This window comes from Corylus avellana, chromosome 7 (assembly GCF_965113065.1).
Source record: "Corylus avellana chromosome 7, dhCorAvel1.hap1.2, whole genome shotgun sequence".
NCBI lineage: Eukaryota > Viridiplantae > Streptophyta > Magnoliopsida > Fagales > Betulaceae > Corylus > Corylus avellana.
The window spans coordinates 4,356,622-4,408,893 of NC_142496.1; the positions used below are offsets into that span (position 1 = coordinate 4,356,622).

Sequence of the window (52,272 nt, forward strand, 5' to 3'; positions counted from 1 at the left end):
TTGTTTTGTTTGAATAGCAATAAGAATTGATTGATGTGATATAAATGTGAAAATAGTTTTGATTTTTTTTTAAATTGTGAGAGAAAAGTGAAGAAAGCTGTTTGATAATGTGAAAAAATGAGTTTGATTTTTTTGAGAAAAATGAAAAAAAGAGGGAGAGAGGGGTTTGCCAAACATAACCGACGCCATGTTTGTTAAAGTTTTTGCTTTGTTTGTTAATGTTTTTTAAATACTATTTTTTGTTTGAGAAGTATTATGATGTGATATAAAGGTAAAAGTAATTTTGAGTATTTTGTGAGTGTTTTGTGTTCTGAGTTGTTTGTTAATGCTTTTACTTTTTTCGTAAAAAGTAAAAAGCTTGGGCAAAAAGTGTTGCCAAATGGACTCTTTGCTTTTTGTCTTTTGGTTTATGTTCTCAAGACATATGCATATACATTAAGAAACTCAAAACATTACAACACTTTTTCAAGCCAAAAATAAAAAACACCTTGAACATATTAACAAATTACATAACTTAGAGCATATTTGGAATTGCGTTAGGAACTATAACTTTTAATGTCAAAAAGAGTTTTTTTTTTTTTAAAAAAAAAAAAAAAAAATTGTTTTTATGTTTTTCCCAAGTGCATTTTAACTATTTTATGGTAAAGAAAAAAGTCAAAGAGGTATTTTTCGAGTTAAGAACATGTTTGGAATTGAAATAATACTATAAGTCACTCCAAAAATGATGTGACTTTTAAAATCATCATTGGCCTTGTGATTGATTATTATTGAATTTTGTTCAAATTGTGATTTTAAAAGCCAACTCATTCTTAGAGTGTCACAAGAGTGACTTATAGAATTACTCTTAGAATTGTGTTAGAAAATAGAGCTTTAAAAGTCAAAAAGAGTTTTTTTACAAAGAGAAATGTTAGGGGTATCAAACATTTTACCAAGAAAGCCTTACCAAACTAATGTGTAATTCATTCATTGGTATCCGTTACAGTTCGATTTTAATTAATTATTTTGTTCTCTCTTCAATAAATGAGTTACACATCAGTTTGGTAAGGCCCTCTTAGTAAATTTTTTTTTTTTTTGTAAGTATTGGTAAAAGATTTGGTACCCCTAGCATTTCTCTTTTTAAAAAAGCTTTGATTTTAAGTTTTTCTCAAAAGTGCGTTTGAGTCATTTTTAAAGTAAAAAAAAGTTAAAGCACTTTTGAAATTTTTTACCGAACATGTAAGTTTTTGTACAGCACAACATTTAAAACTTTCTAACACAATTTCGAACAAGCTCTAAAAGCACAAATTTTTAGATACTAAAAGTACTTTTTAAGCTCCCTAACAAAATCCCAAACAAACCCTTAATGGTGGCTGCTCATGTTGTGATGATATCACCTTTAAACGTATTTGTCAAATGCTAAACTTAAAGCTCACATGTAGTTACCAAAACATTATCAAATGAGATATATAAGTTTTTCTCTGTTTAAAGCGAAAGAGATGGGTCCTGCAACCATACAGTAAAAGACATCCAGATTCTAATATTACACAATATAAAGGTGCTATATTCCATCAAGGTTAGTACAAAAATCCATTTAAAGGAATGTATCCACGCCAAACAATGACACTTACATCCCTGTCTTCTACCTAATACCCACAACCCTAAAAGTGAGTTGCACTCAACGAGATATATAGAGCATATGTTAATTTCATTCTTTTTTCTTATTATTTTCTGCAGCCAAAGGAGATTTTATTATAAACTAATTATTATAATCTAAAAGAGTAGTTAAGATATAGAGTGGTGAAAGAGATGGGCTTGACATTTGGAGAACAAAAAGCAATGAAACATTGAAAATACAGCTGAAATAATAATATTAAGGTCTGCAGAAGGAGGAAAAATGGTGATTAATTTGGGTTTCTGGGGTCAAGCTCAGAAACAAAAGTAATCCCTTCAAAAAGTTTACAAGTTGGCTTTCGGTGGTTTTATAGTTGAGAAGTTCAGATGAAATGACCCAGAAAAATTATACTTTATCCCAAATGAGATGACTATGTGTCAAATCAGATGACTTGAACCAATTAGGGCATAAGAGAATGTGGCCACTCCCTAAAGCAGAAAATAACAGAAATATTTATGAAAAACACCTTCTACTTGTACGCAAATAAAGTTAAAGTGGTAAGAAAATGATTAATTTAATATTTTAATAAGTAAAACCCAACACATAATATTTAACTAACATGCATGAAAGGTGAAATTATAGATACAAAGTTTGAAATCAAAACCTTATACCTCCAGCTAGCAATTTTAATTTTGACACGATCTACAAACCCGATACGAATCTAACACGAAATTAAATGGTTAGAATTGAGGAGTCTGACCTATTTAATTAAATGAATCGAATTAGAGTTAACCTATATAGTCTTATATTTATACTTCGACAAGATCCGAACTTGACATGCGACATAATGACAAACAATTTTTGACATGACCCGCGAGCCTGACACAAACCCAATATAAAATTAGAGGTTAGGGTTGAAAGCCGGTTTGACCCGTTTAATTAAATGAGTCAGGTTAATGTTGACATATATAATCTTATACACATACCTCAACACGACTTGAACCCAACACGCGAACACGAATTACAACAATTGTCATACCATATTAAATTTTCACTTATCCTCAAAGCTTAAACAAAAATTATGAGAGCAATTGTGTGTATCTCTATGTATGAGAAGTGCTACATGTACTCTTAAGTCAGCATTCTCAAGTACACACTCCCAACATGGTAGTGAAAATTATTATAATTAGATTCAAAATTCAATAGTAATCCTTCCAATGATAATTTTTACCGTCACGTAAAAAAGTGCACTTTAAAGTGTTAAGTCGACAATGCATGCAGCATTTCTCCTTTGAGCATATATTCTTGATAACTTTCTTCCTTTTTATAAGATGCAAGTGTAATATATATATATATATATATATATATATATATATATATATATATGGTTGTTCCACAGGTGGGATGATTACACGCATTCAAGTTTCCCACTAGTAAATGTTCATAACAACATTCTCTCGAATTATCTATATATCTATATATAATCCACCTGTAAAATGGATCATATATACATAATTAGATGATCCGTATTGACTAGCAAATAATTGGAGCCAAAATCTTATTAATAGGGAGTGTTTTGGTGAGCAACTGGCAAGGATACTTCAATATATATACCTTGTGTATTGGGTTATCTCTTTGGTGTTTAATTTTGTGTTTGGTTAAGATTGTTTAATTTCCTTGTTAGGAGAGACAGCTTCAACGAGAAATATGTCGTATGATAATATTGTTAAGAAAACATGTAGCAGAAGAACTTTAAAGTTCCCCGTACGAACAAAACTAACTCTTTTGGTCAATTTTATAGCTGATATATATATCGAAGAAAGTAGGTAAAGCTGGTGAACAGTCAAGAAATAACATCTCTGTTCATCAATATAATTGGTAATTTACGTAAGGCATCAAATTAACTTGCCCTTCCCTTCAGGATTGTGATCAGTGTATTTCAGAGAGAGAGAGAGATGTCAACCCTCCCATCCAAATTCAAGGTATATATGCTTGTGATTTTATCAATATTTTAGGGTATTTTGGGAATTTCACCCATCAACGTACCGTTTGATTTAAAGGTAAATTTCGACCGGAAAATTGACATTGCAAACTTCTAAAAGATGGTATAATCCTAAATTGACATTTTCTAATGTTTAAGGATATAATTACAAAAGTGATGATGAAAGATTATGAGTAGTATATATAAATATACATAAAGTTTTTCCTTTTTTTGTTTTTTTCTTGTTTAAGTAGATCCATTTTTTCAGAAGATGCCAATTTTTCTTTCTATTTCTAAATTCTCAAAGGTCAGAAGGTTAGGAGGGAGAGAGAGAGAATATGTTTTATAACTGAAGAAAACAGTAGAGATATATATATAGCATGCAGCTATATAGCGGCAGTTATATAGCAATCTCTTATAATTAGCTAGGCAGTGGGCATATATATGACATGGTTGGTGAGGGGATGGAGGTTGGCATGGGTTTTCCCTCACTTTTTTAGCAAGCAATTTGAGAATGTTAGGCCAACGGTCAAATGATTAATTATATTGCAAAACTGTACGTCTTCTTAGGGGATGCTTCGATACTGGGTTTGTCAATTTAAATTTTTGGAATATATATATATATATATATATATATATATGTGTGTGTGTGTGTGTGTGTGTGTGTGTGTGTGTGTCAAAATCAGTCTCACCGTGCGTTTTATTGACCTGCAAAATAGTTTTTTTTTTTTTTTGGGTTAAAAAAGTGATTGAAATTTTTTTTTATGATAAGCAAATTAAAAACACAAATACATTTTTGATTAATCCAATCAATTTCCGTCAAAATGATTAGAGTGTCACGTATACATGACCAATTATATTGTGACACGTCACTTATAATAAAAATATATAAATATAAATAGACAAAAAATAAAAATATATGGGGTGGCTCGACCTTCCCCTCTGAGAAGATTTGGGGGTGCTAGTCGGACCACAACCTCCATTTTTTTTTTTTGTTATTTTATATTTTTATATTTTTATAATAAGTGTTTGACGTGGCTCCCAAACAGTTTCTATCAAAATTTTGAACAAAAGTTGGGTCCCGTGACCTATTTGTATGTTTTGTTAAGCATAATGAGTTTTTAGTCACTATTTAAATCATAGGGAGCTATTTGCACTTCAGTAAAATCACAGAGAGACTGATTTTTGTATTTTTCCTAAATTTTAAATTAAAAATAAATACCATGACTTATTCGCCCAATCAAAAGGTATTACACTAAGGCCCAAGACACTTAGGATGAGGGTATCATGTAATTAGGTTGTCCAAATTTCCGTATCCTTGAATTTTTATGAAATTTAGATAGCTTAAGAAAGGGGGTTGTAGGGTTCAATGCCCCGAACAACCTAGGATGCGGGACCCACTTGCCCTAGACAGGTGGGCCTGCAACCCTGACCACTTTTTTATGCTGCCCAAATTTCTATAAAATTTATATAGCTTAAGAAAGAGGGTTGCATACTTGCATGGCTCATTGCCCCCAAACAACCTAGGATGCGGGAACCACTTGTCCTAGACAGGTAGGCCCGCAACCCCACTCTTTTATGCTGTCCGAATTTCACAATAGCAGGAAATCCCAATCTAGAAACTCATGCTTCTATTTGTTTGAAGTTGTAACCATGACCTACCAAGACTATTATTCATTAAAAATGAATCAATTTCGATCACATTAAAAATGGAAGTTATGGAGCCTCAAAATGAAATCCGTAGAGGGTATTTCCCATGCATGGCCTTTGCTTCTGCCCTCTGGTTGGCGATATATACATGTATTTGGCTCTAGCTAACATTTTAGGGCTTGAAAACTCCATTGCTGAGCCTTTCTCCAAAGAAAGTGCAGCTAATTAAGAACACAGGATATATTCTCCATTGTATTTATATAGCATTATGTGATATTTTCAACTTCTTTAATTTGTAGTGTATTTTCCTGGAGAGGTACCATTGAGAGAGAGAAAAAGGCTCTTCCTGAAATTATCAGACACAAAATGATACTACATATATATATGTACACAATACACAGCCATATTCAAACCAGAAAGAAAGAAAAAAAATGGGAATATTTCCTGAATATTTTTGTAACCCTTTCCTATATTTGCTTAATATATATATATATATATATATATATATATATATATTGTGTACATATATACACAGCCATATTCAAACCAGAAAGAAAGAAAGAAAAAATGGGAATATTTCCCGAATATTTTTGTAACCCTTTCCTATATTTGCTTAATATATACATATATATGAACTTTATTGTAAACAACTTTATGAAAAAACTTTATGAACGTACGTTGGGGATCCTTCACCTCTCTCCGTGATCCGCCTCATGCACTAAATGGACACAACGTACGTTCATGCACACCTAAGAGTTTTCAGATCTTAGTCTAATCTCTCAACGTCTTTTTGATATCTTGAGTCATGAAAAAAATATATTGTATATGGATGTGTTAGTGTTTTTTTTTAAAAAAAAATAAAAATAAAAATAACAATGTAACAAAACAATTAGAGTATATTAATCTAACAAAACAATATCATAGATATAATGAGAAATTTCTTTCATCCAAATCTGATTTATGTTTTGTTTAACTTTTTGAATGTCACCGTCCCAATCAGTTTCCAGATCTGCAACATATTCTAGCAAAGGACGTCTCTGGCCACTGCTCGGTGCATTAGAATCGTTGCAAAGCCTGAGCATCACCAGACTCAACACTACATTATTCAAAAAAAAAAAATGCGGAAAGAACTGGAGAATAAGGTTTTTGTTTCATTAAGTTTCGATACGTGTTAAGTGTTAAATTATAATTTATCTCAAAAGTTTAAACTAATAAAAAAAATAATGAATTTAATTGTATAATTAATACAGTAATAGTCCTTCAAATGTGGGCACAATGCATGAAATATTTAAAGGGAAGTGAATGAAGAAAATAAAGTTCAAACTCAAGATCTTTGCTTGGATACCCTAATTAATTAAATTACTGTTTAGTCCAAAAGTTTAACCTAATACAAAATGATAAATTTAATTATTTAATTAATATTTTAATGTTAAGTTATACTACATGATGTGTTATAATTAATTACAAAAGCATTACATAGATATGTGCTAATTAAGTTCTATATTAAATATATACTTAAGAAGAACTGACTTATATAAGTGAATATTGAAGATGCTAAATATTAGTTGTAACTAATCTTTTTAGACATAATATAAATGTGGCTAGCACTTGATCATGACACATAATGAATGACGCATCTACTTCATCATGAATATATTGAATAATTTGAATGAAATAAAGGTTTTTAGAGCTTGATTTATCATCAACAAAGCATATAATGAATGAAAGACGAGTGCAAAGAAATTGTTGACAATTGAATAAAAAATTACATTTATCCCTGTAATTTGTAATATTTTCCTAAACTTTAATTCAATTTTCGCAATGTACTTATCGATCTACGACATAATTTGCAATGCCCCCTTTTGTTATAATTCCTTTTCTTTTTCTTTTTCTTTGTTTTTTTTTTAAAAAAAAATAAAAATAAAATCTTAAAAGGAGGAGCTATAATGAAAATGATCTCTTGACCCAAAATGACAAAACTTCCCTTTCATAATACATATATGAGAAATATTAGATGTTCTTCTAGTGTTTTCCTGATGTTCTCCCAACTATAATGTGGTTTTTAAATTATTGTTGAATTTGAGATTATTATTATTAACTTTTAATTTATTGGTAATTTTAAAAGTCACATCACAGTTGGGAGAACACCAGAAGAACACTAGAATAACACCTAATATTATTATATATACAAACCCTCCCACGGCTAGCCGTGGGCCACCTAGCTACTAGCAATTTTTTTTTTTTTTCTTTTAAATTAAGGGTACAATGAAAAATTTTACATCATGTGGGAGTCACGTGACGACCGCCTAAATACTCAATAGAAAAATCCTAACGAATGGAGGACATTGAAACAAATCGAGGGATGACGTTGCAAATTGATTGAGTAACAAATTGTATCATACATTGCAAGATGCGCCATCCCCCGTTGTTTGAGGGGGATAAATGTAGTTTCAATGGATTAAACAAATAATATAATTAGGTTATTGGATAGAGCCGTAATTTAACATTAGAGATAACAGCAACCACACACCTACGGGGAGACCAGATGTTTGACTCAAAGAGTTTTGAAGCAAGAGGGGATCAGGGGAAGATGTCCGAATCTCCACGTGCAGTTGTGATCAGCTTTCTAAGCTAATTTGTTAGTTAGGTCTGAAAGGGGATCAAGACCTTAAAAACAGCCATATATATATATATGTACAACATCACAAGTATGACAACAATTAATACCAAACCCCCACCTTTTCTTTTTATTTATTTATTTAATATATTTTTTATATTAATTAATAAATTCTTGTTTTAGATAAGGTTTTTGGATTAGGGTTAGGGACAGGCTATGCTCGCTAGCCTTTTGTTTTCATCTAAAGGCAAGCAGTTAATCGTTAATCGATCAAAGTGTACAAGACTGGTTTTCACCATTTCCGTACGTTAATTTTTCCCTGATCTTTTTGTTTCTCGAGAAAAAATTTTCTTTTCTTTTTTTTTTCTTTTTTTTTTTTATAAAATAATTAAAAGGAGTAAGCGAGGTGGGTTATAAGTAGAAGTTGTAGGTTAGAAACTTGGAGAGACGTTGAAAGCAGAACCAAATTCACACCTCCAAGCAACCACTCTATATTATCTCTCTCTCTCTCTCTCTCTCTCATGACATGTATGTATATATGTGTATATATATCATCTCTATGTGATTACTTATAAGGCGTTTGTTAGCCGAGACGTTGCATCAGTCGCAGGTGCTGGGTCTGTCCAAACCCTCCAACTCTCTAACGGAAAAGCACACTTTCTCATCATCTCCCCCACCATATATTCTCTTCCAACCCTTTCTTTCTCTTTGTCTTCATTGCTTGATTCTTCTTTCTCTCTCTGCTTATTTTTGTGCATCGGAAAGAAGAACGGGCGAGGGAAGAGGATTAAGCTCGATCGTGCTTGAGTAGTTAGCTAGAGAAGATGGTTAGAGCTGATCAAGGGCTACGGCTGCAATACGGTCAATAGGGTCGGGATCGATTCTGGCCGGCAGGGTTCGGATCTTTGGTATTATTCTTTTAAAGGGTATTTATTCTTTTTGTTATTAGAGAAGATAAGATGTGCACCAGAGGCCACTGGAGGCCTGCTGAAGATGAGAAGCTCAGGGAGTTGGTGGAACGCTATGGACCTCATAACTGGAACGCTATAGCTGAAAAGCTACAAGGAAGATCAGGTGAGAGAGACCAATTAAATCAATCTAATTAATCTGTGATTTTTTTTTTATTTTCTTCCAAAACTTCTAGCTAGGGTTTGATGTAAAAAGAACAGGATTCATTATAATATAAATTAAATGATTAAACATGATATGTTAATAGCCCTATTGACTATAATTGTTATTTCTGCTTTCGATTTTCACATGGTGTAAAAAGAGCAAAACGATCTGTGAAATGGATCGAGTCGATTTTTTATCTTGTTTACTGTGATTATTAATTATCGGGTAGTGCTCGCTAAACTAGAATTAATTAGAGGTTAATTAAGTGCTAACACATGAAGTACTTCTGATGAATTCGATCAGGGAAGAGCTGTAGGTTGAGATGGTTCAATCAGTTGGATCCAAGGATCAATAGAAACCCTTTTACAGAAGAGGAAGAAGAGCGGCTTTTGGCTTCTCACCGGATCCATGGGAATAGATGGGCTGTAATAGCAAGGCTTTTCCCTGGTCGAACTGATAATGCAGTGAAGAACCATTGGCATGTCATCATGGCACGCAGATGCAGAGAAAGATCTAAGCTTTATGCCAAAAGAGCTGCTCAGACATTAATGAATGAGCAAAAATCTTCTTCCTGCTTAAAACAAGACATCCAGATCAACTGTGAGACAAGAAACCTTGCTCCCTTTGTTGAGAAATACCGTGAAAGATTTCATGCATACCCTTTCACTAATTATAACTCTCCCCAATTCCCCAAAGAGTGGTTCTCTCAAGATCTAAGCCCTTGTATCACTATGCTCGAAGGTAAACATCAAAATATTTGAATGATGTGATAGTGAAAATCAACCCTTAATACTGACATGTTTTGATTGATGTTATGATTGCAGAGAAGAAGCAGCCTGTCGAGTTTTATGATTTTCTCCAAGTAAATACAGAGTCTAACGGTAGCGAGGTGATAGATAATACGAGAAGAGAAGACGAGGAGGTGAACCAGGAAGCGAGGGAACAGCAGAACAAGGCTGGTGTTCCATTCATAGATTTCTTATCTGGTACTAGTGGAAGTTCTTGATTAGTAATACGTACGTACGGTTGTGGTGTCTGAGTGATGAAAGATCGATCGATGACACATACTGTAAAAAAAGAAGAAGAAAAAAAATGATCACTTGCATATACGTACGTATTAAGCCTAACTAATTACTACCTGATTACCTAGATGCATGTTGCTACTGCATTGACAGACAGACTATATTTAAGGAGACATGTAGGGATATTATATATCTATATATATATATATACTCGGAAGAGCTGAGGTTGTTTGTGAAATTAATGTTGGTACGTATAAGACATACTGCAGGAAAGTTCTTTGATTCTCTTGAAGTGGATTTGAATCTTAAGGGGATAGTATATATTATATATCCATATTTATTTTCTACCTTTGCCCTTAAATTATATATACATCATGAGGTTATTCCTCTTCTTCTTCTCGATGATCGCTACAGAAAGTTTCATATATATATATGAAGAGTGCTAACATATTTCTTAGTATTCACTTTCACTCTTTTGACGTGACTGTAAACATTATTATTGAATGAAACAACGAAAGAAAAATGCATGTACCATTTCATGGTAATTTTTTTTTTACAACATTAAGAAATGAGCACTTAATTAAGAGTATATATATATATATATATATATATATATATATATATATTCAATTCATCTAAAAGCTTAATGAAGATATCACCTCCTAGTATTTCAATGAACAAATTAGTGAAAAAGGAAAAGAACATGAAATGGAGATCGGTCTTCAGATGCCTTTAATTAGGTTACACTACATATATGGCTTGAAAAAACATTGTTGACATCCTACTTAAGGTTGTTCGATGTAAATTTTGGTTTCTGCATGTTGGGTACGTGTACGTAATTAAGTACTACATTGTTGATCGACCTGATCTTATTTAAGGTTGTTTTACGTCAAAAAAAAAAAAAAAAAAAAAAAAATTGCTCCATTAATGGCACCTTCTTATATATGTGTGTAGATTTTACTCCACGATATGCACATAATGAAAGTTTAATGGATTTTGAATATTTCCTCATGAAACTATATATATATATATATAACCAGGTCATGCTAGCAAAACGCGAAGAACAAAAACTAGCTAGCTAGCATGACCTGGTTATATATATATATATAGTATGTTTTAATGAAGTCTTATTTATAAAACAAAAAACAAAAAAAAAAAAAAAAAAAATTGTTCTTATTTAAATGTTACTGTAATATTCTAGAAAGTTAATCCTACATTAAGAAAATAAATTTTTCATATTAAGTGAGTGGAATATAAAGTTCCTCATAGATCGATGCTAATTAATCTTACATTAGTTATTTACTCTATAAGATTGAATTTTATACTTAGAAAGCTTCAATTACAACTTCATATATTACTCATTTTGAAGTGATAATTAGGATGGACGTGGCTAGCACTTACAAACCCTTCTTCTTTCTTCTTTTTTCCTCTAATTAATGGTATAGTTTAAGGGTATAGACATATATTCCTTAAATTTTATTATTATAGACATATTTCTTAAAAATTGCTGTGGATATATCCTCATCCGTAAATCAAGGCATTAGCAATAAATTCAAACCAACTTGAAGAGCTTATAACAATGACACCTCAGTGACTTGTAGAGGATGAAGTATGCATGATTGGACTTATAACCACCCAACAGTTTTCACTCGAGTTAAATTTCTCATAAAACAAATTAAGCAGTAAAATGTTCTCTCTCTCACTGATCAAGAATATATGACTTCTCTTAGTGGTAATAAATTAATATCTGTAAAACTCAATTAAAACGTGTTTCTTAAATTAATCAATTATTCCTGCACAACCTAAAAATGTTTAGTTTTTTAAGCCTTTTTCATTGACCGAACAATTAGCAGAAATCACTGATCACCCACTTGGCCAATTAGACCATGCTTTAATGGCTCCGTTGCAATTTGGGTTATCGGCCGGGTTTGTGTTGTGTACGTACGTATAGTCATGGGGGTATATATACGACTACATGAGTTAACATAAACACAAATCATTTAGTTAATTATATCAAGCCCCTTAACCCCGACACAACTTGTTTAACTACGATGACTGGGCATGATTCACATAACTCGTTTAATAAATAGACTATGTTTGATTGACACAAACACAACCAATTTCATATCTTATAAGCATAAATTATATCAATTATACACATTAACAACTAAATTTATGACAAGATCAATTTGTAATTTAATTATCAAGTTGACACAAATTTGACCAATTTATTAATCGTGTCTAACCGGCTCGATCAGCCCACATTGACTTGAACCCTATTACGCTAAACCTTAACCATTTAATTTGGCATCGAATTTTCACGTTATTTCAAACATTGCCAAACTAATTTCAAACAAGTGGTAATTTAACACTAATAAAAATTAATCACATAAGCAACGTGATTAGAGAGATATGAGTGAATATATAAGCTTATAGACGTCACGTGTATTTTTCTTCTTTGGCGGCTCATTCTTTGTGGGGCAAAGTCTTTGAAAGATTTTAAAGATTTGGAGGGCCATGGGCCCTTGGCCTCCTAACCCAAACCGTATTACCTGCAAATTTTAACTACCCAGCCCACTAAGATTGCAACACATTGCCTACAGATTTTGTACTTTCTTCATTCACTCAGCCCACTAAGATTGCAACACATTGCCTACTGATTTTGTACTTTCTTCATTTCTCTCTCTCTCTCTCTCTCTCTCACTCTCTCTCACCAGCTCTCCAACTCATGATTGTTACATATTTCAAACTTGATCCAGTCGATGGGATACTCCTCACAAAGGAAAGTAATTAAACTGTCTTGATTGTTTCAAACCCACTCGATAAAGGAAAGGAACCCTCAGAAGAGTCAGTTGAAAGAAATTAAATTATGAAGGCACATTACTTTTTAGACTGATATCTTTAACCTTGTGTTGATGTGCAATAATGTCGTTCCGCTTACTCGAACGGTTCTTAAAATGTACATGCATGTTTTATGAAGTGCGATTTTGAATGCTATAAAAGACTTTTGCTTCTTTTACTAGATACTAATTAGTTTTCAGATGAGATAGTTAAAGGCTTGATCCAACAAATTATATTAAAGTCAAAAAAATCATGGGATCGAGTTGAGGGAGTGACATCATGAGGGAGGCATTGTTGGGACACATTATCACTTCTTGCGATTGTTCTAAAAACAAGTCCATTGGGTGTGATTTTGAGGTCCATAAAAGACTTAAGTTTGTCTTCCTTAACACCAATTGGCTTTCAAATTAGATAGTCAAAAGTCCAATCCAATAAATGATATCAGAATCAAGGTCATAAGTTCGAATCACAAAAGCCTCATATTGAGTGAGAGATTGTTGAGATATAATATGTTGCTCTACTCACATGGATGACTCTCTATAAAAAGCTTTGACTCCTTTTATGGGACACCAATTGGTTTTGGTCAAAGACCTGATCCACCAAATGGTATCAGAACTAGAGTCATGGGTTTGAGTCGTGGGAGCCTCATGTTGAAGGAGGGATTGTTGTCTGTTGAGGTGCAACAATGCCGCTCTTTCCACTTAAACGACTCTTAGAACATGCATTCACAAAAAGATTTTGGCTCAATTGGTTTTCAGATGAGATAGTCAAATGCTTGATCTAATGAATTTATTGGGGCTCGCCCGACAGTGAAACTGGTATGATTAAATTGGAGTATTGTTATCATTTTTGAAAGGCTTATTAGTATGATTAAATTCTTAAATTCTTTAAGCTGGTGGGCTAGTCCCAATGAATTCATTGGGTCAAGCATTTGACTCTTTAAGCCTTTGACTATCGCTGTCCTCAATGTGAGCCTTTGTGAAAAAATTCTTTAAGCCTCTAAGGTTCGAATCTCTTTTAAGTGCAAACAATTTATTGGAGTTAGCTCGCTGGCAAAATTAGAGTATTATTTGATCCATGTGGATGAGGATGTTAACTTAACGTGAGTGGGTGCACGAAGTGATCTTATCTTAAAAAGATTCCTTGACATAAAAACGAAAAAAAAAAAAAAAAAAAAATGGTAGTCTCTGGATTTGAAGCCGATTTCAGAACATAATTGAAAATCAGCTCTGCTATTAAGTGGTATTGAGCCTATTGACTATAGAATAAAAGAAAAGAAAAAACAAAAACAAACAAAAAAGAGAGAGAAAACTACAACACATATTCATAGTCCTTTTTTAAAAAAAATAAAAAAAAAAACACTTGCGCCTACAATTCTTGTTCAATATAATTCTCACTCATGAAATAAATATCTTTAGTACATATTCAAGTAGAAAAATCATTGATTTATTTTACTTCAGAAAAAAATAAACATAAAGTATTCTTTCTATTGATTCATCTTGCGTCGTAGCGAAAATAAATAAAGAGTAATGTAATTTAATAGTTGAGTCATTCTCATTTTTAACCCCAAAGCCTATATGGTTGAAAAAATTAATATTTTTGCATCAAATATTATGAAATACCACATAGTGATGTATAATATTATTTTTTGGTAAACTGTTATATAACTATCATATAACTGTGATGATGTGACAGTAAAAATTAACATTTGAAAAGTAAAAGAGATATGATAGGATCTAAGACCTAACTTTTACTTATGTGACACAAAACCACATAAAAAATTGTGTCAAGTTCAAAATTAAAATTTTAAAAAATATATAAAAATCAAAACATATACCCTAACAAAGTTAATCTTAAATGAGCTCATTGAGCCCCTATCAGTGTAATTTTATTATCATATTATTTTTCTTATATAATAGTCATTTTCCATTAATGTAAGCAGGAAAAGTGGAAGATAGAGAGAGAGAGAGAGAGAGAGAGAGAGGCAATGGCAGGACGTCCAAAAAGCAAAAGGGTTCAAACTTTTTCCCACTCACTTTCTCTCACTTTCCATCTTCTTTGAACCGTGTTCTCACATTTTCTTTTGTTAATTCTTGACGCCCACATTTTATCGACCCATTTTCCCAAATTTTCTAAATATGGGGATTACGCTTTCCTTTTGTTTTTCATCTCCTTCAACCATTTTCTCAAAATTTTATAAATTTTGTTTTCTTTTTTGACACACTTTCTTGTGCTATTTTCTCTTATATTCTCACGCTCTCTTTTTGTTTTTCTTTGTTGCAGAGGGGTAATACCCGTATGGATGCAGCGGTTGACGCTATGCGCTCGTATGGATTTTCCGAGGAATTGGTTAAAGAAATGGTTAGAGAACTTCTCAATGTGGGTTTGTTTCTCTGTTTTCCCCTATGATCTCATTGCTTTTTGGAAGCAAAAACACTCATGGGTTCTGGGTTTTGTGTGGATTGTAATGTGGGTTTTGGTTTAGGTTTATGGTGGGGATGATGGATGGGTCTTTATTGAAGAATTTTCTTACTCACTTCTCCTTGATTACATTCTTGCAAAACAGGAGGTAAATATCTATTCCTTGTTTTTTATATTCTTGATTTTTTTGTCGTTATTATTTAATATTTTGAGATTGTTTTTGTTTCGTTGTATGAAAAACTATGTATATCCTTGATATCTGTCTAGTTGCGGAGAAATAGTAGAAATGAAAAGAAATAAAAATTTGAATCTTGGTTTTTTTTACTGTGTTGTCCCTGGGAAATCAGCGTCTTCCACCTAATTGAGCCTATACATATGTGGCTGAACTGAAGATAACCAAACAGGGGGTAAATTTGTGATTGCTGGAATGGAAGAAAACAAAAGTTATTAGCATTCAACTTAGGCATTGAGCCCAGGAAAAAAAAAAAATCTGTATCCATTTTGCTAATTAGCCTTATCCTCACCAGCTATATATGTATCCATGGTATCTATAGGTAGAAATGCAACAAAGTGAATGGACTATCAAAGAGTATTGTCTCATGAATTATGCCAAAAGACTTGTAGCAGTTTCATTTCAAGAGTCCTAAAATTAATCACATACAAAAAAATATATATGTATTTTGTTGTTGGTTTGTGTTCTATTTATGGTTGCCATTCTGTGAGATGTGCCTAGGCATTTGGGAAATCTAATGAAGCACTGAATCTAAATTTTGAAACAATATTTGGAGTAGAAACAAATGTTCAATTAGAACTATATAACCATGCCTTGGGCAAACCATGTTCATTTACTCTGCCAAAAACTAGGAATTCAAATATCTTGCTTCTCAAAAATTACAGCTGGGATTGGTCAAGTGATGACATTGAGTATGTTAAAAGGCTGTCGTAGTTTGAGATATAGCTTGCACAACTCCCTAAACCCCATCCCCCTTCCTCTTTAGAAACCCGTAGTTATATTGTTCTTATTTTATGCAAATTTTAACAGAGGTAATTGAAGTGGTAGTAACACTCCATGGACACCTAAGTTTATTTTCTTTTTCTCTTTGACACTCATGAATCTGGTACCTAGGTGAAAGTCTGAAAGATGCCCTTAATAATTGATTCGCTATAGTTATGACTCATTGTGTTTTACTGTAATCTAGTAAAAAGTAAAAAACTTATAGTTTAACATTGCTGTTGTAGTAGTATCAAACTGCTCTGATTTGTAAGTTATGTTACGATTAGCTGCATTTTTGGTCTTGCTGGTTTGTATCTTGCAGTAGAGCAATCAATTGTGCTAAAAGTAGTCACGATGCTGGTTTGAACCTTCACATTAAACTAAAAAAGATATTTTTAGTGACATTTCCCACTTTTATACTCGTTATTATTTTTCTTTGAAGGGTGATTCTTCTGCAGCTTCAGCCATTGGGCCCCCAAGTGGAGTTCGCTTACCCTTATGCACTAACTCAGAGGCTGTGGATGCTGAGTGTGGTAATTGTTTTCCAACCATTTATCAGAGCTTTTATCATATCCCACAAGCAGCAAACCAACGGCCATTAAATTTGATTTGTGCTCTTGATTTGCAGAACAAGCAGCAAATTCTGGTGGCGGTGGAGGTGGAACTCCTGAGAACATTCTTTTTCAGCGACCTCCACATATGTCCCAATCCCCACTACCGGTGGATAATCTTCCTACCCGAAGACGTAAACCTTACCATGGGTGGATCGGTAATGATGGTGCGGATGATTTAGTGCATCTAACACCAGCTCCATTGCGGGAAAGCTTAGAAAAGTTGCTTACACCAGCTGCATTGCAGGAAAGCTATGATAAGTTGCTTAATGGGATGAGCAGTCGAAGAAAGCGTAAATCAGGGTGGGATGCGAGGCCCCAAGATATGTAATTTTCTATCATTTTCTCATGCTCACATAGCATCTTTTGTGGAATGTGTTTTAGTGTTTCCATAGGCCTTCTAATTCATGTATATAAGGACTACTGACTGCATTCTTAGGTTTTTAGGCTACATTTTTCACATGGTAGATAAAATTAGAGAGCTTTTCACATACAGTATTCAGGCCATGCCCCTGTTCAATTTCCATGGGATGCCATGACAAACTTGTGCTACAGTTTATGGAAATTCAGCATGCTTGTGTTTTCATTTTCAAAATCCCTTTTTATTCTACTACTCCCTTTCACTTGTCCTAATATGAAATTTTCCCACCTATAGATAACCTTTAACTCACTAATGGTTGGATTTAAAGAGGCTTAATTTGGCATACCTCATATGGAAGAATCTGTTTTCATATAATTAATGTATTATCCGACCAATTAAGTACTAAATTATTAAATCACCACCAGACTTTGTAATCAGGTATAAATATAATGGCTGAGATTGTTAATGTTTTTTTAGAGGTTACCTTTTGTAGTTTTTGTTTGAAAGGACATTTGATGAGATATAATGGTGAAGGTAGTTTTAAGTGTTTTATGATTGTTTTTTTTTTTTTTTTTTTTTTTTGTTTGTTAATATTTTTGTTTTGAAAAAAGAGAAAGAAAGAGTGCGTGTTATAAAATGAAGAGCTTTTTGATTCGACCCGATATGGGTACTCAATACTATCAAAATTGTCTCTAATCAAGTTGTATTTCTCACCCATTGTAACAAAAAGGCAGTGAATTTTGAGTTTAAGGATTATTTTATGGAAAATTATATTACTTTTCCTCGAGGTTTTATGAAATTAAAAAGTATTATTTCTTTCTTTTGAATTAATTAGTAATTTTTCTTACTTTGAAACTGTCGTAGTGGAAGACTGGGGTAACTAATCAAAGAGCAACGTCTTTGATTCTGCAAGGAGAAGCGTCTTCGTCTTCTACCCAAAAAGATAAAAATAAGTGTGCATGCTAAAAGAAAAAAAAAAAAAAAAAAAAAAAAAAAAAACTCCGCATTGTATTTGAGAGAAACTTTTTTGATTTGATAATAATTCCATGGATTTCAGTTTTACATAATAAATTAGCCTATTTATAGAAGAGAAATACTTGTAGAGAAAGTAAACCTAATCCTAGTAGTAATAATAAACATAATCCTAGTAACAATAGTAAACCTAATCGTAATAAGAAAAGGAGAATAATTAAAACAAATTTAACCATATTAAGAAAATAAAGTCCTAATAAAATAAAAATAAAATCCAAATATAAAAATTGACAATCAGCAGGAATCGTGACAATCTTTTATTTATACTTCCATTGTCTGATAACGGGTAATATTCTAATCAACTGACGCTGCTCTAATATCATTTTTTATATTTTCTTTATTTTCGTTTTTACCGAAAATATAGGTAAATATCGTTCTACATTAGAAACGTATTATATGTTGATCACCTTTGTGGTACTAATGTCCGTTAAAAGAATCGGAGTTCTTTATTGACTTAAAATATTAATTATAAATTGGTTAAAATGTGTGGGTATTTTAAAATACAATCACTAAATTTATGTTTGGTAACCATCACTAAGGGCTCAGCATGTTTCCGACCAGTTGAATTATTTTAATTTATTTTCTTATAAATTCATCACTTCTCATTTAGTTTTGAAGTTTTGATGATTTTTAGTTTTCTAAAGACAAGCTCACAATTTTTTCAAGAATATTTTGCTTGTGTGAGAGAACTTGTTTCTTACCCTGCTTTACCAAAGTTGTTCAAAGAGGTGTCAATAATGGCACCTTGAACAACCTCAAACAAAATAATGGGAATGTGTTTTTAAAAATGCACGATTTTAAAAACTAAACTGTAATTTTACCAAACTTTATTTCTTTACTTGAGCTTGTCAATTACATTCACAGGAAAAAAAACTATTCATCTCTCTCTCTTTTTTTCTTTTTTTTTTCTTTCTAATTTTATAAGTAACTAATAATGATGTACAACCAAATAAACCCATGGAAAATGCTTTTTTTTTTTTTTTTTTTGGGTTACAAGAATTAAAAAACAATAAAATGTAATTTTTGGGTAAATCATTTTTAAAACTGGGGTATTTTTGAAAAATTGATTCAATTTCAATGAGCAAATTTAATTATTTTTGTGTTATCACCAAATGAAAGAGTCTATTCAACTTCTTGTACTCTTAATAATATTTTTAATAGAATTTATATGATTATATAACGAAAATTTATTTTAATGAGTGAACTATTATTTTTGGCATACTCTGAGGACCTATAAATTATTTTTTATATCACATAGAGTGAGTTATAATTTAAGCTAACTACAGTGACCTATAAATTATTTGTTACACCACAATGAATGATTTATAATTTAGGTCAATTACATGGACCAATTTTAATGTTATCCCTAAATTATAATTATACACATATAATAACTTCTTTTTTATTCAATTTTTTAACTATTTTTTGAACAATTTGTTGAAGTTGTTAGTAATTAAACCGACTTCCTTTTACACTTAAACCATTTTTTAAACAATTTCTTAGTCAAAACTACGTCGTTTTGCATTCTATATATTCATCAAAAGTTCAAAACCCTCTCTCCCTCAGCAGCCGCTTCAGTGTTCCCACCTCTCCAGCTCTCTCGCTCTCTCTCTCTCTCTCTCTCTCGACAGATCGCATCTCTCTCTGACTCTCTCTCTCTCTCTCTCGGCAAAACGGTTCCCCACGGCGTCTCTCTCTGTAAACCGCTTGCCTCCGTCGTGCTCAAGGTAAGCTCCTCTCTCGTTCTCTTCCTCTCTCCTCTCGCTCTCCCGTATCCCGTTTTGTGGACATCCCTCCTCTGTTTCCCCTTCTTGTAAGCGAGATGGATATGGGTGAGGCTGAGAGTGAAGATTTTGGTTTGATTGTTTGTAGATTGGGTATGAGTTTGAAGGTTTTCCACTCCGATTCTGAGTTTGAGGGTTTTCCATAACTTTCTCTCCCTCATCGTGAAAGCTGATCGCCCAAAGGTTCGTCCCAATTACACAATCTGGTTGCTTCTTTATATATATATATATATATATATATATATATATATATATATATATATATATATATATTGACGATTTCGAATCAAAATAAGACCAAATTGCTTAGATTCTGATTCTGTGTTTGGGTGTTCTTTGCCTCTTTGGGGTGCTGTGTGTTAATATTGTGGTGTTATCTGACCAACCATGTATATCCAGCTCAGTAAAAAAATAAACTTCTTTTTTTAATGTGCCAGTTATCCCGAATTTTTGTGTCATTTAGAGATTTATTCAAATCACTTGTTTTTCTCACTTGGAAACAGGAATAAGAGCATACAGGTTACACCTTTTGGAAAGATTGGTTCAGGTACAACTGAGCTAGTATATCTGTAGAGAGAAGAATTATATTTTAAAAATGCTTTTACTTTGAAACAATTTTATGATGCCTAATGACTCCAACTATGTTGCAAATATGACCGTTGGAATGTTTATAGTCTTCTGAAATTACCTTTTTGAGCACACAGTTTTAACTGATTGGAAATTGTGATTGTTGTATTCACTGGTGTAGGGACTCAAATACTTATTTTAAGTTTTCTGATACTATTTTCCATGATTCTTAGACAGCCAGGAGAAGACAGCTTAGAAATATTTTATGAAACCTTCCATGGCGCCAATATAACGAAATTCATTTCCTTTCCAAAATGAAAGGATGTCAAATGTTGCATTCTTATCAAAAGACCTAGGTTCATCCAAATAAAGTTCTAATTGATTCATTTGTGAATGAGCATCAACTCCACCAAATGCTAAATATTCTACATGGAAAAAAATGAATATAAACATAAAATTAAGTGGTTAGGCGTATGGTTACTAACAAGATAAGAAACTAATGATATTCACATTTTTCCAATCTAGTTCTTGATGATGTTCTTGGGGCTGAACAAATATGGAGCTTGAAGTTGTAGAAGAAGTACTATACTCCATAAAAAGATGGCTTAATTTATCACGAACATTCACAAACTTTACAGATTCTATGACTCCATAAATCTTTGTATAGTAGTAATTTAGAAGGTGAAGCTTGTAACAAGGATTTAAGACAACTGCTATGGCCAACACTACACTGAATTTTGACCAATATTTCTCAAATTTGGAGATTATTTGTGTTGCCATTAATCTCTTATTCGCATATTAGCTCACAAGTTGTTCCTTCAAGTTTACATAAATCAAGGCAAATACAGGAAAATGTAAATTGGTTGTGGGATACTTGGTACCAGAAAATTTACATGTGGTATGGTAAAAGCATGCTAAGAAACTAATGATATTATTCACCTTTTCCCACTCAAGTGTACTAGGACAATGCTTATAGTTTGAATCAGTCATTTCCAAATAACTACAAGCACACCGATAGTGAATAGCACTCTCAAGCATAAAATATGTAGAATTCCATCTGGTTGACACATCTTGGCTTAACCTCTTATTACACTATCCAATGACATTTGATTTACAGCTTGGAGAAAATTTTGTTTTTTCCCTTGTGATCTTCTAACATACTTCACATTATCTTGAATCTTTTGGATAACATCATTGATTTCTTTCAATCCATCTTGCACTATCAAATTAAGAATATGGGCACAACAACGCTAATGAAAGAACTTACATTCACAAAGAAGAGCTTTCTTAATGTTCAATGTTTGTTTTAATTCCTCAACACAAACATCATTAGAAGCATTATCTAATGTTATAGTAAAAACCTTGTTCTCAATCCCCACTCTTGTAGCAAAATATATATGCACATATACCCATCAGTTGTCAAAGAAATCCACAAATCAGATGTTAAACAAATCCTCCTAGGACAAACATTCAGCATAGACTTAACCCTTTCTTTCTCCCTTATATGCATCTTAACAAAATCAGCCTTAGTAGTATTTCTAAAGATAAGTGGTACATTTTCAACATTCAACATATGTAGTGATGTACATTCAACATTCAACTACGTAGTGATGTCATCTTCAACATTCAACATATGTAATGATGTACATTAATATAAACATTCAACTACGTAGTGATGTACCACTTATCTCTAGAAATACTGCTAAGACTGATTTGGTTAAGATGCATATGAGGGAGAAACAAAGGGTTAAGTCTATGTTGAATGTTTAAAGTAAGAGGATTTGTTTAACATTTGATTTGTGGACTTCTTTGACAACTGATGGGTATATGTACCTTACTGCACATTTTGTTGACAAAGTTGGGTATTATCTAAAAGGGTGTTAAACTTTTCATTCATGCCTCCACTACATAATGGTATATCTTTGTCTTAAAAAATATATATTTTGCTACAAGAGTAGGGGATTGAAAACAAGGTTTTTACTATAACATTAGGTAATGCTTCTTCTAGTGATGTTTGTGTTGAGGGATTAAAACAATCATTGAACATTAAGAAAGTTCTTCTTTGTGAATGTGAGTTCTTTCATCTGCGCTGTTGTGCCCATATTCTTAGTTTGATAGTGCAAGATGGATTAAAAGAGATCAATAATGCTATCCAAAAGATTCAAGAGTGTGAAGTATGTTAGAGGATCACAAGGGAGAGAACAAAATTTTCTCCAAACTATGAATCAAATGTCATTGGATAGTAATAAGGGGGACAAGATGTGCCAACCAGATGAAATTCTACATATTTTATGCCTGAGAGTGCTATTCACTATCGGCGTGTTTTTAGTTATTTGGAGATGACTGATTCAAACTATAAGCATTGTCCTACTGCACTTGAGTGAGAAAAGGTGAATAATATCAATAGTTTCTTAGCTTGCTTTTACCATGCTACATGTAAATTTTCTGGTACCAAGTATCCCACAGCTAATTTATACTTTTCTGTAGTTGCCTTGATTTATGTGAACTTAAAGGAACAACTTGTGAGTGAAGATGAGACTAAGAGATTAATGGCAACATAAATGATATCCAAATTTGAGAAAAATTGGTCAAAATTTAGTGTAGTGTCGGCCATAGCAGTTGTCTTAGATCCTTGTTACAAACTTCACCTTGTAAATTACTACTATACGAAAATTTGGAGCCATTGAATATGTAGAGTTTGTGATAAATTAAGCCATCTTTTTATGGAGTATAGTACTTCTTCTACAACTTTAAGCTCCACAATTGTTCAGCCCCAAGAACTAGATTGGGAAAATGTGAATATCATTAATTTCTTATTTTGTTAGTAACTTAGAATATATACTACTAACCACTTAGTAGTTTTATTTTTATATTCTCTTTTTTCCATGTAGGAATATTTAGCATTTGGTGGAATTGATGCTTTTTCACAAAAGAATCAATTAGAACTTTATTTGGTTGAACCTAGGTCTTTGGATAAAATGCAACATTTGACATCCTTTCATTTTGGAAAGGATATGAATTTCGTTATCATGAAGTAACTGCAATGGCTCATGATATTTTGAGTATTCATGTTTCTAATGTTGCTTCAAAATCCACTTTTAGTATTGGTGGACGTGTGATTGATCAATATAGGAGCTCACTCAAACTTGATATTGTTGAGGCACTAGTTTAACAAAAATCAGTGTTGGGCCTGTTGAGGATTGCCACTTGCTTGGGGTTATGAATAGAGATCTAAATCTTAAGAATTTCTTTGGTGCTTTGATGGGCATTCTAAACCATCCCTATAGATAGTTTGGAACGAAGGTAATGTGCCTGGATCTTTGAGATTTTAGAAAGTAAAAAGAATCTTCAAACAATAGCTTTCTATCTTGGCAGCATCTTGAGGTTCAAGGGTAAGGGTCTCTGCAACGCAATACCGTCAACTTCCATAGATGGTGTGGATTGGTTGTCTTTCCACAGAGTAGCATCCATCATGTACTTACATGGGGTTGTTGCGGCCAAAAGATAACACAACCGGCGACACAGAGATGGAGAAAGGGAGAACTTACCAGTGTGGAGGAGTAGAGGCGAGGTACCAGCGACCGGCGTTGTGTCAGGAGATGGCGGCGAGTTCAGTGTCATCGCCGTGGCAGTTGGGTAGATGAATAGGAAAAGTGAAGGAAGGGTTTTTACTTTCAAAGGAACAAGAGAATAAAAATTCAGTGTTTTGCTCATTTTACTTATAGTGTTTCACCCTGATTTGTTAATCCTTTATTGGAGGACACAAAGGTATCAATTAGTGCCAAAAAAAACCTTATAGAAGTTATTCTTAAATATTTTTATAAAATAGTTATTTTTTGTTTGGTTGGTTATAATTCGATTGTAGCAGCCAGTAATGGAAGAGGAGATTGATAATCATACAGGTTCTCCGGCATCATCTTCGCCGAGATCGAAGTCGATTTTATTACCTTAGAAAGGAATGACTACCTTTTCTTACTTAGGCGGAGTATTTCCCCCCAACCCCCCCCCCCCCCCCCAAACTTTAGTTAGGTGTCATCCTCTATAGGGCATGACACTGGCTGCCTTTCTTATGAGATACGGCCTTTGTGAGGTGCTGCTTGCTAGCAAGGTATGACCTTTACTAGGGTAGTAGTGTCAAATTCTTTGCCCCGTAGTAGGTCACAACCACTAGACACACGCCATATAATGGCATGTGCTAGTTGGCAGGTTAAGGGTGTTATCTAATTATTTGTAGACAGTCGCTTGTTAGTGAGCGACTTTGTTCTCTTAAGTTTTTCAAATGGGACGGAGAAAATTCGAAATATTTAAGAATAGAATATTTAAATGTAAAAAGAATAAGGAGATATTTGGATTGAAAACCCTCATATCGTCTCTGTTCTTTTGGAATGTAACGCCTAAAAGTGGAAAAAAAAAAAAAAAAAACAAAAACAAAAACAAAACAAAATAAAAAGGGGAAAAGAAAAGAAAAATTAAAGGTTAGGTAGAGGCGTTTGCTCTCCCTCTAAAATACTGGCAGATTGCCCTAGTGTCTACCAAATTGAGACACTCCGATTGTCTCTCCCTTTTGGACAAGTTCAATCGCCGACAACCAGGCGAGATAATATAGGTACGATTTTTATATCCTAATATCTTCCTGCCTGTACTTTCACTTTAGGAGCTATGCGAAAATCCCACAAACATGGCTGGAAGTTGAAATTACTACTTAGAATGCGGAGAGATTGATTATTGGAGTATTTTTGTTTGTAATTCTTTAGGGGATTCTTTTGTATGCTTCTGTATAATTAGGTCTTATTTTCTATCAATAAAATTTTCACATTACTAAAGAAAAGAAGGGATCTTTGGAATTTTATTATGGAGGAGTTCTTCTCTATGAAAGGGGTTTTTGATTGTAGACAAAATAACGATAAACTTATGGGTTTTGCTTTATTTTATTTTTGGATTACTGGTTTGGAATATTTTTGTGGGCGACCAAACAGGGGACATATGTAATTTTTCTGTTTTCGAGATTTGGGGGTTCTACTTTTGCGGAAAAAATTAGAAATTATCCCTGTTTTGTTTTTAAGATTTCTTCTTGTTTTTGGTTACTTTTAACTATGGATTTTCCTAGCTCTCCCTTTTCCAGAGGAAGAAGTTGGAATGCTTTTTTCTTGCCCCAGAAACAAGTCGCTGCTATGCCAACTAGGGGATTGAGCAAAATGAAAAGTCATGGCTTTCCATCTTGGGTGGTAAACTCTTTCTTTAATGTGTCAATCAGAATATTTCAGACAACACTGTACAAATGTATTGTATGAATTGGGGGGGTTGTTAATGCGGTTCACCAGTTTTTCCTTTATGAATCCTTCCTGTGAATCAAAAGAAACACAACACTCACATACAGAAGATACAATGGTTGGTACTAAATGAAAGTGGTTGGGGAGACACTGGTGATTGGAAACCTTTCTATGGAAATCTTTCTTTCACGGAGTAGTGCAGAAATTTGTAAATTCAGCCACTTCTCTTGGTGCCTGATCTAGAAATCATTTGATATTGCTTTGGTTATTAATATGAAGAAGAAGTAAATTTCTTTTCATATAATCTCTTCATTGCATTTGCAGTGAAAGATATCCGATAACAAGCAACCTTCCTATCATGCTTCTTGGCGAGAACTCCATTCTGGAAACCCACTACGATGTTTTATCTGTTAAAGAAGATGCAAGCTATGAAGAAATTCGTACAAGCTACCGATCTGCCATCTTAAACTCCCATCCTGATAAGTTACAGAAGACATCTGAGACATCCAAGCCTGACCATGAGTCAAGGGAAAGATTTTTGAAGGTACAGAGAGCTTGGGAAGTCCTCAGCAATTTGAGCTCACGGGCAGTTTATGATGGCGAGTTGCGAGCTCTGAGGCAGGATGCCGTAACTGCAGATGATGTCAATTTGGATGATATGATGGTTGAAGATGTTGGAGAAGCCTTGGAGCTCTTTTACCAGTGCCGATGTGGTGACTACTTCTCTGTTGATTCTCTGGAGTTGGAAAATTTGGGGTATGTATTGTTGAGAGACAGGAATAAGATTTCTTTGCAGACGCCAGATGCTTCACCTGCATCGGTGGTTCTTCCTTGTGGGTCTTGTTCTTTGAAAGTTCGGCTATTGATAAATTCGGATATTTGTGTTTCAATTGATGATCAAATATGATTATTGTTTTCACTGGTTTTTGTGCTTGGTTTGGTTGTGGAAAAGCTTTTAACTTGTGCTTGAATTCCGATGACATAATTTATTTTCCCATGTTTTCCAGGCAATCAGTTAAAACCGTTGGGTAAAACGCTTTAAAACTGCAAACCTCTGCTGTTGTCAAACAACGTTAACTTTCCCGAAGCTTGACTTGGTTGTTGAGATTATAGAGTGCGTAGTTTGTAACTGGACCAGGATCCAGTGTAATAAGGTTGCATATTGTACATTTGCAGGGAATATCTCGTTAACATCTGCCTATGGGCAAAATAATAAATTTCCTCTTGCCCGAGGGCTTGTATCAATTTATGATGTATTTCTCCCATTTTCACATACAAAATTTCTTCATAGCTTATCTTTCACGGATATGATTTAAAATATGGCCATTTTTTTATTTTTTTATTTTTTGACTTGTATGGCCGATTATGAGTAGTTAACGTAGTAAGTTTTTAAATTTTAAATGTTGTCTTTCTATAGTTTTTGTGAGTAATAATTTCTGAGAAAATAATATCGTATATTAAATTTTTAAACTTAATGAAATCACATGCAAGGAAAATTATTGAAATATAATTAACGCAATTAATTACGCTAATTAATCATCCGGTTTAGCCTTTAAAAAAAAATAGATTCACGCCACATGTCGTAATTTTAAGACACTTAAGGGAGGGGTTTTGGCTATATATATATATATATATATATGATTCTAAATTTTGGATATCGTTAGGATTCCTAGCGTACCAAATGTGTGGCTTGGAGCCTTCTACCAAGAGATTAGGATCCTCGACATTTCATGGTATTTTATTTTATTGTCTCTAACCATGTAAATTATTACACATCATTTAAAATTTTCAAATAACACAACAACATATTTAATAACGAAAAATATTATGGGTTAATCAGTTTCTCATATTTTGTTCATATTCTCTTATAAATTTAATAAATTAATTATTAAATTTATAGGGTCTACAATTCTTATACACCAGATAATCCTATTCCCTTATTAAGTACCACCGGTCATGGACGTTTGATGGTGATCTTGCATGTTTGGTTATACTCAATACTCATACTTCCAAGGTGTCCCAATCACGACCGTTCAACTATATTCATTTGGTTTTGTCTGATTGAAACCAAGAAATTGATCGAATCTTCCCTGTGCTTTTGTTTTGGTGGATCCTATTTGGTATCTGTCGTTTTGTACGCAAATGTCTCCCAATCTAACGGTCATTGACCATCAATCTCCATCCCAGGTAGGTAGGCTGGTAGTGCATACTGTTTCTCTCAACGAACTGCCAGCTCCCAATCCAACGGTCATTAAGGCATGCTGGCCACCACCTTGAACAATGGAGATAGAATAATCGGTAGTTAATCCCATAACAAAGAATGTCTGGCAGCTGATATTGATGGATGAAAAACTGTTAAATTTTAATTTATCGTAAAAAATAAATAAAATAAAAAGATATTAAGTTAACAAAGAATAGCTGATTTTAAATGTCACGGCAGTTGTACACGAATTTATTAAATAAAATTTGTTAAATCATCGCTGATTCTGAAAACTTAAAATTATAGGAATGAGTAAATCTAATTATTTAATTAATATTTTAATAGAATCGTTCTTTCTCTTTTTAAGTTTTTTTATTAATATTTTTGTTTCAATTTTTTTTTTTTTTTTTTTTTTTTTTTAAAAAAAAAAAAAAACTTTAACAAACAAAGCTTTGAGTCATTCATATAGATTAGCATTTAAAAGAATCATGCAAATAACTTACGTGCTACCATTAACAATAAATTAAAGATAAGAAAGTCAAGGCATTTGATTTGATGTATGCTATGACTATCACCTTCATCAAAGCCCTCTCTCCCTAATAAATTAAAAAACGTTGGTTTCCATATATAATTCTATTAAACTAATTATTCCTTTTTTTCTTATTTACAAAAAAAAAAAAATTCTTTTTTTAATTACAAGAAATATACAATGACAGCTGTCACTCGAAATACCTGCATAAGCCAATCAAGAAAAGTTTCGTAATGTTATTGCCCATTAAAATCTCTTCTTTGATTAGTGAGGCCCAACAAGTGAAATATTTAATTAAAATGAAAGGTGAATTAATAGAGACAAAGTCTAAACTCATGACATTTGACTCTAATACCATGATAAATCATTATTCATCTTAAAAGTTTAAGCTGATATTAATGAATGAATTTAATGTTTACATTATAAATGACTCTTATTTAGAAGAATTGGGGTCGGTAAAAATAATACAAGTATGGTAGATGGAGACAATATCAATCAAATCTGATTTCCTAAAGGGTGAGGGAGTCTCTTTGGAACAATCTTTCTTCCGGTGCTTTTGCTTTTAGAAAAAAAAATGTTAAATCATCAGTTATCCCAAAGGCTTCTACAATCTTCGATGGAAAAAAAAAAAATGTTTATAGAAAGTTTTAATTTACCAAAAAAGAAGAAGAGGAGGAAATAAAGGACAAAGTTTACCTCCAAATTGGATTGGATGAATTTCCTCCAATCTAGTCTATAAAAGTGACATGTGTTCATTTTTTTAATAAGATGTAAGATGCACATGAGTTCTTAATAAAATTTATTTCAATTTTATCCCTGTTATGAAAAAAAATGTGCATCTCACATGTTCATGGGACACATATCACTTTTATAAAATAGGTTAAAGGAAATTCCTCCAACCCAGTTTGAAGGAAAACTTTGTCCGAAAATCAATTGTCTAGAAGCATCACAACAATGAGCAGAAATACATTCATCCAATAAAAACAACAACAGCTATAATGGAATCTTTTCCCATTGTTCTCGTGGGTTGTCGTTTAATGAAGTTCCAAGACAGAAGGGAGCGTGTAACGTGTAGTAATTGAAAGGGAAATGCTTCAACCACCACAACAAAGTCAAAGTGGAAGCCTCATATAAATGCAACTCAAATTCCAACCCTCTACACATCTACTCTCTTCAACACACCTTCAACACTAACCATGACTGCATATCTTATGTTACTCCCTCTGCTCACCATCTCGGTAGCATCACTCATAAAGTTCAGTTTCGCCGTGTTCGTGAGCATCGATTGCGGAGGATCCAACTCTTCTCTCGATGGAAATTCGATCCAATGGACGGGAGACGCCGATTACGTCACCAATGGCATTCCCCAAGCGGTTGATTCCTACTACACCGCCGGCACGGTGATGGACACTCTAAGAGTATTTCCAACCCTGAAGAAAAACTGCTACACCATCAACAATCTGAACAATGGGGAACGAATTCTCCTGCGTGCAAGCTTCTTCTATGGAAACTATGATGGAAAACACTTTGCTCCAACCTTTGATCTTCTGTTAGATGGCAACCTGTGGGGGAAGGTGAATTTGTCGATATATTCAGAAGATACAATCCTTTATAGGGAGTATATTTATGATGTGAATGGAAATTCTACTTCCTTATGCCTTGCTCAAACGCTGCCTGACCAGCTGCCACTCATATCTGCGCTCGAGCTGCGCAGCTTGGGCTCCAAAATGTATAGGCATGCTGGTTCCAATCATGTTTTGAGTACGACTGCTAGATTTGCTCTAGGTTCACCCAAAGATATCAGGTATTCTATCTTCCTGGCCTGTTTGTTTGGTTTAACGGTTTCAAAAGATTTGAGTTCAAAAAAAAAACAAAAGAGTAGCGATTTTAAAAAGAGTAATGCTATTTAGTAAACTGTTATAAGATTGCTATATACCTAAAATGTTGTGGCAGTGAAAATTGGCCACTGGTTTTTTTTTTTTTTTTTTTACAAAAAAAAAAAAAAAAAACTAGTGCTATCAAAATACTGATTTTTACTGTGATATGACAGTTGTATAGTAATTTGCTACTTCTCACACTCATTTCACATTGACTGATATGAGAAGCCACTTAAAATATGTCACATCAGTAAGTGTGAAAAGTAGCATTATTCATTTTAAAAACGCGATTAAGCATTCAATAAGTCGCAGTTTGGCCTTTTGTTCAGAATTCAAAAAATGAACCCTCTTACCTCCTACTTCAAAATATGGATTTTTTTTCCACATCTTCAAACCATTTTTTTTTTCAAATGCACTTTCGAACGGGAGAAAATCACACTTTTAACCTGCTAAATCGCAAGGTAAAACGTACCACATGTCATTCCCTAGAATACTACAAAAAAGTATATGATATCTACCATTTTTTAGGATTTTTTTTTTTTTTTTTTTTTTTAATTGAATAAGGAGAAGAGGTTACAAGGGAGGATCTTTTTCATGTTTAATCCGAATGGAAGAGAGAATAGAGGATCTATTGTTTTTTAGTTTAACTGGTGTTGGTTGTACATGTATCTTATGACCTGCTAGGTATCCTACCGATCCTTATGATCGACTATGGTTTGCTTATGGGGCGACTGGGCCAGAAGAGGCGATCATCACGAGTGCTGCTTCCGCCATTGATGTTAGCACCGCAGAAGATCAACCTCCTAAAGCCGTCGTGCAAAACGCCAGCGTCGTCACCAGCACCGGGTGGAGACCTGCTTTGTATACCAATCTCTGGGGAGAATTCAGCATCTACATCAACATCTACTTCTCAGAAGTACTGACTCTGTTGAAGACTCCATCAGAGAAAAGATACATTCAACTTTACATGGACAACAAGCCTATTTTAAACCCCATTGTTCCACCCTTTGGAAGCGTTTTGCAGGTTTATCTTGCTAACATAACTGCTTCTCCCAACAATACTTTCACTCTTGGGGCTACCTCCGATTCCTCGCTTCCTCCTCTCATCAATGCTTATGAAGTTTACAAAGTTGGTGATTTCCTGCCTCACAGAACCAATAGGAAAGATGGTACGTAATTGGCTTGGTTTCACTATATATGTTCAACATCTGTCCGTTTTCAATTTTGTTTAAAATCGCATTTTTTGGCCTCCATATGTTAATAACTCTTCTATATCTTCTATATCTCTCTCTCTGTTCCTGCAAATATAGTGAGGTTTAATGGCACTGCAAATGGCTTTCGAGGTCTTAGTAAAATGGAGTGGGGACCCATGTCTTCCTTCACCATACTGGTGGGAATGGATCGCATGCAGCAATAGTACTGCCATGCCTAGAGTAATAGCACTGTACGTTATTGCATCTTTATGATTTGTGACAAGTATTTATTTATTCAGAACGTATAATTCTTCAAAATTTGGAAAGAAAAAAAAATGCAGGAATCTGAGCGGCTTTGGTCTGTCCGGTTCACTTCCTGACTTTAGTGCCATGGATGCTCTCCAAAGAATGTGAGTGTTAATAGGAAAAGCTATGTAAATGACTGCAGGAAAAGGCTTTATCTCTTTTTCTTTCTTTTAATATTGTGTTTTTTTTTAGTTTAATTGCAGTGATTTGCAGAGTAACAGCTTGGATGGACCTATTCCTAAATTCTTTGGCTCCTTTCCAAATCTAAAACTATTGTAATTCTCATTAAACACACCATATTATTCATATATACTTATACCTTTATCTATATATACATACCTTATTTATTTATTTTTTTAATTTTCTTTTTCAGGAACTTGGCAAACAATAGATTCAACGGATCCATCCCCACCTCCTTATCGAAGAAAAAGAAGTTGAAATTAGTGCAAGTTAAATGGCACTGAAATTTCAATTATTTTGGTAGGCATTGTAACAGTCTCTTGCATTAGAGTATGCCAAACTAATTATAAATTTATTTTTTGCAGACTATTTTTTGTATTATCTTTTATTTATTCATTGTAATTTTGATTATTCTCAGGGTAAATGACAATTGTCTCAATGGAATGGTGTGTGCACTATCGGTTGACGCTCCACCGCCATTGATGACACCACCGCCACAACCGAACGCCCCTTCGTTGTCGCCAACATCTGGGACTGCACCACCACCCGATCTATTTAACACTCCACCATCGAACCAAGCTTTAACACCCTCTCCCAATGGTAACAAGAAGATTGCTGAGGAGCTCCCAATCATATTGGAAGCCACAATTCAAATATTCCTACTATCTTTGCTCTTCTTTTAGGTGTTTTGGTACACGCATGGGAGCACAAAGTAGCGACAGGGGTTTATTATGTTTTGGCATTGATCTTTACATTTTTTGGTGTTCTAGAGGTTGTGAAACATTTCCACTCGTGTTTTGATTTTTCATGTTTATGTGTATCCATGCATAACTTGATTTTTTTATTATTGTTCCGAATGAATGAGAAAAGAATAAATAAAAAGGACAAAATATACAGGCAGATTGTCTTGTGAGTTATGGCTGTTGCTGCTCCTGGTCTAATTTTTTTTTTTTTTTTTTAATTGTGATATTTCCAATTTCCAAAAGAGAAGAGAGGCATATGGGCACGGTTTTAGGGTCCTTGTAACTCTTATGCTATAATCGAAGTCGAACCTCATTGATGTGCTCTAATCTGCATTTTCAATCTTATATCTGAAATCTGAATTGGCATTAAGATATATGAACCAGATCAATGAAATCCCGCTGACCGACGATCTCTAGCTGCACATAACTGTTACTCGCCTTCTTTGCAGATCGTCCTCGTATGTATCTCATTGTGTGGAGAATCCATTATCAGGTTCTTTGAGCTTTTGAAGGATTTTCAATCACATACCATTATCAAGATCAAGCCTTGCTTTCTAAGATACATTAGCCCTGAACTCAATTATCTTTATATCTGCACAACCATCATCATCACCCTTGACCCAGAGAAGCTGCATTATCAAAATTATTTTCAACTTTTGCTGTGCCTTAAGAAATCCGACACCATTGTTGAAATTATCATATACCTCACTATTTGTAATGGTTTTCTTCCACGCCATCCATACTTTGCACATGTTTAATCCATAAAAAGTATCGATTTCATTTGGTGCTGCTATAAGTAGAGTAACAGACAATTTCATGATATGGGCTCATCCTGCAAAAGGATTTCATAAATGTCAGTCCTCAGGTTCAGTTCCTTATCCCGCATGACTTCTTGGAGATCTGACAGATCTTTTGCAGTTAGGATGGAGTTCAGCTTGAGAAAACCATCGAGCCATAGCCTTTTAGACCTGACAATTATACAGAAGAAAAAAAAAACGGTGAAAGACAGAAACACAAGCAACACCATCTTTGAGCTTACGCTGAAGTTCAGAGTAGCATTCAGTTCATCATAGCATTCATTTATAGGAAAACTAGAAAATTACCCACTACATAAGTCTAAGTAATATAATCCAGCAATTTACGTATTATTAAGGTTGAGGACCGGTGTTTGTTCGGGATTGGTGCATCAAAACACTTAACATGAGAGGATGCACCAGGGCATGCCCTAATTTGGCCAAAATTTCAACTGCAAGGAAATATCTTAGATTGCGTTTGTTTCGCCATAAAATAGTTCTTAGAAAATGTTTTAAATCAAAAATATTTTCAGGAATATTGTTGATTTTCCATTAATTGGTACGAAAAATATGTCACTGCAATTAAAAACCAACCAGAAACTATTCACAATTATTTTCTCTGCCAACTTTTAAAAAAAATACCCCAGTCGTTGAGAGGCAGCAAAACAGGGGGTACATGGGCAATCATGCAGGGTTGGAGGGTCACAACAAAGCAGGGAGATGGCAGGCAACAATAGAAAACAGGTAGTACCTAGGTAAGGGGGCGGCCAGGTTTCTTTATGCATTCGGGAGAAAAGTTGGAATAGGGTAAGGGGATGGCAGCCGAGAGGCAAAGAGGGATGGCATTGGTGGGAGGGGCAACTGGAGCAGCAATATAGGGAGACGAGCTTCAAAAAAAAGGCTTACGGCATTAATGAGGCGTACGCCGTTTTCCTCCTTATTGTAGCAATTTTGTTGTTAGATTTGGAAATCATTTTCCGTTGAGCAATATTTTTCGTACGCACCAAACATTGGAAAATGGAAAAAATGTTTTACATCAAAACAAACGCAGCCTTAGTGTAACCACGTTTTCCATGTCTTTGACCCACAACGACAAATACTGAAAGTAGAAGTGTCATGAAACTCACGCGAGACAAAAAAAAAAAAAAAAAAAAAAAAGATATTTATCTAAGATAAATATCTGAGATATACAAGAAGGAACCTAACCTGGTTTGAACTCTAGCATACTCTTTTTAACTTAATTATGAAAAAAAAAAAAAGGAAAAACAAAACAAAATTATATTATACAAAGCAAAACGAAAAGGAATATCAGAACAAAACAAATAAGTTTTTTCTTTAGGCAGGAAAAGACCAATATGAACTCATATAAGCCTTACCAAGGACAGGCATGGATAGCTCGGAAGAAAATTCGCCTGGCTGCAGAAGGATTGTGGGCTATGTTAATCTCATAAGCAATATAGTAACGCCAAAGTACAACCGAGTTACGCAAATTATCATTTGCCAATGCCCTTTCAAACAATCCATGGATACGATGCTGAGAACTTCCTCTACTCATCTCAAACGACAGGGCGAAAATCCAAACAATCACAGATGGTTTCCTGAGAATATTGGATCAAGCAAAATTTATGGAACAATCATGATCATGTACCTGCCATAGTAAAGCAAACAAAAAAAAACTGACATGCAACATGCATACAACTCAAATGTGAATTAAATGCAATTGTTATTTTCTAAAGCTTCCACTTTACCAAAGGACTGGGAAATAAATAATAATTGCAAGACCTATTCCTTCCATCATCCATAGAGCCCATATCTAAAAATACATACATTAAATAAAAATGAAAACAACACAATCTCCCGATCCCAAAAATCATGCTACAAAATGGGATATCTTTCCATCAAGGCACCTTAAAGTAAGAAAAACCTAAAAAATTTTGTTCTCGGCAGGTCTACATGTATGACTTCGTCTAATGCTCAATACTTAAAAGACGGGATAAGGATCTAAAATATGGTACGAGTACTTGGATACAGCGCACATAAAATAGTAGAAAGATTTAGGTAATTGGCTAATGTTTGAACTTTTTTACCAAATAAAAATTAAGATTTAGGTGGCTCATCCAAAAAATTAAGATTTAGGTGATTCCTTCACTTATTTAAGTCAAATGACATGAATGAAAATTTGAAATGCATACAGTGCTTAACAAAAAAAAAATAATGAAACCAAAAAAAAAGGAGAAAAAAATGGGCTCCAGCTGTCTTGAAGATTATAGATAGATTGAAATTTCAGCCGACTTCCTTATCACTTGGTTTAGCATTGGGCCAACCCTCTCAGTCCTAACTTAATGGAATTACAACCCAATACCCCAAGCTCCATGCGTCTACCTCCGTTGCTGCCACCTAACTCAAGGTATGGTCTCTAACCAAGAAAAGAAATAGGATTTAGGATGTGACCCAATATTGACCACTTCCTTTGTCACCAATAAATAACAAAAAGAAAAAAGATCCCTTTTGAAGGCACATGCTGCATTACAAGCAGCTTGATATCAGTGATCAAATGCAGAAGAGAAGAAAAGAGAAGCATGAGTTATAAATGCAGCAATGTGGGATCAATATATTGATCTGGGTGTTTTCTGCAAGAAAAGTGATGCAACTGGGGGAATAGCAGATGACCTGAGAAGGCCGTGAAGTAAGTTTAAGATCTCATTTCTAGTGGGAGTTATGATGATGAGGGTTTTCAAGATGGAGAGCAACGAATTTCCATAAGTCCAGTGGCATCCATGCAAACATGATTCTTTTCTTTATTTTCTGAGCCTTTTCCTTTTGGGTCTTGTTTTGTTGGTTTTTATTTCTTCAAATTGGGAGATGGTCATGTCTGATAACCTAGCTGCTGTTGTACTCAAGTTCCATACCAGCATCCTTTTCGGGAACCACTAGTTACTGTACCGAATTCACGCAATAGAGCCCTCCATGGCTGTAGAAAACATTTTCCATAGGTTCGGTAAAGGTTGCTGCCAGGTGCCCCCAACCCCCCCCCCCCCCCCTCTTCCACATCAAATTTGTGTCAACCAATATGGAATTTAAAACTAGGATTATGTCCGGCTTCCACTAAATGGGTGATTGATTCTATAAATGAGAAATATAATCACCTATTTCACATGATGGGTCCCCATGAAAATCTATTCACTAGTGATGTTCTGAAATAGGGGGACACTCATGCTAATTTTTTTAATCATTAGGAATGTTTAGAGATTTTCACTTCCATAACAGGGAGAAGCTTTTGATTGTATATCTCCCCCAGGAAAATGTTGTTGATTATATCCTGGGCGCCTCTTATGCTTCAAGCAGTTTCAAACAAAAGTTTTTGTGGCTCGTGGTAGGCCAGGTCAGTACGGTCCCTTTGCGGGCTTACCTGGGGTAATTGCAGCATGAAGGGAGCCCAGATCGATACAGGCCTTTGTCATGCCATTCCAGTCCATAAGGACCAACCAAGTAAATATCATTCAAAATTGGCTTTTGGGGGCTCTGGGTTGTAGACTTTTGGGTAGCAACAGATTCAAGCTAAGAAGTTGGAGGCTTGGAGCTTCTTCTTCTTCTTCTTTTTTTTTTTTTTAGAAGTAGTTTTTTGTCCCCAAGTGAAGGGAGAAGGGGACATTCAAACTAGTGTCCACCAGTTCATCAAACGTAGTCCCCAACTAACTGATTGGATCTTTGAACTCTTTACATAAACTACTTTTTCATAAATTCGGAAATATCTGCCATTAAATTAGGAAATTAAAAACTATGATTTAACAATCAGAGACACAAATGGAAGAAGATCTTACTTGTGGCAGAAGTCATCAAACATCCACCGCAGGTTATTCGATGTTGTGTAAAGATGGCCAATCTCCACTAAAGCTTTAAAAAGTTCTGGGCTGTAAGGATATATTTGCAGCCCCCGAGAGATGGACTCCCAGATTTTTGATAGGCTAAATTGCTTCTGATGTCTCTGAAGCATCCTCACATAATAGTTGAACAAATACTCAAGTTGATAGCTATGGCTTCTTCTCTCTGTTAGTTTGCAACATCCGGTTAGTCATTGCAATTTGCAAAGCAACAAATTTAACATCATAAATTGAACTATACAGGGAAAAAAATGTTCTAGATCCTATGCATGAATAAATTTAATTCCCCCAGTGATAACATCAGTCAATTAAATAACATGACACACAAAAGTGGAATAAAATCAATGCCATTACTTGTGCTCTGTTGTAATATAACAAAATCATAAGACTGATTATTATTTGTGCTCATTTGTAATGGAGGTCCTATTGAATTGAAACTTCTATCTCAACTGTTAATTACATGCTCCAAATCTTGTTGGACGACACTTAAACGTTCTAAAATACACGTGACACTTTTTTCCCCATCCACATCGAAATATCAGCATAGATGTACACAATTCCAATTTACTTCGAGAAGAAGTGCATGCATCGCTGTCAGCAATACCGGAGTTTCCGATAACATGGATGAGGGTCCAAGTTGTTCGGGATACCATCTGCAAGAGTAACCAGCAATTTAGGGTTGACTTCGGAAATCTTTCTAGGGGGAGCTGGTGTTGGCTGATAGCCACAGTTATTCGCAGTCCTGATCAAAAGTTGGTCATCACCAATTAGGCCCTCGGTTTTCTGTCTCCCCAGCCCTTTGGGCCTGGGTTTAGAGTTTGCACAACCCATTAAACCCAATTAGGTCTAAAAGGTCTTGTCTCATGGAGGATTTTTTACAATTTTTTTAATGAATAATATGGGGATTTTTTACCTATACGAGTCATTTTGAGCGTTAAGGGTCAATCTTCAACCAAAACTAGGAATTTGAACTTAAATGGGAACATCTACCCACAAAATAATATATGCATGCAAACTTTTTTAAAGTACAAAAAACATATATATTATTTAGATTTTGCATCTGTGATATTGTGTCCACGTCCTGCATCCTGGAATTTGCAGTAATGGTCCATGGTCCATGCCCCATACCCCATCTGCCCCAAAACGAGTGTTTTCCTTTCCATTTCTTTTTTTTTTTTTTTAATGGCGAGGAACCCCTCCAAAGTAAGGTCATTTCGTGTACCCACCCCTATCGGGTAAACCTCAAACCCATGTAAAGCTCCCCCTCCACAAGGATTGGGTAATATTCCAACTTCGTCGGCGGGCTGGCCCCAAGGAATTGTTTGCACCCGAAGGAATTCCAACCTTAGCCCTGCTAGAAATGCTATCAAGACCAAGGCCCTTATCACTTGAGCCAACAAAACCTAAGACTTTTGCTTTTCTACGTTATGTCTTACTCATTCATTTGACTTTTATCAAAAGCAAAATAAAAATAATTTCTTTCTTGCCTTATCCATAACCACTTGAGCCAAATCTCAAGCCATGGGTGTGGTGTTAATGCATTAATTGCTAAACCTTAGAGCCCAAACTATGATCACTATTTATAAGGCAGAGGACCTAGAAATTGGCAGAAGCAAATGAAGCAACATATCTAGCTAACTTACCAAAAAAAGAAGCCTGTCTATTTAACGTTGAAAAAACATCTATTAACATGACAGATGAAACAGATGGAAACGGAGGCAACAAAGTGCAAGGTAAATATGAATAACCTGGAAGCACAACCGCAAAAGCTTGATCTAAAACTTCAATACCCGCAGCCCATCCAGTGGCCAACTCCTCAAATAAAGCAGCCGAACATATAAGAGCAACAGATTGATCATCTATAAGACCACGTACCCAAGCAGATCTTACTGTTCTAATTTTTTCTTTAAATCCTTGGTGTGCTCTCAGCAGCTGCAGATTTGATGGTTGACATTTAAATGGACTGTATGTTGCGCCACTTCCTAAGCACGATAAAATGTGCAGTGCACGATATGTTGATTGGCTACTATTGCCAGGATCATTGGCCAGCTCTGCCTCAGCATACCAAAAATACAGAAGAGGAGCATTAGACCGTTGTTCCTGTTCAATTGATTAACATATAGTAAATACAATATCATATTCTGATAGCTCATGCCCCCTACAAATTCAGTCAAAACTAAAAATAAAAAATAAAAATAAAAAAATAAAAAATAAAAATCCATGAAACATATTCAGTTGTCGACTATAATGTTTTAACTTTCAATTCTCCACTGCAACTACAATTAGCACTATTTTAAAAAGGTCTCAACCTAAAATTAAAAAAAAAAAAAAAAAATTATCCAGACCAAAAGCAAAAATTAAAAGCAATATTTGAGTTAGAATTCTAGATATGATCTGTTCAGAAGAGCAAATGTACAAAAGCAATAAATAGGACCAAAATGTTTTAGAAATAGACCATTCAACCCATTAAACTGACAAGCTTGTGGACAATTTTTGGCCCTAAGAGCATCTCCAGTAGAGCTTTCAAATGACTCATTAAATTTATATTTAGCTATTTTGAGCATTTTTACTTATCCAGCAGAGCTTTCATATGTGAAAGTCCACTGTAGCACATTGTAAGTTTTCTTTATTATTTTCTCTTCTCTTTCTCTCTCCTCTCTCTCCCTCTCCCTTTGATCCCTCTCGCCCTTCACTGAACGAAGTAGCCTAGTGGGAAATTGGTAGTCAAGTAAAACCTGTCCAAAGCCAGACCTAATTTGCTGCCAATAAATTTGTGCCCACTATTCTCCAACACCCCACCCTAAAAAAAAAGGATAACAAAAATCATTCTTTAGCACCATAAAAGTTCAGCATTTGTTCTTTAGCACAATAAACTAAATTTTGTTTTTTGTAACAAAAATCAGAGACCATACCATTGGTAGCCCTTCAATTAATGAAAGTGCCATGTCAAACACTCTTCTTGCATGATCAAAATTCCCATAAGCAGCTTCTCTTTGTGCGTAAACTCCACATAGCAATACATCCTTCAACCAAAAAAAACAGACATCAAAAATTATTCTCACTCACATAGAATATAAATACTTAAAAACCAAACAATGAACAACATTAAACGCTGCAGGGCATGAAACATCAACAAGATTGTCCCTTTAGATCAGATCACTGAGCAATTGGTTTCAATTAAGATTTAGCCCCCTTCATTTTGACTTCCCCACCTTTAACAAAAGGCAAACAGAAAGAGAATAGCAGTAAGCAGCCATCCCTCTCAAGGATCCAAGCTTACACAGTTCTTGTAGCTGTCTTGGATGCATATTTAAGGATATGAAGTAACACTACCCAAATTAAATAATGCCTCCTATATTACAATGCTTGGACGACAACCATAAGCATGATTATGATACATCTCAAATATCTTTTCTTTTTAGGGGGTGGGATGAGAAGTGTTTGGTTAGATTCTTATTTCTCTGAACATCAACTTTATAACATAGTAAGACATGTTAACCAGTGAACCACGTATGACAGTAGTTTCACCACAATCTAATTTTTCTAGTTCTCAAATAAGCTGCCTGCCTTTTCATTCACATATTAATCTTAGCTTCAGGGGGCTAGCAAAAAGGAAAAAATATTTGAAAAAATCTATTTCCTCTCTTTTTTCCCTTCTTTTTTTTTTTAATTTTTTTTTACATGAAAGGTCATTCTCATAAATATTCAATACAAATTGTATTATGGGATGAAAGACAAAAGAGCGGTCACGTGTGATCACGTGACCACTTCTCCATCCATTTTAACGTCTAACGCTGACGGAGTAGCCTTATTGAAACGAGATAGTAGTTTGACAGATCCAAATGCAACTTTTTGAAGTTTAGTGACGTAAATAAAAATGTGGTGGTAGTTACGGGGCAAAGTGTATTTTCCCCTAATTCAACCCTTTAATACTTTGGTATTTCTGAAGGTTTTGCAGCAAATTTGAAATAGTAAAATATCAGGTCTTTCAATCCAAAAGAAACAAAGCATTTATTTGTTGCTGATGGAAGATATAACGTGCACATGTGAGTAGCCTTAACGGATGAAATATAACAATGAATACCTGTCGATCACTTTTTAATAGACTCTTTGCCAGAGCTCGGCACGGTGTATCAGAGCTGCTGCAAGAATTCATTTTCACAACAGATAGCTCTTCAGCAACTAGAGCAGCTTCTTCCAGGATATAATTACGTGGAAATGCAGTTAAACAAAGTAGTGTAGCATTACGAAGAAATTTCATCATGTCAACCCTCTTAGAGATATCAGTGGTGCTGCCCAAAAGCTCTTCCAAACTGTTCTGTGTTTGGGTTGAAGCATCATGAACCCCTTTCACAGGTAGTAATATCGAATCTGGCAATGCCTCTAAGCTGAGGATTTTCTCAATCCAACTATAACTGTTTGTGCAAATGCTGGTGGAGGAAAATACTGAATGTCATTGATTTATTTTTTTTTTTTGATAAGTAAAATGTCATTGATTTATTAATATATAGATAAGAACATAAAGGAAACAAAATACTGATTTCTTTTCAGTTGCATACATAATATGGACATTACAAAAACCTAGGTAAGTCTCACATTCAGCCATCAGTAAGAAACTCAAATTTCAATTTTCATTGTTTTAAAGGTATTTGAGCTCGCAGCCAGTAGGTTTTAAATCTACGACCTCACCCTCCACCCCCATTCCTATACAAGATGTCATTTGGAGTTTTGTTTTTTTATCTGGTTATGTAATAGGAGACCGTAGATCATATGAGACACTGTGGCTTGTCTAAGACCAAACAAATTTTATTTTATTTATTACTTTTGGAAAATATGTTGGATTTGCCTGTTTCCTTGTGCTACATGCATTCCTCATGAAATCATGAGCATGTGGACTGAACTATGAACTGTCATGAATGAATTGGATGGGATATGTGGCTGTACTAGAGGACTTGAGGTTTTAGAAGACAACTAGAGCATGTCAATGAAAAATTGGTACTGTTCCCTCCTAATTTGTTTAAAAGGGAGCATCAATTATAAAGCTTTGTTTGGTTTGGTGTAAAACATTTCCAGAAAATGTTTTTCCATATTTTCTTGTATCTGGTGCAACTGACAATTGTTAATTACAGGAAAAACTTGTTATGGTCAACAAAAGACTATGTCCAAAAGGGTATGAAACAGCTTCCACACTACCATTTTCTGAACCAAACAGGTGCCCCCTCACCACGTTCCCACTCTCACTACTCCACCATGCCGCTACCACCACCAACTCTCTCCCCAAACCCAGCTCCCCAGCACCGCCACCTCCCCCCCACCCTGCCACCACCATCTCCTTCCCCATTACTCTACCGCCACCACCACAACCACCAATGCCTACCAAATTTTTGTAGGTTTTTGTTGGGTTTAACATAGAGCTTGTTGGTACTACCAAATACAACAAAATTAATTTCAAGGTCTCAAACCAAACAATAGAAAACAAAGGTTCTTAGTTTAACCCTATAAGCCATGAAGTTGAAAATTTCTCTCTTCCTTTCATCTCCATTTTCCTTCCTTTCTTTTTATCACTACCTGCTCTTTCATCCTTTCTTTCCTCCCTTGATACATAAACCTTCTTCTCTTTGAGGTTGCTTATAATTTCACAGTTTTGAGCCAAATCCAACTTTCAACAAGCAAGAGAAGCCCCCTCAACACCCTAATTTGATTCTATCACTTTTGAACCAATCTATAGCTATCCTTAACCACAATTCCCCTCTATGGTGCTGATGTTATAATAAACCTCACATCAGTTTAAAGCCTTCCGTTCTCTGGTCAATATAATTTCCATAGGAGGTGATTTTGTTCACCACCTGTACTCTACTTAGGTTCATGACTTATATCTTCTAACCAAGCCTCAAGAGTTTTTCAATAAGAAAATAGCCAAAATATGTGCGAGAAGGGTACATAGAAATTCATGCCAAAATGTCAAACAATCACATGTTCAAATTCAACAACACATTTTTCGACATAATCACACTACCTTCTGATGATGCCTAGAAATCAACTATTTTGTTGAAGTGAAAATTTAACCTAACAGTCAGGTTGTAGTTTTTCAAACAAGTCAAATGTCATTTTCTAATTTGAAAGATGTAGGGGAGGATAGCCAAAACAGATCTCATGGATACTCTAGAAGTTCCATATAGTCAAAAAAGATTACATCATGAAAAGAACTCTCCAAGAACTACATGACAGGGGAGAAAGATACTCTTTCTGTGTGTCCATAGATGTTTTCTTTCTAATTACAATTATTATTAAACTAATCCAAATGATAAATTTAACTGCACATAACAATAAAACCGGGTCAATCCATTTAAACCATTTAGTTACACAAACCTTGGTTATATATTCTACTTGTTTCACAACAAAATGGAGCTCCTTTATACAGCCACTGACTACCTGTCCCAAGCCAATGTATCATATTTCAGATTGCTTGCTTGATTTGGGTAATTTATGCCATAACAGAAGCAAGTAGTCCATTCCAACATATTTCCAAGAAAAGTTCCCAGCACAGTGACAAGAAGGTTCATAAATTAATTATTTCACATGCAAGACTCAAATTTGTTTCAGACAAGGAAGCAGGAAAAAAGACAAGAAAACGAATGAATACAAATCAAGCAACTCTATGAGCACTAAAAGGATGAGGAAAATAGGTATGATATCTATAGAGAACTAACCATTGAGATACTTTCCCACCAAAGAAATCAATGAAATGGGATACTAGAGATAAACGGGCCTCTCCTGAGCTTAATGAAAACAGGTATTCATTGACATCTTCATACAATATAACTCTCGAAAGTTGTTCATCCGCTTCTCTATCAGGTGTCCCATCGCTACAAGAACCCCCAGCTGTTTCATAATCAAATTCAATTTGCAAAATGTGAATATTTATTTATGAAGAAAAGCAGATACAAATAACTCCAGATCTAAAATAAATCTTAGGGAAGCTCAGTTGCATTCAGTCACACAGACAGATACATACACAAAAGCGGGGGAGGGAGGGGTGAGAGAGAGAGAGAGAGAGAGAGAGAGAGACCAGATTTCCCGTGGACAGGCATCCATTGATCACGGTCCCTTGATGACTCTTCTTCTGACCATCTAGACCAAGTGGAAGTGTCTTTCACCTCACAGCTAGCCTCAGCTTCAACATCAATGCCTAGTTTTTTTAGTAAAGCTTCAGTTTCATCTTCCTGCTTGGTATCTTCATTCTCAAATTCCTCTTGAAGCTCCTCATCATCCAAGTCATTGTTGGCTGCATTTAATGAATTTATACCACTATCCTTATCCTTGGATAGTGGTTCTGACCAACCTGTCCAACCACCTTTTTCGTCATCAAATGAGGCCTCCTCCTCTTTGACAATCCTTTGCCTATTCTCCTCCTCTTTCTCCAACCATGTGGACCAACCAAGGGCCCCTTCTTCTCCAACTCTTGCACCTTCACCATCCCAAAAGTGCTCAAACAGTCTCCTTTTACTGTGCTCAGTTAGAAGTAAAGGACAAAACAAGCTAAATTCAAGTTCAGCCTGAAATAAAGCAGTAGCCAACTCCTGGTAACCAGCCTGCCACTCAAACCTGCAAAGACTGAGGAATATATCAACAAGACCAAGTTCTAGCTGAATAGTATCTGGAGTAAGTGGCTTTGCAGAATGGTGAACCTGCATTAAACAGAGAATACATAAAAACCCAAAATAAGGTGACCTAACATGTTCTAGGAAATTTTCCAAAAAATATTTAAACCCATGCCATGAAAAAACATAGAAGAAAAAAAATAATAATACTTAAATCTCAAGTATCTAATTCATAATCTCCTGCATATTGAGAAACCACATCTATATGCCTTTATTTTTTTTTGGCATATAGAAACCACATCTATATGCCACATCTATATGCCTTTATAACTTGAAGAATAAAAAATTATAAATGATTGAATAAAATATAACAGTCCTTCAACACACAAATCCATATGGGAGATGTTTATCAAGCAATGCATGAAATCCTGTATTAAAATATTTTTATTATGAAAGTATCTGTCCACTTTTTAGTAATGAAGATTTGAAGCAGGATCTTAAGGAACTCAGCACGGCAGTGAAGTTTTTTAATGGGTTCTTGTTTGGGTGTCAGTTAGACCCCAAATCAAAATTTGACCACATCATTGAAATTTTTTATATGATCTTTTTTTCTTAAGAGCTTCTTGCTGCCTAAACCAAGTTGAATCATATTATTCAGATGATATCCCAATATCACCTGGTATCGGATCACTCAGATGCCCAGTGTAGGAACAGGTCCATGGTAAGTCAATTACTCAAAAACATTGTGCAATTGAGCCAGTCAATTACTCAGATGCCCAGTGTAGGAATAGGTCCGTGATAGTCATGGATGCTCTTAGTAGGATGCTCTCTCGAGCTATGTTGGGGGTCATTTATCAGGATTATGAGTAGACACCCAAAATGCCGCCCCTGGAAAATATCCCAATTTCTGTTTGCAGATGATACACTTATTATGCGTGAAAGAGACCGTGATCAAATCTATAATTTGGGTCACATTCTCCAATGTTTCAAGTTCATTTCGGGCTTGAAGATCAATCTTCCGAACATCTAAATTAGTCTCAATAAGGGAGGTTCCGCATTAGGAAGAGTTGGCCGGTATTCTAAGTTGCAGTATCTCTTCTCTACCCTCAAAATATTAGGGGCTTCCTCTGGGTGCTTTTTTAAGTCAAAAGCTATTTGAGATGGGGCAGTTGAGAAAATGGGAAAAAGGTTGGCTAGTTGGAAGAAGATGTACTAGTCTCGGGGAGGCCGCCTAACTCTAATATTAAGAGTACGTTATCCGGTTTACCTACGTACTTCTCATCCATTTTCCCTTTACCAACAAGCATTGCAAGGAGATTGGAGCGTCTTTAGAGATACTTTCTTTGGGATGGACCAAGCGGTAACTCTAAGTTTTACCTAGTGAACTAGAAGACTATTTGCTCCCAAGTCCCTAGAGGAGGGTTAGGAGTTTAAATCTCATGTTGTTCAATAAAGCTCTACTTGGTAAATGGCTTTGGAGATTCGAGCAAGAGAGAATTCTCAATGGAGAGATGGGTGATTGTTGATAAATACGGGTCCAAAGAGAAGGATGGTGTTCAACGGCAACTAGAGGGCCTTACAGGGTTTGTCTTTGGAGACATATTAGAAATGGATGGGGGTATTTCTCCAACCTTGTCACATTCATGGTTGGGGATTGATCTCGCATTCGCTTCTGGCATGACGTGTGGTGTGGAGAAGCAGCTCTTAAGTCTTCATTCCCAAACTTTATTTGATAGCTCATGACAAAGAGGCCTTGGTGTTGAATTACTTGGTACCCTCTAGCTCTTCTATTCATTGAAATCCGAGTTTCTTAAAAGCAATTTAGGATTGGGAACTGGAATCTCTTCTTGACCCTTTCCTCAATCTATTATACTCCTCAAAAACCCATATGGGGGGAGGCAAATAGGATGTTGTGAACCCCAGCTAGCAATCACAGTTTCACAAAGTAGAGCTATTATAAAACTTTACATATCGGGAAGCCTTGTCTGTTTCCTTGTGTTTGGAAGGTTAAGGCCCCAACTCGTATTGCTTTCTTTGCTTGGACAAGAACTTTGGGTAAAATCCTCATAGTTGATAATCTTAGAAGGCGGGGTTTCACTCTTGTAAATCTGGTGTTGCCTATCCAAAAAGAACGAGACTGTAAATCACTTTCTCATCCATTGTGAATACACTAGTGGTCCTTAGCACTTGGTTCTCCACTTATTTGGATTTTTGTGGGCTAAGAATAGCAACATCCTAAAGCTGCTCCATTGTTGGAAGACCCAAAGGTGAAGACATCTCAAAGAGGCCATCTGGAAAGTTATTCATGCACTCTTAATGTGGAGCATATGGAGAGAAAAGAATTGGCATCTCTTTGAGAAATGCAAGACCAATGTGTTATGATTAAAATCCTCTTTTTTGATTGCTTTTGGATTGGGATGTAGTCTATGTTCCTAACTTCTCCTCAGCAAATATTTTACATCTTGTTAATTTTTTAGAAGCTAGATGCCTTTAGGGTGATTGTCTCTCTTGTATACTTTTTGTGTACAAGGGCTTTGTCTTTTTCTATCAATAAAGTTATTATTCATCCAAGAAAAAAGTTATTTTTGAACAAATGTATATCTTATAAGATTTCAATCTATGATTTTTTTACTTTTACTTCAAATAAGATAAATTAGATTTAAGTTAATTTTCTGGGTCACCAAAATCTGGAGGTCCAAAATGAAAGTGTTCCATGCATTGGAATGTGCAATCTGACAACCATAAGGTACTTGCAGATTTACATAAGTTCTGACATCCAAAGGCAAAACCTTCGTAAATTGTTAGGAAGGCAATGTCCCAAAAGTTCAAGCTAGCTTTTTAAAACGTGCCACCTACAATGTATATTAAGCTTCGACCAACCTGAATGAAGAATGGGCCCAACCAGCATGTTGGCCTCACACATGCAAATAGAAGAAGGGAGCAAAGACTTGCATAAAAGACCCCTTGGTCAAACAACATCTCTGATATCATGTTAGGAAACCAATTGTCCCAAAAGCTTAAGACATTGAAAATTGGTCCAACAATATATATCAAGTTTAAACCAGCAGCCATAATATGTGAACAGGTACACCCATTGCATATATGCGTGTGAAAAAACAAAGATTGGAAGTCTGAAAGCTAAACTATCTGCAAGCATCAACAGAAACTACGTATTATTGGCTCTAGTTTTCCAGAAGAGCAAATTTTGGGATATAAAAGATAAGTTCATTTAATACATGTTCAAAGAAAGATAAAAAGGAATACGTTAGAATGAGAACCTGCCTAGAGTGCTGGCTGCATGCAGCAGATAGAGCCTGGATTGCATGTGCGTACATTTTTCTCATGTCTGAAACCTTGAATCTCGAGAACTCCCCTTGAACAACACGCAGGAACTCTCTCCACAGCTTGTAACTACCTGAATGATGCATGAGTATCTTTTCCCATCTACCAAGCAAAACATCAGTGCTGTCTCTGCTATGATACGCCTTCAGAAGACAAAGCAACAAATCTTCATTATCTGGGTTAAGCTCAGCCGCCTTCTCCAATATGCTAATCTTCTTTTCAAGAGTCTGCAAGCGAGCACCTTTCTGGGGTTGCATACCCGCAACCTTGTCCTGGAACTCTGCAAAAGCCAACCAGGCCTTTTCATTATGTGGTTGCTCCCTTGTCAGTTTGTTGAATTCCCGTGTTTTGCGTAGAACTTCATCTTCCCAAGATTCTTCAATCATTGAAGTTCCTGAGACAGAACTACCATCAACACCCTCATCGAAGGTTTGAATATCAGATAAAGGAATGAACTCATCTGCTGTGGACTTTTGAGGTGCAACAAGATGTACACGCTTCAAGTTTTTATGCCGCTCCAAAGCTGTATACTTTGCAGACCAATAACGACCAGCAGATACTAGTTTACTATCCAACGCATCAACATCACCATCTCTATCAAACACTGAACCCCTCTGGTTCCACCGGTATGAACTTTGAAAATCACGCCCAGATAGCTTCAAAGGATTATAAGGTTTGTAGCGGGGAATATCCATTCTGCATTGTAGTCAGCCAGATTGTGAACTTTAAGCCTTCAGCTTCTAAACAATAACATCAAAGTGCAGCATTTGTTTTCTTAGAGGAAGGGGAAAAAAAGGGAAACGAAACAAAATAAGAAGTTTGAATCTAAGATTCCTCATCATTACTTGATACTGGAGAGTGGAGAAAAGAAATAACTCCACTTAACCAAGGCTATTACATTTACTAGGCTTCGGTGAGGTGATCTTTCAAAAGGCTATAAAATGTTGGTTCTTTTCTCAAATCAAACACTGAACAGCTACATTACTAAATGCACTGAAAAAAATTATATTCTAAAACCAAATATGCTACCAAATGCACTGAAATGATCAAGCGTTGAATTTTTTTGTTCTCAGCATTCAAGGAGGTTATCGACAGCCCTTAGTTTCCCGCTTCTTCCCCGGTACTCTTACTAAATAGACTATGTTAAGAAAATCCATAGTATTCAAAGGAAATGAATCAGCAAACATTTCAAGATTGGACCACATGTCTTAGCTGAGGCAAAATATCTAGTTCCAGGAAATTATCATAAGATAAAACGTTAATTTTCCCTCCCTAATCAGCTTTCCCGGCAACCAAACAGACTCTCAAGCAATAAAAACAAAATTACAATCCCAAAAACTAAAAACAAGAGCTAAAACCAGCAAATTCTACGAAAATGTGCAGCGAAATCAGTGGTGCTTACTTGTAAAGGCACCCGAAAGCCAAGTTATCAGGATCGCCGCGCGAGTCGAAGTAATAATCTTTGGAAGGCTTGGTTTCTGAACCCGCCCAAGCTCGAACATCGGACTTTCTCGCCTGGTGGTAATCGTCGAGCCCTCCTCTCTCTCTGGACTTCTTCCTCTTCCGCTTCTTCTTCCTCTTCGTCTTATCGCTTCTTTCCTTCCTTGAGGCTCGGTCGGATTCCGAGGAAGATTCGAGAAGCTCATAGGAAGGCGGAGCCTTTGATTTGAACCGTTCCTCTTGCGGCTCTTCTTCTTGTTCTGAGTCTGTTTCGGGTAGCGGTGGGCTGGAGAGTGCGGTGGGGTTTAGGTTGGAAACAGCGTCGCCGATGAGGGCGAGGTCCGCGGTGAAGCTGGAGTTGCTGAGCCATTGAGGGAGACTGGGGCGCTGAGGCTGAGAGCGAGAAGCGTCTGAAGCGGGAAAAAGAGGGAAGAGAGAGGGTTTTGGTTGTTGTAGCTCTTCTTCTTCTTCTGGTGGTGGTGGTGCTGCTGCTGCTGCTGCCGCCACCCCAGGTTTCTCCTCCTCCATTGCAAATCCAAATGTGGCCAAAGTGCAGCCAGTGAGTGTGCGGGTTTATACGAACATGTTGCTTTCAGCACACGCACAATCACTTTAATTGAACCTCGGAAAACTTCACATTAGCCTCTCAACTTTCATTCGATTTAACAAATTTTTTAAACTTTCAAGTCTCTCGTTTTAAACTCCAAAACTTTCGATTGTTCTCAATGTGAAGTTATTCATTAGATTTTAAATATTATATGACATTTATATCCTTAACTTTTGTATAAAATTTTAACTTTATCCTTAATTTCAAAACGTTTTTTATTTATAAAAAATAAAAAAATCAGGGATATTTTAATTTTTTTTTTTGTATTTTTAATGGCAAAAATTGACGAAATGGTCCACATTGAGAACAATTGAAAGTTCAAGGGTCCAAATTAAAAGATTTGAAAGTTTAGGAAAGTTTGTCAAATTGCGTGAAAGTTCAGAGAGTTAAAAGTGAAGTTTCCCTTTAACCTTTTAAGGGCATGTTTAAAATTTATTTTACTATCTATACCCGCATGTTTGATACAAAATTTTAAAAGTTTTCTTTTTTTATTTTTTTACTCTAAAAATTGTTAAAATAGGCTTTTAATAAAAGCTTAAAAATAAAGTTTATGCCAAAAAACGCTTTTTGATTTAGAAGTTTTATTTCTCAAACATGTTCTAAACCTTAAAACCTATTATTAATTGTCTAACCTAAGTAAGAAACTTTAAGACCTTAAAATGATAACTTACTTAGCAGTGGCGAAGCCAGACAATTTATATTGAGGGTGCCGCTAAAATTTTTTTGAGGGTACCGAATGATAACTTGTATAAATAGGAGAGAATAATTTTTTTTTTTCCTTTTTTTTTTTGGAGTACCGTGTTGAACTTGGAAAAAAAAATAGCAAAAATTTTTTAAAAAAAAGCTTTGGCACCCCCAAAGCATTAAGTGGCTCCGCCACTGTTACTTAGTTGAAGATCACACTTCATAAAGCGAAGATTACTAGTTTGAATCACCCTCCTTCTTTTCTCTCTCCTTATGCGAATATGTCAAAAAAAAGCCTAAAAGAAGTGTTCAAACACACAAAACAACTCTATAAAGAAAAGATTTTAAGTGGTATTGGGACTAACACTCTAAAGAGCATGACAATGAGTCCATATTGCATGATCCATGTGAAGTAAATTGAATATACATGCATAGTGTGATCATTCAAGAAGAAGAAAAAAAATCAAACTTAAAATGTATAAATAAGTGTCATAAAGAGGAGAAATAAGATATGCCACTTAACGTGGGAAGCAATGTTTAGGAAGACCAAACAATGAAAAAGAAAAACTACATACAAAAACGTTAATAGAAAGTAATTGTTCGTGAATACTTATGTATGTTTTAGGTTTGTTAAGTGAGGTGTGTTGAAATTCTTGAAGCTAGGTAGGGAACAAGGTAAGTAGATATGATCATGCATTTACCTTTTTTTTTTTTCAAAATGTCAATATAACGGTTTTCTTAAAATTGTCTTCAAGGCATACAGTATAATGTTCAAGGCTATAGCCCCTTCTATGCATCCAACAACACTTACATGTTTGATCAAGGGTTTAAATGTAATGGTTTTATGTGCCTGCTTGGCTGCTTCCGTTGTGTGTGTTATGAGTACATGGATGACTAAAGTTTAACATTTAATTATAGGGTTAAATACTTTATTGGCCCCTATAGTTTAAATTCTTTATTTTTTGTCCCCTAGGATTTATTTTTTATCACATGAGGTATATCTAGTTTGCCAAAAGACGAAGATGGTACCTCCATCCAAA

The 52,272-nt window shown here is 34.9% G+C and overlaps 4 protein-coding genes across 8 annotated transcripts; 3 read left to right on the forward strand and 1 right to left on the reverse strand.

Moving 5' to 3' along the window:
* The first annotated feature begins 8,457 nt into the window (after positions 1-8,457).
* On the forward strand, positions 8,458-10,316 carry MYB54 (myb domain protein 54). Its single transcript, XM_059598804.2, has 3 exons — positions 8,458-8,913; positions 9,256-9,693; positions 9,777-10,316. The coding sequence occupies exons 1-3, from the start codon at positions 8,799-8,801 to the stop codon at positions 9,956-9,958; spliced, it is 735 nt and encodes a 244-aa protein (XP_059454787.1). The 5' UTR covers positions 8,458-8,798; the 3' UTR covers positions 9,959-10,316.
* Positions 10,317-14,795: 4,479 nt separating this feature from the next.
* On the forward strand, positions 14,796-26,774 carry LOC132184224 (uncharacterized). 5 transcript variants are annotated; one of them, XM_059597774.2, is made up of 5 exons: positions 14,796-14,829; positions 15,099-15,194; positions 15,301-15,384; positions 16,673-16,763; positions 16,859-17,336. In XM_059597774.2, the coding sequence occupies exons 1-5, from the start codon at positions 14,803-14,805 to the stop codon at positions 17,170-17,172; spliced, it is 612 nt and encodes a 203-aa protein (XP_059453757.2). In that variant the 5' UTR covers positions 14,796-14,802; the 3' UTR covers positions 17,173-17,336. The 5 variants fall into 5 exon arrangements, with proteins under 5 accessions (XP_059453757.2, XP_059453758.1, XP_059453759.1 ...); XM_059597775.2 differs by lacking the exons at positions 14,796-14,829; positions 15,099-15,194; positions 15,301-15,384; positions 16,673-16,763; positions 16,859-17,336 and adding exons at positions 19,827-19,961; positions 20,107-20,201; positions 20,522-20,565; positions 25,693-25,810; positions 26,180-26,774; XM_059597776.2 differs by lacking the exons at positions 14,796-14,829; positions 15,099-15,194; positions 15,301-15,384; positions 16,673-16,763; positions 16,859-17,336 and adding exons at positions 19,827-19,961; positions 20,107-20,201; positions 20,522-20,565; positions 25,708-25,810; positions 26,180-26,774.
* A 3,006-nt stretch (positions 26,775-29,780) lies between these two features.
* On the forward strand, positions 29,781-32,823 carry LOC132185428 (uncharacterized protein At1g24485-like). Its single transcript, XM_088518170.1, has 7 exons — positions 29,781-30,388; positions 31,146-31,630; positions 31,776-31,905; positions 31,996-32,064; positions 32,164-32,235; positions 32,334-32,405; positions 32,559-32,823. The coding sequence occupies exons 1-7, from the start codon at positions 29,781-29,783 to the stop codon at positions 32,821-32,823; spliced, it is 1,701 nt and encodes a 566-aa protein (XP_088374296.1).
* Positions 32,824-33,510: 687 nt separating this feature from the next.
* LOC132184070 (uncharacterized) lies at positions 33,511-50,526 on the reverse strand. The gene is made up of 10 exons (XM_059597554.2): positions 49,904-50,526; positions 48,438-49,197; positions 44,628-45,246; positions 44,269-44,440; positions 41,643-41,988; positions 40,471-40,581; positions 39,307-39,658; positions 37,499-37,724; positions 35,054-35,275; positions 33,511-33,851 (listed from the first exon to the last, which is right to left on the reverse strand). Exons 1-10 carry the CDS (start codon positions 50,467-50,469, stop codon positions 33,698-33,700), a joined length of 3,528 nt encoding a protein of 1,175 aa, XP_059453537.2. The 5' UTR covers positions 50,470-50,526; the 3' UTR covers positions 33,511-33,697.
* Positions 50,527-52,272: the final 1,746 nt, after the last annotated feature.

What these genes read in the sequence shown, in the direction of transcription:
- LOC132184070 (XM_059597554.2), bottom strand. Translation starts at nt 50,469, where the DNA reads ATGGAGGAGGAGAAACCTGGGGTGGCGGCAGCAGCAGCAGCAGCACCA. An exon ending in GCTTTCGGGTGCCTTTACAA is followed by an intron (nt 49,198 to 49,903) that starts GTAAGCACCACT and finishes ACTACAATGCAG; the next exon opens with AATGGATATTCCCCGCTACA. An exon ending in TTTTGCGGTTGTGCTTCCAG is followed by an intron (nt 37,725 to 39,306) that starts GTTATTCATATT and finishes GCAAACTAACAG; the next exon opens with AGAGAAGAAGCCATAGCTAT.
- LOC132184224 (XM_059597774.2), top strand. Translation starts at nt 14,803, where the DNA reads ATGGCAGGACGTCCAAAAAGCAAAAGG. An exon ending in GACGTCCAAAAAGCAAAAGG is followed by an intron (nt 14,830 to 15,098) that starts GTTCAAACTTTT and finishes TCTTTGTTGCAG; the next exon opens with AGGGGTAATACCCGTATGGA. An exon ending in TGGTTAGAGAACTTCTCAAT is followed by an intron (nt 15,195 to 15,300) that starts GTGGGTTTGTTT and finishes GTTTTGGTTTAG; the next exon opens with GTTTATGGTGGGGATGATGG.
- LOC132185428 (XM_088518170.1), top strand. Translation starts at nt 29,781, where the DNA reads ATGACTGCATATCTTATGTTACTCCCTCTGCTCACCATCTCGGTAGCA. An exon ending in ATGGATGCTCTCCAAAGAAT is followed by an intron (nt 32,065 to 32,163) that starts GTGAGTGTTAAT and finishes GTTTAATTGCAG; the next exon opens with TGATTTGCAGAGTAACAGCT. An exon ending in AAAAAGAAGTTGAAATTAGT is followed by an intron (nt 32,406 to 32,558) that starts GCAAGTTAAATG and finishes GATTATTCTCAG; the next exon opens with GGTAAATGACAATTGTCTCA.
- MYB54 (XM_059598804.2), top strand. Translation starts at nt 8,799, where the DNA reads ATGTGCACCAGAGGCCACTGGAGGCCTGCTGAAGATGAGAAGCTCAGG. An exon ending in AAAGCTACAAGGAAGATCAG is followed by an intron (nt 8,914 to 9,255) that starts GTGAGAGAGACC and finishes GAATTCGATCAG; the next exon opens with GGAAGAGCTGTAGGTTGAGA. An exon ending in TTGTATCACTATGCTCGAAG is followed by an intron (nt 9,694 to 9,776) that starts GTAAACATCAAA and finishes TTATGATTGCAG; the next exon opens with AGAAGAAGCAGCCTGTCGAG.